This window comes from Pristis pectinata, chromosome 17 (genome assembly GCF_009764475.1).
Source record: "Pristis pectinata isolate sPriPec2 chromosome 17, sPriPec2.1.pri, whole genome shotgun sequence".
NCBI lineage: Eukaryota > Metazoa > Chordata > Chondrichthyes > Rhinopristiformes > Pristidae > Pristis > Pristis pectinata.
In genome coordinates this window covers 23,354,931-23,427,019 of record NC_067421.1, presented here as the reverse complement: position 1 = coordinate 23,427,019, position 72,089 = coordinate 23,354,931, and the positions used below count along the sequence as shown (strand labels likewise).

General features: G+C 38.7%; 2 protein-coding genes across 3 annotated transcripts; one reads left to right on the top strand and one right to left on the bottom strand.

The window, feature by feature from the left end:
* Positions 1-17,488: 17,488 nt before the first annotated feature.
* denr (density-regulated protein) lies at positions 17,489-38,951 on the bottom strand. The gene is made up of 8 exons (XM_052031964.1): positions 38,796-38,951; positions 31,725-31,830; positions 30,737-30,756; positions 28,403-28,487; positions 25,976-26,053; positions 24,041-24,157; positions 23,581-23,720; positions 17,489-17,894 (listed from the first exon to the last, which is right to left on the bottom strand). The coding sequence occupies exons 2-8, from the start codon at positions 31,819-31,821 to the stop codon at positions 17,850-17,852; spliced, it is 582 nt and encodes a 193-aa protein (XP_051887924.1). The 5' UTR covers positions 31,822-31,830; positions 38,796-38,951; the 3' UTR covers positions 17,489-17,849.
* A 204-nt stretch (positions 38,952-39,155) lies between these two features.
* ccdc62 (coiled-coil domain containing 62) lies at positions 39,156-69,111 on the top strand. Of its 2 annotated transcripts, XM_052032021.1 has the most exons (15): positions 39,156-39,247; positions 42,055-42,148; positions 42,272-42,312; positions 43,289-43,447; positions 48,634-48,826; positions 49,759-49,925; positions 50,026-50,127; positions 50,819-50,990; positions 53,613-53,714; positions 55,536-55,624; positions 58,763-58,863; positions 60,513-61,469; positions 62,121-62,304; positions 63,024-63,164; positions 65,992-69,111. In XM_052032021.1, the coding sequence occupies exons 1-15, from the start codon at positions 39,200-39,202 to the stop codon at positions 66,007-66,009; spliced, it is 2,568 nt and encodes an 855-aa protein (XP_051887981.1). In that variant the 5' UTR covers positions 39,156-39,199; the 3' UTR covers positions 66,010-69,111. The 2 variants fall into 2 exon arrangements, with proteins under 2 accessions (XP_051887981.1, XP_051887982.1); XM_052032022.1 differs by lacking the exon at positions 60,513-61,469.
* The last annotated feature ends 2,978 nt before the right edge of the window (positions 69,112-72,089 follow it).

Below are 72,089 nucleotides of genomic sequence, written 5' to 3'. Positions count from 1 at the left end.
CAGTTGGGTACTTCTCTATATTGTTCATTCTTGTCTTCTTTTTCTTCTCCTTAGTCATTCCCTCAGGATTGAGAATAACTTGGTCTCTCTCCAGTTCTGTGCAGTCTAGGAGAGGTATATGTGGAATATTCAGACAATATCACAGGTGAGGGAGGTTTTGCTAGACAGGAGCCGATGGATGGCTGTATGGGCTAGTTGGAAGGTACTGCACTCCTTCTGCAATTTACACTTGGTCTCTGTATACTCCTGTCTTTGAGATCCAAGCTTCTTATTACCATCCAGAGGGTTCAGGTGTTTATTGCATGAATCACAAGAAGCTAGTAGTCAAGACCAACAAGTAGCCAAGAAGAAGGCATTTGGTCTTCATTGCAAAGGGGTTGGAGTTTAATAATAAGGAGATCTTGTTGCAATGTTACTGGGTGTTGGTGAGGCCTCAGCTAGAGTACTCTGTACAGTTTAGGTCTCCTTACCTAAAAAAAGAAATAGTAACATTGGAGGTAGTACAAAGTAGATTTGCAGGGCTAGATGTTGGGCTGAGAGGGTTGTCCTACCAATAGAGACTAAATAGCTTGAACCTGTATTCCCTGAAGTTTAGAAGAATGAGGGGTGACCTTATTCAAATATATAAGATCCTAAGGGGTTTGACATGGTAGATGCTGGGATGTTTCCACCAGTGGAAGAGCCTCAACCAAGGGGACACAACTACAGGAAAGGGGCTGGTCATTTAAAATTGAGGTGTGTAGACATTTCTTCTCGCAGAGGGTGGTAAATCTCTGGAACTCTCAGCCCCAGTAGGTGCTGGAAACTAGAGCTGAGAATTCATTAATTTCATTAGAAGCATTTAAAATGGACGTGGACAACATTTTTATAGATCAGGGAATGGAGAGAAATGGTGGTGAGGCCAGCACCAATCAGCCATAATCATATTAAATGGTGGGGCAGGCTTGCCGGGCCTGATGGCCAACTCCTGCTCCTATTGTATTGTGTTATTGTGTTTCCAGATCTCCTTCTCCTATTGTGTGGCTTGGGCTGGGTATTCCCATGTTTCAGTGGAAGTGCTATATGTTTTCAAGGACAATTTGATAGTGTCCTAGAAACATTTTATCTGTTCTCCTCCATATCACTTGCCATGAATGGAGCTCAAAGTAAACTTGCTTGTTTTAGGAGTCTGATATCGGGCATGTAGGATATGTGATTCATCTTTCAGAGCTGGTTAAAGTGTGATTAGAACCCAGATGGTGCAGACATCAGCCTGCGGAGGATACTGTCCTGTTAATGGATCTGCAGGATTTTTCAGAGGTAGCACTGTTTCTCCTATGCTTTGAGGTGCCTTTTGTCCATTATCCATGTCTACAAAGCACACAAGAGTTTAGGGACCACTGCTACATTGGAAACCATGAGCTTCGTGGTGGGTTGAGGCTGTGCCTTCAAGTAACCTTTTCCTCAATCAAAGGCTGTGCAAACTCACCGGAGATGCAACTGAAGTTCATCACTGATTTCACCATAGCTTTTGACAAATTCTTCTTTATGGATTACACAATGCCTAGCAAAGCAGACAAAAAGAAAATAACATTTCCTCTTTCTATGTAAAGGAAGGTAAACTGAGTAGAACCATGATAAGATATCTTAATTAGTCACATGTACATTGAAACACACAGTGAAATGCATCTTTTGTGTAGAGTGTTCTGGGGGCAGCCTGCAAGTGTCGCCACACTTCTGGCACCAACATAGCATGTCCACAACTTCCTACCCATACATCTTTGGAATGTAGGAGGAAACCGGAGCACCTGGAGGAAACCCACGCAGACACGGGGAGAACGTACAAACTCCTTACAGACAGCGGCCGGAATTGAACCTGGGTCTCTGGCACTGTAATAGCGTTATGCTAACCGCTGCACTACAATTCCAGTCAAACATATTTTCTGAGGTTTTCTGCATCTTTTGAATGATTCGCAAATACAAACTGCAGGTACCCTCTGTGAATTGCTGGAGGTTTTATAGTACAACTTTAACACTGTTTCTTTGATATAGCCTCACTCATAATCTATGTTATAACATGAAAAAATCCATATTAGGCTATGCACCTTTCATTTAATTTTCTCATTCCTTTATCAAAGTGACTGACCTTTCTGCAATTCCTTCCACAATGATCAATGAAACCCAGAAATGTCCTACAGCTGAAGACATTAATTCATCCCACAAAACACCAGTAATTATTTTAACATTTACCTTCTGATTCATTGGAAATGCAATTGCTTTATGGATCTTCTGTTTTCACGTCAAATCCTTCAAACTAAACTTTGGGTATTCACTGAATTCATCTACAACTTTGAGCAGATTTTGATATTAATTGGAGGAACAGGAGTTTCAGTGATGTTGCATGTTGTTTGAAGACAATCCTGATAGTTCTAAACTGGGCAGACAGTGTTGCTTTCATTACAGTTATGGCATTTAATTGTTATTTTAAAGTGATCTACCCCCACCATAAAGTAAACAAGATGTCCACAAAATGTGCAGTGAAGATAGCATTTTTGTAAGTAGCATGCATTCTGTGCCACCTAACACTGGCAAGTTGTTTGCACTTTTTAATGGAACTTTAGTACTTTCATGTATTGCAACCTTATAAACTGTCAGCAATTCTGGAAACTTAAAGCAGATGAAAAAGTTACAATTAAATCTAAGCGAGCAATGAAGCTTGTGATAGCTATGGCAGTGGTTTTGTATTGTGCTTCTTACCCACAAATACTGTTGCATTTGTTTTAATCTCAAATAGTTCAGAAGATTATGGCTCATATCACATTATTGTACAGATATTGTTCTGTGTAGACATTCCCTCAGAGTTGAGGGTAACTTGCTTTCACTCCAGTGTTGTGGGTTTTAAGAGACTAATGAGGCAGGAGGCGCTTGATGGAGTAGGCAGATGAGAGAGTACTTTGTGAAGTGATGCAGTCCTTCACAATTTGAAATGTCCTGCTGAAGAATGGCTTTGAGGTTCTCAATCCCGTCTCAAATGTTCCTTCTCCATCTTGAGTGATCATGGGCTAGAGATTCCCATGAGTTGGAGGGGCTGTTACATTTTTTTTCACAGAGATTATGAGACATTCTTGAATCATTTCTTCTTGTGCACTTTCTAATCTCTTGCCATGATGGAAATAGAAATAGTGTGCTTGCTTCAGGAGTCCAATGTAGGGCATGCAAATGACATGGCCCTTCCTTTTGGAGCAGACTGAATGTGATTAGAGCTTTGATGTTGGAGAGACTGCTGATGGTTGTTCCCTCATACCGTTAGTGGATTTGGAGGATTTTGCAGAGGAAGTGTTGGTGGTACCCGTCCAGTACTTTGAGGTGCCCACTTTGGGTGATCCACATCTCAGAAGCAGGTAGGAAGGCAGCCATCACTGCTGCCAGTATCCCTCAGCACCTAAATCCACCTATCACCTACCAGCTCTTGCTCCACCCCTTCCCTCCACCTTTTTATACTGGCCGTCCCCCCTCTATTTCTCAGTCCAGATGAAAGTTCTTGACCCAAAACATTGACTCTCCATTTCTCTCCATAGATGCTTTCTAACCCACTGAGTTCCTCCAGCATCTTGTGTGTTATCCCTGAGCTTTATCCCTTGCTCAAGGTCTTGATCTTTAAGTACCTTTTTTCTCAGATGGTCAAAAGCAACAGTGAATTTCAGCTTCGATATCTGCCTTCACTGAGCGGCAGCGTTTCTGCCTCTAATAAATTCCACCCACAACAAGCTCCCCCCATAACAAGTTCCAACCACAATCCCAATCCACGATCCCAGTCCACAAAAAAACCCACCCGCAACCTGGTATTTATTGCTGAAATGTGGTATTGGTAATCTTGGATGGGGCAGGTGTCCTGCACTCATCTATCAAATTAGTGCATTTCTGTAATGACATCATAAAATCAGCACAATTTATAATTTCACCGTTAATGTAACAAATACATTACAATGGATGTGTGCGACATGCCTGTTTGTAGATAAGTTATAGGCTTCATCTATGATGTATAGGGACCAGCTCATTAAAAAAGTTGTAATAACCTAATTTTCATGCTGGGGTTTTGGATATTGTAGCAATAGGAGTCAGTCGTTTATCTGATAAAATTGCTGTTTACACTGGGGTTTCCTTCAGATATCGACAAAGGGGTAAAGACAGATAAATAAGTACATCTGAAGATTGATGAGTCACAGATTTCAGTTGGGTACTTCTCTATATTGTTTATTCTTGTCTTCTTTTTCTTCTCCTTAGTCATTCCCTCAGGATTGAGAATAACTTGGTCTCTCTTCAGTTCTGTGCAACCTAGAAGAGGTATATGTGGAATATTCAGACAATATCACAGGTGAGGGAGGTTTTGCTAGACAGGAGCCGATGGATGGCTGTATGGGCTAGTTGGAAGGTACTGCACTCCTTCTGCAATTTACACTTGGTCTCTGTATACTCCTGTCTTTGAGATCCAAGCTTCTTATTACCTTCCAGAGGGTTCAGGTGTTTATTGCATGAATCACAAAAAGCTAGTAGTCAAGACCAACAAGTAGTTAAGAAGAAGGCATTTGGTCTTCATTGCAAAGGGGTTGGAGTTTAATAATAAGGAGATCTTGTTGCAATGTTACTGGGTGTTGGTGAGGCCTCAGCTAGAGTACTCTGTACAGTTTAGGTCTCCTTACCTAAAAAAAGAAATAGTAACATTGAAGGTAGTACGAAGGAGATTTATGAGGCTAGTTCCTGGCCTGAGAGGGTTGTCCTACCAATAGAGACTAAATAGCTTGAACCTGTATTCCCTGAAGTTTAGAAGAATGAGGGGTGACCTTATTCCATAGAACCATAGAACAATATAGCATAATACAGGCACTTTGGCCCACCATGTTGTGCCAACCTTTGAACCATGCCTATTCAAATATATAAGATCCTAAGGAGTTTGACAGGCCAGCATAGATCAGCCATGATCATATTAAGTGGTGCAGCAGTGTCACAGGCATATAGCTTCATGTAAGCAGCATTCACAAGAAAAACATAAATTAAACATGAATTATACACAATTTTTACAAGAAAAAAAACACAATTAGAACAAAGAAGAAACAAAGTCCATTTTGGTGCAAAGTGATCAGAGTGGTCATAGTGTTGCTAAGCTGTAGTGGTGATTATGGTTTTGCCAGTTGGTCTAAGAACCAAATGGTTGAAGGGAAGTAGCTGTTCTTGAACCTGGTGGTGTGGGGCTTCAGGCTTCTGTACCTCCTGCCTGATGGTAGCTGTGAAAAGATGCCGTGGCCCAGATTCTTGATCTAAGTTAGTCCTTTTCACTGATCTAGAAGACCATCTCATAAACATTCCATGAATTCACCCTCCACCTTATTACTGTTAATTTTACTTGTTCAGTCCATAGGTTAAAGTCCCCAATGATTACTGCATTAGCCTGTTACATGCACACCTAATTTCCTGATTTATGCCATGACCAATTTTCCAACTGCTATTTGGTGACCTATAAATAACTCCCATCAATTTGGTCTTCCCTTTTATTGTTTCTTAGGTTTAGGCAAATGGATTCTAATTCTACATCATGATCAGTTGAGCCTAGATCATTTCTCCCCAATGCACTGATCTCATCTCTTATTAATAGTACCATCCTACTTTTTTCATTTTGCCAGTCCTTCCTAAATATGTATTTCTCTTGAAAATTCAGCTACCAGCCCTGGTCATCCTGAAGTCATGTTTCCATAATGGCATTAAGATTGTACTCATTTACTTCTATTTGTGCCCCTTGATCTGCACCTTCTCTCCTTCTATCCCAACATCCCTTCCCAACCAAGTGTATGCCATGCTTTCTCTCAGTCTTCAGAATCAGAATGAGAATCAGGTTTACTATCACTGTCTTATATGATGTGAGATTTGTTGTTTTGTGATGAAACACTGTAAATTACAAAATAAACATATAGTGCAAAAAAAAGGAACAATGAGGTAGTGTTCATTGGTTCATAGACTGTTCAGAAATCTGATGACAGAGGGGAAGAAGCTGCTCCTGAATTGTTGAGTGTGGGTCTTCAGGCTCCTGTACCTCGTCCCTGGTTAGTAAAGAGAAGAAGGCATGTCCTGGATAGTGAGGGTCCTTAATGATGGATGCTGCCTTCTTGAGCATTAGCAAACAATACATGTGATGTCACTGAACAACATTCCCTCAGCAAGGGATGGGTGCTGGGTCATTCCAAGTTGGCAACTTTGGGTTGGTGGGAGGGCACTGAGATGGGCCCTGGAGGCACAGGTGTGGTTGGCAGAATGGGAGAGCAAAGACAAGATATTCTACCATACACTGTGCAAAACTTATTTGAGCAGTATTCTAGATCCAGTTACTTACTACCTCTCATGGTCAACATTTAAGGATCCTGGAATCCCACAAAATGGTGAAATCAGATCCCACTCGATGTTGATTCAAAGAACTTCAACAATTACCAATATAAAAATTATTACAGAAGTAAACAAAAATTTAAAAGACCTTAAATTAGCAGGAATTAGTTAAAATATTCATGAAGTCAAATAAATAAATCTAAACAGATCACTTACCTGCATACCCTGTCACTCACTGTTGGGATGCAATGTTGCAATCTGGGGTAGGAGCAAATGACCTGAACTCATCTACAAATTTGAAACATGCTCTAAAGCCTTTTTGTAATTGTATTGTAACATTAATGCAATTTATAATTTCACCTAGAATGTAACAAGTACAGCATATCTACTCTGAATATGTCCTACAAGTATATTTATGGGGTTAGTTATTTGTTTCATCTATAACATACAAAATAGGGATTGGATAAAAAAGATTACACCAAACAAATTTCATGCTGTCGTTCTGGACAGTGTAGCAGTAGGACCCAAATGTTTTGCTGTTGAAATGGTTCTAGGTTTATATTGTCTTTTTGTGAGCATTCACGAAGCAAGGGCACCTAAAAAGGCACATTTTAATATTAATGTTGCAGGTTTTTGATGGATATTCCTCAACATTGTTAGATCTTGTATTCTTCTTCCACATTCACTTGGAGTTGAGAATGACTTGCTTCTATTCCACATTGATAGAATATCCTCACTAATACTGAAGTAAAGCAATCTTTGACTAACAGTGCAATACCTTCTCCCCCTTTACCTCCCCCTTGTCTTACCTGAAAATTCTCTACCCTGAGATTGAGACAGTCCTGCCCATCCTTCAACCATGTCTCAGTCATGGCAACAATATTGTAGGCCCCTTTCATCATCTTTACTAGTTATACTCCTTGCATTAAAAAGATGCAATTTAACTTCGAATTCCTGTGATGTTCCCCACTTGCTTGTTCTGCCTACAGGACATACTATTTCTCCTCTAGATGATTGTATCTCTCCAATTGGGCAACTACTCTGAGCCCACTTTCTCTGCCAACTCAGTTGAAACCTTCCCCAGTGATGCTCACAAACCTCCCAGCAAGGGTATTGATCCCACTCTGGTTAAGGTGCAACACATCCTGCTTGTACAGGTCCCACCTTCCCCAGAAATGGTCCTAGTTTTCCAGGAAATTAAAGCCCATTCTCCTGCACCATCCCTTCAGCCATGCATTAATCTCACCTTTCCTTCTATTCCTACACTCACTAGCTCGTGGTACCAGAAGTAATCCAGAGATTACAACCTTTGAGGTTCTGCTCTTTAATGGGCTACCTAGCTCCCTAAACTTGTGCTGCAGGACCTCATCCCTTCTCCAACCTACCTCATTGGTACCTACATGTACTATGGCCTCTGGCTGCTCTTCTTCCCCTTTCAGAATGTCCTGCAGCCACTCCAAGACTTCCTTGACCCCAGCACCAGCCTCCCTTATGAAAGATTCCCTACCACTATTACTCTCCCAGGCCTGTTCTCTCCCTTCTGTACAACAACACCTGCTGTGATGCCATGAACTGGGTTTTTGCTGAAGTTCTCCCCTGGGCAGCCATGTCCCCAAACAGTATCCAAGATGGTACATTTGTTAGTGAAGTAATTGACCACAGGGGACTCCTGCACTACCTGTCGGCCCCGACTGTCCTTCCTGGTGGTCACCCATCTCCTCTCTCTTTGTACCTGCAGAGTGACCAACTCAGTAATGTATTGTCCACTAAATTCACTGTATCCCAGATGCTCCACAGTGAGTCCATCCGCTCCTCCGACTGCTGGCTTTGTGGTAGGAGGCAGAGGCTGGTAGTGGAAGGTTGCTTTTCAGATTGGAGACCTGTAACCAGTGATGTTCTGCAGGGATTGGTGTTGGTCCTTTATTGTTTGTCATATATATTAATGATTTGGAAAATAATGTAGGTGACACGGTTAGTAAGTTTGCAGATAAGATCAAAATTGGTGGATTAGTGGACAGTGAAGAAGGTTGTCTATCATCTGAGAAGGTGTGCAAAGGGAACGGCTGATGGAATTTAACTCAAGACGTGTGTGAAGAGATGGATTTTAGTAAATTAATCCAGGCCATGACTTACACAGTAAATGGCAGGGCCCTGAGGAGTGTTATTTAGCTGTGAATTTTTGGGGTACAGGTAAATAGCTCCCTGAAAGTGGTGACACTGAGTGATGAAGAAGGCGTACAGTATGCTTGCCTTCATCGGCTGAACCATTGCGTATAGGAATTGGAACGCCGTGCTACAGTTGTACAAATTGTTGGCCACATTTGAGTACAGTGTGCAGTTCTGGTTGCCACACTATAGGAAGGAAGTGATTAAGCTAGAGACGGTGCAGAAAAGAGTCACTGGAATGTTACCCAGACTGGAGGGCTTGAGTTATAAGGAGAGATTAGATAGGCTGGGGCTGTTTTCCCTGGAACGAAGGAGGCTGAGGAATGACCTTATTGACATTTATAAAATTATGAGGGGCACAAATAGGGTAGACAGTCTCTGTCTATTTCCCAGGGCAGGGGAGTCTAAAACTAGAGGGCATAGGTTTAAGGTGAGAGGGGGAAAATTTAAAGGGATCTGAGGGGCAAGTTTTTCACACAGAGGGTGGTGGGCGTATGGAACGAGCTGCCAGAGGAGGTGGTGGAGGCAGGTAGAGTTACAACGTTTAAAAGAAATTTGGATAGCTACATGGATAGAAAAGGTTTAGACAGATATAGGACAAATATAGGCATGTGGGATTAGCATTGATGGACATTTTGGATGACATGGATGAGTTGGGCTCAAGGACTTGTTTTTGTGTTGTATAACTCTATAAATCTATGAATCCAAGCAGTCTGCCAGAAGCTGTAGCTGGACACATCCTGCAGATGTAGTCATCAGGATATTGGAAATTCCCCCATCTCCCACATCCTGTGGAAGGAGCACACCACTTCTCTAGCCTCCCTGATTGTTATGACTACTCCCTTCGACCAGGACAGTAAGATAGAGAGAGATCCCTGCCTTGTCACTACTCACCTTAGTCACTGAAGCTTGACACTTGCCGAAGCCAGCACTTTGACTTCAACAGCAGTACTTCGACCTCAAGACAGCCCATCTCAGCTGCCCCAAAATGACTGTTCCACCTAGAGGTTGCCTTCCTTGTGCGTGCTGCCAGTAGCTTTGGAAAACCTCACTCTCTTACCTGCACCAGGCCTTTTTAAACAGTTGCTGCAGCTGCTTCTCCCCTTCCTCCTTACTGCCAGTAGTACTTCATTCATTTACCACCTGTGATCCGTACCCGTTGATACTCTTAGATTCAGATAACAAATATCTGTCAGATTCAATTTTGAAAACTTGAATCGATCCAGCAGATATTATTTTTTTAATGGAGAGAACTCCTGATATCTATTCTGCCCAGTGTGCAAAATGCTCCCTGATTTCACTTCAGAAGCATCTGGCTCTACATTTTAATCATCTCTCCTTTCTGAGTTGCAGTGGCCAGAATGTTCCATTGTTCTCCAGAGAGTCACAAGAACACAAGAAAATAGCAGCAGGAGTCAGCCACTTGGGCCATTATGCCTGCTCTCTACCATTCAGTGCCATCATGCTGATTTATTCCAGGCTTCAATTCTACTTCTGTGCCAGTTCTCCAGAGCCCTCAATTTCCCCAATATTTCAAAAGTTTACCTACCTCCTCTTTAAGAAGCTTCAATGATCCAGCCTCCACAACCTTCTGCAGTAGAAAATTCCAGAGATTTACCATACTCTGTGTGAAGAAATTCCAATACACCTCAGTTTTAAATGATTGCCCTCTTATCTTCTATGTTTCTTTGTTTGAGACCCTCTTACTCGTGAAAACATCTCAACATCTCTATATTTCATTAGTACTTTTCTTTGTTTCAGTATATTAACTGGCTGCTGATGCTTCTTTCTACAGGGTCATTGATTCATATGGATGGAAACAGGCCCTTTGGCCCACTGAGTCTGTGCCAACCATTTACATGAATCCCATTTTATTCTCTCCACATTCCCATCGCTCTCACCAGATTCTACCACTCACCTACATATTAGGGGCAACTTCCAGTGGCCAATTAATCTATCAACTGGCATGTTTTTGGATGTGGGAGGAACATGAAAACTCCATACAGGCAGCACCAGAAGTCAGGATTGAACCTGGGTGGTTGGAGCTGCAAAGCAGCAGCTCTACCCGCTGTGCCACCCTTCCCTCTTAAGTCATCAGAATAATCTTGAGCACCTGCTCCAATTTTTGGGAGCCTATTAGGAACAGGTCGTCAATCCTAAAAATTGTTTGTGTATTCCTGCTCTGTCATCCGTGCTAACATACTAGTGTGGATTCCCCCTTCCCCACTGTCATGGAACGTCCTAGAGATTGGTGGGTGAACGTGGAAGGTAGTTCCCTTATGACTATGCTTTGTGCATTGGCAATTGACTTCGGACCCTGCGGTGGATGTCACATGCACGTAGTTCTCTTTGGTCCTCCACACTTCCTAATTTCTTACTATTTAAAAATGTGTCTTTCTTGGAAGATAAATTAGCTCATACTTCCCTATTTGAGCATAACCTGATACAAGTTTTTTTCTATTTATTTTATTTCCTTTTCTAAATTCCTTGTTAGTGTCCTTGTAAACCTGGATATATAATTCTCAACTTTTTCATGTAATTCTTGATAGGTATCAGTTATTTTGGTGTTCAAGTTCTTCCTTTTATATTGAAAGGCTGATTTGATAATAAAAGATTATTATGAATAACCAGTGTTTCTGAAATTGCAAGTACAATTTTAATTCAATAACATTGCATTCATAGTTAGGACAACATCATAAGTAAAATCCTTCCATTTACTGAAAGGAAACTGCTGATGCTCATGTTTTATTGCTAACAAGGATGGATGGTCTAAAATTATCCTGGTGAGACCCTTCACCTGAACTGAAAGATAGAGCAGAGATAGCCAATCTAGAAATGTGGAGGGAAGAGGTGGAGCAAGAGCTGGCAGGTGATGGGTTGTTTATGTCAGGAGGGGTGGATTGGCAGATGGGGGAGGGGAGAGTGGGAATAGTGCCAGAAGCTGAGAAGAGATAGGTGGAGGTGATAAAGGGCTGAAGATGATGGAATGTGATAGGAGATAAAGCTGGGGCATGGAATCGAGGTGTGGAGGCAGGATGGGAGTAGTGGTGGAGGGGAACTAGAAGGAGGAGTGTGTGGGTGATGGGCAGATGGAGAGTGTGGGGGAGGGGAAAGAAATATGGTGATGGGGACTGGATGTAGGATGGGGATGGTGGGCGTAGGAAGAACTAGGTAGATTAGGAGAGAGAAAAGGGGAAGCAGTTTACCAGAAATTGGAGAATTCCATGTTCATCCTGTTGGGTTGTAGACTACCCAGGTGGAATGTGAGGTGCTGTGTCTCCAGGATGGAATGTCGGTCTAATTCCCCACAGCAGAGATGATGACAGCCATGGGGTCTAGAGGTATATGAATTATGATGAGGATTAGAGGGTAGATGTGGAAATATGTTTCTACCCATGGAGCAGTGGCTGGGTGGAATTCACCAGCTGGGGCAGAAGCCCTCAGCACAGTGAAAAGCACCACAATGAGCACTTGAAAACCCGGAACCTACAACTGGGAAGTAGGATTAACCTCAGCAGCCCCAATGTTTCTGGCATGGACATAATGGGTCAAATTGCTGTTGTCAGTCCAAGTAAAGAGGGGGAGGTTTAACTGAGGAGGATGCTGAGCAGGTCTATCATCTTTCCTTGGGAAATGCTGCACAAGCGAACAAACAGCTGTAAGCAGGCAACGCACACCAATAGCTCATTGCTGTTCAGTATTGGATTGCAGAGGATAAAGTGAAAGGAACAATTAAAGTTTGGAAAGTAGTTTTTCGTGAAAGTTTCTTTGAAGCCATGTACTATAAACTTATAATGTACAATGTACTATGACATGTAAAATCATGAGGGCCATTGATAGGGTCAATACGCACAGTCTTGTTCCCAGGGTTGGGGAATCAAGAATGAGGGGGCACAGCTTTAAGGTGAGGGGGAGAGATTTAATAGGAACCTGATGGGCAACTTTTTCACCTAGCGTGTGGTCAGCATATGAAATGGACTGCCAGAGTAATTGGTTTAGGCAGCTATATTAACAATATTTAAAAGGTACTTGGAGAGATGCATGCATAGGAGAGGTTAGGAGTGATATGGGCCAAACACAGTCAAATGGGACTAGCTTAGATGGGAATCTTGGTCAGCATGGACCAGTTGGGCTGAAGGGCCTGTTTCCATGCTGTATGACTCTGTGACTCTGTGACTGAAACTCAGATATTAGTGTGATTCGAGTTCATATGGGTTTTTTTTATCAGGCAACCTATTCAACTTCAAGCCAGCAACACTATGACCACTTTGCACTAAAATGGACTTACTGTTTATTTGATCTAATTGTGTTCTTTCTTGTAAAAATAGTGTATAATTTATGTTTTTCTTGTGAATGCTGCTTATACGATGCTGTGTGCCTGTGATGCTGCTGCAAGTTTTTCATTGCACCTGCGCATACATGTACTTCTGCATATGACAATAAACTTGACTTTGACTTTAGTGTACATTTCCATATGCAGTTATGTATGTTTGAGAAAAGTTGACCTGCAAGCAGGACATAAGTCGAACAGAAAGCCCAATCACTTTTACCTCTGGCTGTCAGTTTGCGTCATGTCCTCCTTGCAGGTCAACTTTTCTCAAACATAAATGCCTGCATATTGAAATGTGAAAGTCAGTGCTGGGCCTGTGATGAGATATGCACCCACTCCACTATTGGATCCACCAATGAGTTCGGCAGCAGCACACTTCATATCTGAGCCCTCAATATGGTGAAATTCTGTGACCCCATTCATCAGAATGAGGTCATTAGTCCTGATTAAATACACTTAAGTGATCAGATTATTTTTCTTTATTTTACTTCATCAATATTTTTAATTAATTTCAATTGCTTCGTATAATTTTGAATTAAATTTAATTCTATATTAATTTTATTATTTTAATAATTGCTATCTCTTTAATTATTTAAGCATTATGAACAGTTTTAAATGTGTCTGATTATCAGAGGCATTTAACAGCAGCATGCTCTGGCAAGGCCATCAGGAAATCCTGAGGAAGGACCTTGGTATCTGCCAACAGATGCCTTGTCACTGCTTGCCAAATGCTTCACCTGATAGCAAGAATCTCAGGATCAGAGGATCAGCTCAGTTGGTCTTCCACATCCTGAATGGATTCGGTGTGGGTTGGCAGCTCCTAATGGGTGTTGAGTTCAGATGGTGGGTCAGATCCTGGATGATCTGGTCCAATGGCCGGTGGCCAGATTATCGAGGCAAATAGAGCCACAGCTGGAAGGAATTGTGAAGATACATCTGGAAGAATTTTTGCATTAATTTGGCCATCCATCGTGAATTTTGATAATTGTTATTTTGTAATTAATTTCTACAATATTTAGAGTTACTAGATCTCCTTAGCAAGATCTCCTTAGCAATCACAATCATTAGAAGGTGTTCATTATCCCCTGTCTGCAGCACAGAACCTTAAATTTGAATAAGTTCTTTCATTTTACTCATTCTCAGGGTGTGAGATACACTGGTAAGCCCGCAAATGCTGCTTGTGCTTATTTGTCCTGATAGGTAGAGGTAAGGTTCTTAGCTTCTGTTTTGCAATTGACATTCCCAGGTCATAAATGTTAACATGTAGAGCCTCTTTTATAGGTGGGGCCAGACTAGTTAGTGCAGCTGAGAGAGGTGGGGAAGAGAGGGAGGCAGGAGAGGGAGCAGTGACTTTTTCACTTATTGATAAGTCTGAAGACTGCTTTAAGAGCATTTTTGTAATGATACCATAAAATCTTGGAAGTTAAAATTTCAATTCATTTGTAACAGGTACAGCATCTCAATATAAAGTGTTTACTTTAATGCGAGAAGTATTGAGAATAAGAGTGATAAACTTGGAGCATGCATCAGTACATGGAATTACGATGTTGTGGCCATTACAGAGACTTGGCTGTCGCAAGGGCAGGATTGGCTACTTGATGTTCCGGGGTTTTGATGTTTTAAAAGGGATAGGGAGGGAAGTAAAAGGTGGGGTGGGGGGGGTGGCAAACTGGCATTGCTAATCAGGGATAGTATCACAGCTGCAGAAAAGGAGGACTTTGTGGAGGGATCATTTTCTGAGTCAGTGTGGGTGGAAGTCAGAAACAGGAAGGGAGCAATCACTCTACTAGGAGTATTCTATAGCACCCCCCCCCCCCCCCCCCCATAGCAACCGGGACACTGAGGAACAGATAAGTCGGCAGATTTTGGAAAGGTGCAAAAATAACAGGGTTGTTGTCATGGCTGACTTCAACATCTCTAATATTGATTGGCACCTCCCTAGTGCAAAAGGTTTAGATGGGGCAGAATTTGTTAGGTGTGTCCAGGAAGGATTTCTGACACAGTATGTGGACAGCCAACTAGAGGAGAGGCCATACTGGATCTAGTACTTGGTAATGAACCTGGTCAGGTGACAGACCTCTCGGTGGGCGAGTGTTTAGGAGATGGTGACTACAACTCCCTGACCTTTCGCATCGCCATGCACAAGGACAGGAGCAGATGATATGGGAAAATATTTAGCTGGGGGAGGGCTAATTATGATGGTATTAGGCAGAATAAGGCTGCTTTATTTTGTTTTTGCTATATTTTTTTTTCCAGATTATTTGTTGACAACACAGGATCACGATGTGGAAGTGTGGCAGGGTGTATGTCTCACATTAAACAGCCTATTGTTTAAAAATAGTCCATTTTATTAGGATAAAATAAATATATAAATGGCATAGGAAACATAAACAACATCAGCTTCTACTAAAACCAGGGTTAATCTCCCCCCCAAAAATAGTGAATGAGGCAGAGTGACATTTAAGTTATTAGTTTAAAATCAATCCAGCAATAGAAGCATAATTGCCAACAAAATTATCCAATCATCCATGCCCTACCAGGTTAGAGCATTGTCACCTAATTTTCACATGCAACCTTATTCTTTTATCTGTAAGATGTGGACTTGGATCATCATGGATCCATTTATTTTGTTTTATATTTACTGCACAGTGCCATATTCTACTGCTAGGAGACATTTACATCTGTAATGTAGATTTAAACCTATTAGGTAGCTTATCTCTATGATTAAAGCAGCTGACAACATATTCATGGCACAGAAGCTACTTTTAGGCAACAATATGCAGAGGTTACTTTGCTGTACATTGTGAGATTAACTGACTTGGATGACATTTCAGGTGATCTGGCACACAGTCAGACCAAGGGAAGGGCAATCAAGCACCATTACTCTTAAAAGGGTGCCAGCTGTCTATGAAGCTGTTTTAATGAAAATTAGAAGAAATAGTTGTAGGCCAATAGTAAAGTGCGGCTAAATCTGTTTCTCTCTCCATGGATACTGTCTGACCTTCTGATAATTTCCAGCATTTTCTGTTTTGCTTTAGATATTTGTTACTTGCATGATTAGCTGTGCCTTAGACATTGGGAAACTTGAGACAAATCTTCTGCTTTACTTGGGAGGTTCTAGCCACACAAGCATTTCATTGCACCTGGAAATCTTTTCCTTGTTAGGAGACCATGGGAACGAACTCCAGTACCACCCCAATATCCTGCCCCTCCCACTCCAGTAAAAACCCCTATTTACAACCAGCACCTGAGGGGGCTGACTGGAAAGCTTACACCACTATCATGAAGTCTTGCTATGTCTTAGGTGCAGGCCTCTGAACCTTTGTGCCACATGGTCTGATTGTATGTCACTGGGAATTAGATTGCCATCATTTTCTCATGTATGATTCCTTAAGCCATTGAGGCATCAGTTGGTCTGGAGGTCATCCACTTTAAGTGGCACTATATTTTACCAAATCCTTGTGGAATACTAGCACAGAAATAGCCATTGGATATCTTCAACTATCTGGCTTAGGTGTTCTGATGTGCTTTTACATAAATGTTTTACTCTTCCACTTTTTAAAAATACTCTGGTATGATTTGGCAGGGCACACATCGAAGAACATTGTTGAACTTTCAATCCTTTCAACCATAATCTTCAGCTCTGACTCACCTAGCATCCTGTTATATTTTGCACATACTGCTGAACCCTCATCGGAAACATGTGGACCCTCCTTAGGTGGGTTTTATATTTTCTTACACTCCAGCCCAGTGAATCAAGTTATGGTTGATGATGGGGGTGATAAATAAATAACACTCTTTAATTTCTTACCATTTCTTCTCGCTGTGGCATTTGTTGGGGGATGAGAGGAAAACCTAGTTTGGTTGTTAAATGTGACTGATTGCCAATAAGTCCCTTGCAATTGGTGCTCATGAGCATATCACAAAAGGGTCCTAACAATTCCTGGAAAGTTCTTTATCCTCAACTGAATTTGCTGGATGCCAGGCTTCCTCTTTCTGTGGGATTAGTTATGTAATATTTATGGTCCTTGACCTGGTACAAGTCCAGCATTGACAGTGGACTGGTGTCTTATTCTGGAAGCTCCACTGACCAGCTTCTGCCAGGAGCTGAGAAGTTAGCATTGAGGAAGCAACTGTCAGAAGGGATGGTTAACCCTATTGTTGCAGTTTCTGTTGGCTACTGATGATAGCTAGCATTTGTGAGAGTAACTACTTAGTGTATTACTTAACAAATGCAGCAGACAAAAATGAAGAAACAGTCATGCTACAAGTGCTGCTCAGGGAAGGTTGGATATGCAGTGAGTTATGGGCAAGGCAATGATTACCACTGTGCTAATCCTCCACAATACATTTATTGTATGCAGCAGAATAGTTTTGTGAGACTGCCTGATATTGATACTCCTTGTGTGGTTCTCGCAACCACTGCATTCTGTTTTCCCAGAACTCCTTCAGGCAGCCATTTACAGAAAGTGACAATCTTTGTCTTTGCTTAATTTCACTCTTCAAAGCTACAATATTTGCTAATGAATTTGATCATCCATGCACAAGTAACTCCAAATCACCAGACCACTCTTTCATGCATAGTTGTCAGTTATAAAGCAATCACCTAGCTCCCATAGTACAAGAATTCTACTGAAAGGGTTAATGTATTCTTATTTATTGCATTTGCATGTATGAACAAAATTCACATCCTTGTGCTGTCTGATATGTGACACAGAACCACAATGTGTTGAATTAACAATGTTGAAAATAAATCCCAAAATATAATGATCCACAAGAGATCAAAACCGATATTTTATTAAACTAAGGATCTTAGTGCACACAATATTTTTTTAAAAACATAATCCAGAATTTTCACAGGAGCTTTGGCAACCAAAGTACAAGAAAATAGCCTCAAATCCATTGAGGACGTTTGACTAGAGAGGATATCTGTAATAAAAAGCCTTTTCACTGTTCGGCCAAAATTTATTCTGCCAGGTGAAATGAACAATAAAAGTGCAGGTCACTTCTTCACTTCTCCAAGATCTTCAATGGAGTCATCATCCACCTGCAAGATGAATCTACATTCAGTAACTGGAAAGTTGAAATGGGTAAAATAGAGGATTGATTGATGTTGAATTATGGAGAAAATACACAAGGAGGAAATATCCTGCCCACTTAAGTCTTACTGGGTAGTCCTTAACCACTATCCACAATCAATTGATAAAGTAGTTAGCAGAAAGGAAAAAAAGGGCCAAGACAGCAGATTATTTCCAGATCTTACACCTGCAGATGCTGTGATGCTTCTGTGCTGGTCTGAGAACACAGTTATAATAAACTTCATGCCTTTATAGTCCAACTTCATTGAATTGAATTTGGAACGATGCTGAGATCCATCACCACACTCATCTTGTTGGAAAGGAGTTTTCCTCTTTTCCCCATCTTCCAAATTCCTGTTCTATCTGGAACTTTCCCTTTGGTCACTTGCCCTTTTGAACATTTCACTGGGAAATGCCTGGTGTGAATTATCTCCATTTTGCATGTCCCTCTACACTCATCTACTTCAGTAAATTTGTAGTATGTGGTCAATCTTGACAGTGTAATATAATGAATGAAAATGCACCTGTTGCTGTTTAAAAAAACAAACCAAAATATTGCGGATAATTCTCTTGACACCTCCTCCTATCTCTCCCTGAACTATGAAACCACCAATAAAGATGAATCATTATTTCAACTAACATTTCTTGAAATCATATATCAGGGCCACCAATGCCAAATCAGTTTCTCTCATCTTCCAACATCTACAAACGTTATTGTAATTGTAGACCTAGCACTTGTATGCATTTTTACTCATTATATTACAGTATCAAGACCTAGCACTTAAGCCTGTTCTTTCCCAAACAACCTTATTTCTTCCTATGTGGGCTTCTCTTATCCAGTCACTTTAGATCTATATTTTAACCTTACAAAGTGTCTAATACACTGTGCAAGTTCATCACCAATTAGAATAGAACAACCACTTCTCAGCAGGACTTTTTTTCTTGAACAACCTACCAGTTTACACCCACAGCTACCTTCCTCTGTCTAAACAAATGTGTTCTTAAATTGAACATGCCTTTCAATTACCTCATTTCTTCCAAATAAAAAGAACAGCACAGTACTATCCATGCCTGCTTGGTCATGGAACCAGCCGAACTTGGTTGTTTCAGCTCTACTATGGTGTCCCTTCCTCACCTTTTTCCACACTACCTGTATTGCCCCAAACTAGAAAATGCAACTAACTTTGCTTGTCTTTTACTGTCACACTGCAGACCTTTGACATTTCTATTCCTCGTCTCCATTTCTGGGGACAAGCAATCAAACATTACGCATTGAAAGCCCACTGATTCCAATGGCTACTTTGAACAAACTTCCTTGCTCCTTGTTTCTTGTAGAAATGTTATTCTATTCTCTTGGTTCTGCGTTTCTGTGACATTTCTTTTTATAATGCCAACTTTGCTTTCCCATACTTTTGATTGGTATAGTTTCAACTGTAGTTTCACTGCTCAGTGTGGTCTGCTCAGCCTTGAGACCAACCACTTGTTGGGTGATTGATTCTCTGGTCAGATCACAAGAATGATCTCGAGCTTTTAATTCTGTTTCACTATCATTTCACATCTGTGGCCTAAGCTTCCTATTCTGAACAGGTAGTTTTAAAAAAAAGTCATTTTTCCATTAGGTATTTTACAACCTTTCAGGCACCAAATTTTACTTCAAGTTTAAATTGTAAACACTTTTCTTCTTTTTCAGTAAAGAAGATGGTAATGATTCTACTGTAGTGAATAATGCAAAATCAAAGGATGCACTATATTTAGACTTGTAGAAAGTACTTGATAGGTACCACATCATACATTATGTGGTAAATGTCATGGTGTAGGACGCAATATATTGGTGAAAATAGAAGATAGGCTAGCTAAGCAGATCCTTTCTAGTTGGCAAATGTGACGAATGCTATGCCGTAGGGATCAGTCAGAGTGTAAAACTGTATAGAAACAGGCCCTTCAGCCCAACTCGTCCATGCTGACCATCTAAGCCAGTCCCATTTGCCAGCATTTGGCCCATATCCCTCTAAACCTTTCCCATTCATGGACCTGTCCAAGTGTTGTTAACGTACCTGCCTCACCCACTTCGTCTGGCAGCTTGTTCCACATACGGACCACCCTCTGGGTGAAAAAGTTGCCCCTCAGGTTCCTATTAAATCTCTCCCTTCTCACCTTAAACCTGTGCCCTCTAGTTCTTGATTCCCCAACCCTGTGGAAAACAGACGGTGCGCATTCACCTTATCGATGCCCCTCATGATTTTATACACCTCTATAAGATCATCTCTCAGTCTTCTACACTCCAAGGAATAAAGTCCCAACCTGGTATTGGTTTATTATTGTCACTTGTACTGAGGTACAGTGAAAAACCCGTCCCGCACACCGACCGCACAGGTCAATTCATTACAGTGCAGTTACATTGGGTTAGTACAGAGTGCACAGCTACAGGGAAAGTGCAGTGCAATGTGTAGAACGATTATAATAAGGGTAATGAGTAGATCTGTAGCTCAATATCTCTCCATAACTCAGTCCCTTGAGTCCCGGCATCATCCTCGTAAATCTCCCTCTGCACACTTTCTAGCTTAAAGGCATCTTTCCTACAGCAGGGTGACCAATACGGAACACAATACTCCAAGTGTGGCCTCACCAACATCTTGTACAACTGCAACATAACCTCCCAACTCCTGTACTCAGTGCCTTGACCAATGACGGCCAGCGTGCTGAATGCCTTCTTCACCGCCGTCTACCTGTGACGCCACTTTCAGGGGACCATGTACCTGTACCCCTGGGTCCCTCTGTTCTACAACACTCTCCGGGGCCAGTCCAGTGGCCTCAACATTTAAAAATTTATACAAATGATTTAAATGAAGGTACTGAATGTACAATTGCTAAATTTGCTGATGACATCAAGATAGATAGGAAAATAAGCTGAGGAGAGGACGCAAGATGGCTACAAAGGGATATAGACAGATTAAATAAGTGGGCAAAGATGGCAAATGGAAATCAATGTGATAAAATGTGAAATTGTCCACTTTGTTAGGAAAAATAAAACAATGATTTTATCTAAATAGTGAAAGATTGCAAAGTTCTGAGATGTCAAAGGATCTGGGTATCATAGTGCATGATTTGCAAAAGGCATTTATGCAGGTACAGCAAGTAAATAGAAAACTAACAAAATGTTTATCAATTTTTTGCTTGGGGAAATAGAATACAAAAGTAGAGTTTGTGCTTCAGTTATATAGAGCATCAATAAGACCACAATACTGTGTGCAGCAGTGCTCTTATTATTTAAAGGAAGGATATTAATGAGCTGGAAGCAGTTCAGAGAAAGTTTACTCTTCCAATAACTAGAATGGGCAGATTCACATGAGGAAAAAGTTGAACAGGCTGGGCTTGGAGTTCAGAACATTGAAACGTGAAATCCTGAGGGATCTTAAAAAAATGGATGTGGGATAATCTAGAACAAGAGTTCACTGTTTTAAAAATAAGGCGTTAAGATGCAGAGGTGATTTTTTATAACCGTCAAATGCTCACAAATCTCTGCAACTCTCTTCCTTAAAGGGTGGTGGTAACGAAGTCTTGGAATATATTTTAAGGCAAAAGTAGATGGATACTTGATAAGCAAGGGTAAGTATTACCACAGATACACTGGAATGCTGAATTGGGGCTATAATCAAATCAGTTATGATTCCATTAAATAGTGGAGCAGATTCAAGGGTCTAGTGGTCTGTTCTTACTCTTAAATTATATATGTGCATCTTCTGTGTCTCTACATGCCAAATCACCATCCTTTTTTGCCTTGCATAATCAAACTTTTTGATACAATTGCTCCTGCCTGCCAACCAAAGACTTCCCATTTTGCTATTTTATTCAATGTCTTAACCCTGCTCATTTTTCCACCCATTTCTATTTAAAAGATTTTTAATCTGTAGTGCTAGCTTTAATTTCCTCTCTCCACTGTTAACGCCTGCTCTACTGAATATTTCTAGCATCTTCTGTTGCTCTCTCAGAATTGTAGTCACTGCAGCATTGTTTATTTGGAGCATGTTACTTCACTGGTAATTGCAAAATCCAAGCTGGCAGCATATACTTAAAAAGAATGAAATGTTGGTGTGAAGGATTAATATCCACACATTAAATAAGGTTTTTTTTGTGCAAGACAGATTACTATGTAGCTATGGTTAAAGATGGCTTTAAAGTCTCAGTCACACCTCCTAGAATAAAAAGGCAAAGTTTATACTATAACTTGTAGCAAGTCAGGTTCATTTTTTACCAGAAGTTCCAGTCAGTTAAATTAATTTCCCTTGATTTTGGTGTGGATGGAGGCCATAATACTGACAGAGACTTTAGGAATTCCCTGCTAAACCACACAAATGCAGAAATCTGAAGTTGTTGTCAATTTAAACGTTCAATAATGGCAAAATCCAGTAGTTTCACTGCCATTACAACAGCAAAATCAAGAGCAATGTTCTATGATGACATTTATGAATGCTTAGATGTCTCTTTAAAGGCAAAAAGTTAAAATTGCCAAACCTTGATGGATAAGTCATTTTTCAGCTAACCTTTAATAAGGTGGAAATTAAACTTTGTGCCAAATCATGCGATTTGACAGGAGTTCAGTTGGGAACTGCCAGCTATCAGCCATTTGCTGCTTAGCTCATTTCGGACATCCATACATGCTCAGCCAAAAGAAGATGTCTGAAATGACCCAGACGTCAGGTGCTGGTGCAGCTGACCTCCTGCTCCACTACTGGACTCACCATCGAGTTCAGCACAGAACAGTTGAGAGAGCAGGAGAGGGGTACTGCAGTCCTTGTTCCAAAAGATAAGTGCAGGAAAGCATTAATTATACTTAGTATTTGTAATTTGACTTTTAAAACTATTCTTATTTTTAAATTATTCAACTCTATTTGAACAATTTTAAAATTTATCTTTAACCACCAGAGACATTTAAAAATGATTCAAAAGCCTTTGACAGCAGCAAGATTCAATGCAACATGCCCGAGGCTTACTCACCACCTACAGCCCACTCCATCTCACAGGATGTCTGTCTGGTGTGGAGGGTCAGGTCATTTGGCTCTCCACATCCAGAAAAGGCAAGTGTGGGAAGAGAAGGTGGTGAGCTCAGGCAGCTGATTAAATTGAGCACACTCCAACTGAGATCTTTTCCAGAGCTACTTACTCTGGTAAAAATAAATTCTCAAAATAACCAAAAAGCATTTTCAAGCTTTGCATTTAAAGAAGTAAACAATTTGTATCAAGAAAAACAAATGTATCTGCAAATAATTAATAGTTCCTCAACATTAACCAAAAGTGGCAAATCACCTATGTTCTTCCACCACCACTGTCAAATCCTGGGCTCCAAGATATGTTTTTACTCTAACATACAATTCTAAATCCAATTAATTAGAATTTTAAATTTTCACATGTTCCAAATACCTGCTTAGAGACATTTGAAAGATAGTTTTCCTAGTTACACACTGAATGATTCATACTGAGAAATTCTTCTGCAATGTACGTGCACAAATTGCAGTCAGTGAACACCCACAAAACCAAACAGCTTCCCAGAAAATTTCTCAACTTCAAACTCTGACATCAAGACAACCACGAGTCCAGACACTGGTGAAGATTTTCAAAGACACAATCTGAAAAACTTCAAGGAACATGAAGTCCTACCTCTGGCCATTTCTCTTGAATAACATCCATAATATCATCCGTAACATCACCCTGAATTGTGATTTCATCTTCTCCTGTAACTGATGCTCCACAAGAGAACTTCTGAGCAAAGAATCGCTGGGCTTCTTTAAGTTCAATCTCTGTTTTATATGCAAGGAACCATAAACAATTATTTCCACTAAGATTTCAGGCTGAATTAACTAGATTTCAAGTTTAGAACAATGTTGCCTGGGATAATAACACAAAAATAAAAGTTAATCCATGAATTCTTCCTCTCTGTGTTAAATTATTACACAATTTTTTTTGTTCTACTGCTATGAATTTTATTTTGAGGAGAGGCAATTTTATTGAAAATAGGCAAGAATGGAATGTACAAAAAAATCCCAATTCGTACTTTTCATGCATTCTGTACACAGGAGAATGTAAAATGACAGTAAAGCAAATAAAATTAAATACTTGCCAAAAGTTGCAAGGCCACAGACTCTTGTTACGTATTTCTTTTTTGCTCTTGGAATTTTTGCTATTGTAACCTTTTGGGGGGCTGTCTTCTTTTTTTGTTTAATTATACCTCTGCCACCTTAAAAATGAATATGAAACATTTATTTAAAACATGAGTTCTATCTGGATTAACACTTCCCATGCGCTAAGTTTGTTTTATATAGCAATAGATCACACCTTGTAAATTATAATTAGAAAATCCAAACTTGTTTAGAGTCGTATCAAAAATAGCTTTATTCAGCATCTTCGTTTGACACTTCGTTACTTACCACTTTAGTATAAATCATACTGCTTGTGTTGAATATTTTAAAGTATGCTTTATATATGGAGGCCAAGAAAATGCCATATCAGCAATGTTCAATAAACTATATTTTAGAAAGAAAATGGATAGAAAAGATGAATATTTTATGTGCAAAGTTTCTTTTGAAGGTGTCAACAGATCAAGAATTTCTGTAATTTTATAGGAAGACTGTGTATTCCTAAAAAAAATCACAAACTGGTTACAAGGGTTTCTAAAGACCTCTCTGGTCTTGCTCGAATATAAAATCATTTCCTCAGGTAGAACATATGATATAGAGATTGCTTGCAAGTTTCTTTATTACAACAAAGAATCTATCCAGTGAATCTTGCAAGACCAAGAAAACTCTTGATAACTTCAGTATCTGCAGTAAGTTTTGCGAATTGCAACTCAGAAAATTAGATGTGCTGATCCAATTCCCCTCTGTGCCTTAAACCTAGAAGAGTAGCGAATGAAATTTATGTAAATACCCAACTTCTGGTTATGATCCAGTGAACCTATGAAACTATTTAAGTGTTGATTATGAGTGAGGAAAGGAACAGGCTGGATCTCAGGACCTTCTCTACATTTGAATTGCCAACATTCACTCTTCGGCTCACATACAATTGTGATTTCGGTCATGCATTGGAGATTGTCTATTCATGGAAATGTATCTCAGTGAATGGTGAACAACTTCACCTTCAGGAGAAAAGCAGTAAGTTGAGATGCAGGAACACAGAATTCAGATTTGGTAACATACTGAAAAAGAGAGCTGCCTTCTGCCAACCAGGATCACTTGTGACCCCATCGGATTATATAATAAGACAAAATTCTATTTGAAAAGCGACAAATGGAAAAATGTATGGAAACCTAAAACATTCCAATCATTATTCTTTTGTGAGTGTTGTTTTACAGAGAAGATGCAGTACTTCAAGGGTTAAGTGATGGTATTAACACAAAACCAAATTACCAGCAGAACAAAAAAAAACTGCGATAGCACATAGCTGCCTTTGGTTTAACACACGTGTGATAAATGTGCAGCTTTGGTGCTAATGCATGGATGTTTAAACCACAGCTATTCATAGTTACACAAGTTGCTCAGTGCTTCCTAGTCCACCAGAACCTCCCCACTTCTGCACCACTGACGTGGAAGAAATTGAGAGAGCCTGGAATGGGTAAATATGGAGGACGAAAGGAGTTTAATTTAAAAGGATAGAATGTATATTGCAGTTAGTCTGCATACAGAGGGGAATTTATTTTAAGTCTAAAATATTTTTGGTTGGACGATTACAATTAAGTACAAAGAACATAAGTTACATTTAGATTCAGCAAAGTTATCTGCTCACCAGGAAGTACAGTACAACTGTGTATCTCATAGTGGCACCAATATGACCTAAAATCTCATTAATTACTTGTAAACTCAACAGATAAGTATCTGGAAGTCCAGAGAATCTTAGAAATATACTTAAAATTCTTAGAAATTTCTTAGGAAAAAAAAAATTGGCTTTGATGGCTAATTTAGTGGTGTATTAATTGCAGCTGATTCCTACAAATCAGGTTATGTTATTTTTAATGTTTTTATATATATATATATATATATAAAAAAATAGGCCCAGTAACCTCGTCTTTGTTTTTTCTTTTCTTCCTCCTCTCCAGATGGTGGCTCTCCTCCTCCTGAATCCTGTTGTGGGGACTGATCTATTTTTAAAAAAATAAAATATCAAAGTTAATTTTCAATGGAAAAAAAGTCACCATCATTTTTTAAAATTAATTTTTGATATAGGTTCTGATTTTCAATTGTATACTTGGTTGACATAGTCCAGTTGACCAAGACCGTTTCTGTAACAGTTTTTAGATAAAACACAAATACACTCTTACAAAATCTGTTTTATTAACAAAGTCATTAGGTTAAGACAGTATGTGCCCGAGAGGTTGGGGAAGATGCAATTATTGGAAACTGTTATAATGCCAGTGAATGAGAGAGCATATGTTATACCCCTCTTGAAGAAAGGTAAAAATGATAGATTAAGAAATTCTGGGCCAATTAGTCTTTTCTATTGGGTATACAGTGGACAATTTGTAAGGTTTCAACTGGTCAAGAACATTCAAAGTGAAGCTGGAAATGTTAGGTAGTGTTTGACTAATACTTGCATTTTCTGAAATAGTCTAGGGATATATAACCAAAGGAATCTGCTGAATAGTTTTTCAAAGGGTGCTTGATAAAGTGTAAATAGTATATTTTGAAATAATAGTAGAAATGACGACATAGAGGGGTTGGTAGAGGATGGAAAACCGAAAGAATCAAATGGATGTTTTTCTGTATGTGGAAATCATGGAAAATTTACAACACAGAGGGATATTCAGCCAATTACATCCATATTGTTTGGAAAACTAATCTGTAGCCCTGCAGCTCATAGCTCTTCCAGTCACATCCAACTACTTTTTATATGTGATGAGGGTTTCTACTTCTATCACCTTTTCAGAAAGCAACTTCCAGATCCCTACCATCTACCCTCTAATCTTTACATCACTTTTAACCTACATTATCTGATTTCAGAATCCTCTGCTAAGGAAACAAAGTGCATCCTATTTATCCTTTCCAGACCCCTTTGTTCCAAAAACAATCCCAATTTATTCAATCCTTCCCAATAGCTACACACCCAGCAACACTCCCATAAACCTCCTCTATATCCACTCCAGTGCAATTACTTCTTTCCTGAAATGTGATGACCAGAACCATATCTAGTATTCAAGCTGTAGTCTAACTAGTGTTGACTAACCCTCTCAGCTCTTATACTCTACACTTCAGCTAACAAAGGAAAGCATTCTACATGTCCTTTTAACCAAATTAACCTTGGAAAGTTGATTAATAGGACCTTTTGTTTCCCCACACTTCAATATCCTCCCATTTATAATACAAGGCAAGCTGTTTTGATTCTCCCCACATGCATTACCTCTCGGGATTAAATTTTATTTGCCATTTCTGCAACCGACTCACTTGGCCATCTGTTCCTCCTATCAATCCCATGGCCAACTTTGCATCACCTGCAAACTTCTTTACCACACCCCCTACATTAGCTGTGGGGCCAGGCACTGAGCCTTGTGCAACCCTACTGGCAACAAAAACCATTATTCTTTGCTTCTTGCCACTGAACCAATTCCAGTTCCAATTGCCATTCTCAGCAATTCTCAGCCATTTGCTCAGCAAACAAACACAGTTACTTTTATCCTATGTTAAAACAGTCTAAAAGTTTTATTTTTATATACAAAATTTTAGTAACACCACTGCTGAAAGTTTGAGCAACACAAAATAGAAAATATATCAATGCAATATGGATTGATGGGGAGAAAATTCTTTGTGTTCCAATTCTGAAATTATCTTCATAGTTGATTTGTGATGAACATCCTGTGTGTTTGTGTCTTTTTGGGTACCAATACTAATCATATTGGAGAAACAGGTTAAAAAAACAGACAATTAAAATATCAATTACTGTAAATGAAGCTGTAATTTTGTAGAAACACACAATGTTACATTTGTCATTCCATTCAATGAAAATCAATGAGATCAAAATTTGAAAGGAAAATTAATGTTTTTAAATTAGTTTGTTTTGCAAGAGGTTCACAGCAGTAAACGTTTTTTCTCACCCCAGTGAATTGGTTTATCATTTTCCTTTTGGTTGTTATCTCTCTTAGCAGATTACATGGTTAATGGTGGGTTGGGAGCATTGGGCATCTGAAGGCAGAGTTCTTTGATACAGTTGAAGCTCAATGGATAAACTAGATTTTCATGACAATCATTTATTTTGTTTTAAGCTGCAGTGATATATTACAGTGACTGGAGATAACAAGGCCAGTTGTCTGCATTTTGGAAAATCACAAAGGCATCAATACCTTCTAAACAGATACTTTACATAGCATATGCACCACACAAATTGCCACAAAACTAGCATTATACTGCAGAAATTAGTTTCCCCAGGTGACATCAATATCCTGAGCACAGATCTATATTTAAAAATACTACACAAGAAATGCTTCTTTCTTTTATACCTATACTGAGTTTTGCAAATTCCTCTGGACAGTTCTTCTCCAGCCATTGTCTGCACTTGGTATACTGGGGCATATATTCACAATACTGTAAAAAAAAACAAAAAGCATGTCTATATAATAATTTGAAAAACATAATTGAGTCAATAAATGTACCCCATCCAGAGAGTCTCTGTTGCAAGTACTAATGGAAGAATCAAGTAGCCAAGCAACCAATGTTGATGGAGTGATAAGAAATTATGGCCTGCTCCCAGTGTGTTACACGTGATAATGAATCATATAAGTTTTGGAAAGAAACCACACATTCTACAATTCATCAAAGTCAGAGTAACAAATTATGTCAAAGCTCAAACAGAGGAACTTTGAGCTACTACTCTGCAACAGCAAAGCTATTGTAGTTCAAAGATGCCTAAAGGGACTCAAAATAAATTCAGCATTTAACAGCCCAAGTACAATAAGGTCTGATGAAAGGTCATTGACCCAAAATGTTGGCTCGGGTTCTCTCTCCACAGATGTTGATGGACCTACTGAGTGTTTTAGTAGTTTCTGTTTTTATTTCAGGTTTTCAGCATCTGTTGTCTTCTGTTTCACAATTTAAATTCAGCAGGTAGAATTTCTTTTATACTTAGTTTTGTTCAGGACTCTTCTGAACATTTGTTATCAGCTTCCAAACAAAGCACAATCCGAAATTAGGAAAAAAAAGAAAAGCAATTTAGCACACAACAATGAAAAGTCATAATTTAACTGAGAATGCCACAAAAGTATTTAATCAACATTTAAGGACATCGAAGCTGAATAATTGCTTTAAATTTTGGAAATCTCTATGGGCTAAACAAATCTGCCACTCTGATCCAGTACAGCAGAGGTATTGACTCTTTATGGTTATCAAGATCCTACAAGATCTTACTACTGAATAGTAAATGATTTAAATGGAACAATACTGACCCCTAATGACAGAAAATTGGCACTATGGCCTGTTTTGAAAGTAATTACAAAGTGTGGCTTTTTGAAAGAAAGTGACCTTAATGGCTTAGATTTTGCAGTGGTAAAGGCTGCTAAACTCCATGTTCACTGTTATGACATTGTGAAACAGTGAGCAACTTCTAGACTGTGAACATGTCATTGAGTGCAGAAGCCCTCTTGCCAGTGATTTCTATTGGTTACACTATTTTGCAAATTTCTTCCATGTAATCGAGAAAAAAAATCTCTTGAATTGACGTGGTTAGAAGTGTCTATAAACTTAGCATCACCGTAAAGTACTCATAAAATGAGTTTTTGTTACATGGTCTGACAATCTTTAAAATTACATACCAGTCAAACTTTGTGCAATCTTGTTTTTGTATACTCAGTTGAATGTTGTGTAGATGATTAAGGACATCCATATCCCATCTCAATATTAGTATTAACATTGCTTCAATAAGACATCACATTTAATTATTGAAGGCTCTTCTCTTTGATAAACTGATCAATAAAAGTGTCAGTGAGTTGTGGATTTCCACAACTTTGAGAGAGGGGCTTCAGTCAGGGAAGTAAACTGGTCAATCATGGGAAGCAGTTTCTTGTGGGATCATGGGCTGACTAACTACCGGAATGATTACGAACATGGCACAGGGTTTAGAACATAGCAAGGTGGGGTGAAGGTTATAGAGGGGATCCTTGTCTCAACTGTTACATTAAAGTTGAGAGATTATAATATTGATAAAGGCTTTTCACTACAGAGCAAGGAATTCGAATTTGTGGTCATTTACCATGGATATCAATGCAGGCAGCAGTAATCACATTACCAAACCACTGTAAGCACAGAGGTCTGGGGAGACTCCAGTGTACAATATATTTTCACTTTTAAGGTAGAATATACAAATATGATACATGTCTTAATTGTGGCATTGACCATGACTTGTGAGAATGAAATCATTAGTAATTTATCAGTTGAGTCTCAGTGACTGGAATATAAAGAGATAGCATTTAGCTATATAACAGAAGTTAATTTGTTAAAAATGAACATTTGTAGAGTCAGAGTTAAATGCAGACACAAGCAGTTTAAAAAAAGTACTTTCTAAAAAAAACTAAGCAAATAAAAATATGGGTGCATTACAGCTTTATAAAATCTCAGTTATCTTCTCCTTCTACTTACCTTTTCTTTCAGGTAGTAAAGCTGTGGAAAACATGAACTGTAAAATGCTATGTTCTTACACCCAAATCAATAGGGGCTCAAATAGGACTCTAAAAAAAATATCATTTTTGAAAGCATAAAAAAAGGTAAACTAAATGGATAAGCAAAAATAGAAGAAAGTAACAGGACAAGTTAGTGCATTTGATGTAATTAATTGCACTTACCTCTGTTGGCAATGAACAGACTAGAAAACAAGGGGAAAAAAATTTTTAAGGTCAAAATTGTAAGCATACTCTAGCTCAAATAATTATGTAATTTTGGAACAAGTGAAATACAGAAGTCCTTGCATACAATTAAATCAATTAACTTAATTCATTAGACAAATAAAACTATACACGTTTTAAAAGTGGCAAATTCAGCAAATGTAATTTAAAGGAAAAACCTCTTGTCCCATTAGAAATCACACACATGGAATAAACAAATAATTAATATTTTTTCTGGATACTTTAAACTTTCATTAAAAGATATGTTCTTAAGTCATTGCAACATAAAGCTACTTCCTAAAAGAGAATACCATTGCTCTGGGCAAGTTTTGTTTTAGTTGTTGAATTTAAGTGAGCAGAAAATTTAATGCATATTGTACTACTAAAAGCTTACTTCAACTACACTGATGCACTTAGATTACATATTCCTGACTTAATGTTGAGCTGCTTGCATTAAGTTTTTGCTAGAGTAGCTACTAACTAAAATTTTAACTTCCTATTTAGAACATCATCACATTGTGTTTGTCTGTTGGAATTTGATGCTATCCACCATTAAACTGTTGTCCACAATTCATTACTTGCGTAAATTTTTTCCAAGTTTTGAACATTGTGGCAGTTATTCCCCCCTCCCCACCTATTTTGCTCTTTCTCCAACTTCCTTCACCTAATAAGGAACAGTACGAGCTCCAAACTTTACCACGAATCTTGGTCTGCATGAACATGGTCTCACTTTCATTTTGTACCTCCTCAAATAGGGCAACACATTTCCATACTATCCAGCAATATGACTAGATCTGACATTGCAGCACAAGAGAAACTATTTAAAGATATCATATCAAACAACCCAGACTATTTTATCATGTTGTATTTCATCACACCAAAATAATGAAGTCCTCCTCATGTTACCACTGCATCATAGTACAAGTTTTTTTTTCTCTGAGAAACTTACTTCCACAGTAGAGTACTTTTAATGGACAGTGCACCTTATTGCTGATTGGTTTTTCTTCCCTTTTGTTTTCTGACTCAGCATTTTCAGTAGTGGCCATCTCATCAATCTGAAGAAGAGGTTCATCCAAAACAAACAAGATAAACAGCATTTCTCAAATCTACTCAAACATAAAGTTAAGGTACAAGAATTATTTATGAAGTGTCCAGAATCTGGGACTATTTAGTTTGAGTCAATTAAATGAATTCCCTCTGCAAAAAGCTCTGGATGTTGAGTCAAATGAAAGGTATAAATGGATAAGGTTCAAAAATGGCTAAAATGAGTTGAGGCACAGATCAGCCACAATCCAATTGAATGGCAGAATACACCTGGAGGAGTAGAAACACAGGAATATGCAACCTCTAATGTCTGTTCTGCTACTGAAAACGTTCAAAGCTAAAGTGGGATGTAATTTCACATCAAGTCTTTCCCCACATCTTTTATGCCTTTACTTACAAAGGTGAACTCAGATTTAAAATTAGCAATTTATGCCAGCTCAATTGTCATCCCTGGAAGAACTATAAGCCATGTGCCAGTCCAAAAACTCAGGAGGTACATATTCCCCTTTATATTAAAAAAGACATCTGCTTAGGTTGCATGCTGCAAGCTACTGGGCTGGGAATCTATAGCACATCCCTACTCTCCGCTAGCACTCCTGCAGTAATGGATCGACTGGTATGGAGAGGCAATTGGTGCTGGGTGGGCTGGGGTGACCAGTGCAGCTGCTCAGTGTTGAGATGTAATGCTCATGGTTCACCCTGTCATCATGATGATTGCAGGTCATTGTTGGGGACTGACAGTAGTTTCTCCCGGTGTTGTCAGATGACAGATTGCCCGGATCTTCTGGTCTCTCGCTCTTTGAGTGTGATGGAAGCTACTGCTTCCCCATCATTTGAATGGCTGCAGAGCTCTGGAGATTTCTCATTGGTTGAAAGGTCAATAGAAACTGCTGGCCCTGTCAATAACATATCTCTACATAGAGTGCTATGATGATGCTTTTAGCACTGATTCTACTAGGGTTTTCAGTTCTGAGAACACATCCTGAGCAGCCTATAAGATACCACTGTATCATTCATTGCATGTAGAAGTTTTTCTAAATTTAATTTCCAAAAAACACAATGATAGTTTTTAGACCAAGCCTCCTGGTCCTAGACTCTCCAATCAGCAGAAAGATTTCTCCTCATCCATCCTATCAATCCCTAATTCTGTAGATAACATCTACAGGAATAAAATCAACTTTCACACACTGTTAATCCCAGTTCTATTTCTTACTTCACTATTGCAACTGCATTGTCAGATTGCCCACATAACATTATGTTTTGTATTAATCAAAATTTCCCTCAACTAAGTGACCGAAAATGTCAATTTAAGTCCAAACGATAAACTCTTATTTCTGCTACTGACTCCACCTCATTCCCTGATCACCTGCGCAGGCTAAAGCAAACTGTGTGAACCTTGTCATGTGATTTGACCAGACCAGGGCTTCAAATCCTCCATCCACCTGCTGTTACCAATTTCTGACATTACTTTACCCCACTACTGGCAGACAAACATATCAATTCTGGGCTCAATTTTTCAAACCGGTTCCTAATTGGCTTTCTATCTTACATAAATTCCAACTTTTCAAAACACTGAGGCCAATTCCTCTATAGGAGTACACCCAACCTGCCTATCACCATGTCTTCATTGACCTGTATTGGTCACATGTCCTCTGGTGTATTGATTTAAAATCCAGGTCTTAGTGGCCCTGCCAGAGACTATTGTAATTTTCTCCAGTCTTGTATTCCCACCTTCACTCCTCTAGCTTTAGATTTCTGAACTAATACACTACATCTCTTTCTTTCCTTCTTCCCCCAGAGTGTTACACCATTGATGATGGGGTCTTCAGAGGCTTTTGTTCTCCTCACAAATTAATTATGTCAATGCATCTCTCCTTCCAAGGCAGTTCTTCAGGATTGAGGATTTATTGCTTCTACTCCATTTTCTGGGTTTTGAGGTAACTGAAGAGGCCAATGTGGCATCCATAGAACCTTCCACTGATGCAGCAGAAGTTACCTGACAGGACAAGCAATTAGGTAAAAACACTATGATGCTGGAGGAACTCAGCAGGCCAGGCAGCATCCGTGGAGAAGAGCAGGCGGTCAGTGTTTTGGGTCAGGTCCTGAAGAATTAATGTTGTTAGCAGTTGTTGCAATACAGAAAGCAAAACAGCCAATTTGCCCACAGCAAACTACCGAAAACAATACATTAACAAATTTTGGTGAATATTGACTAGGGAGAAATATTGGTTAGGAAACATGAGTAGAACATCCTGCTTTTCTTTGAAATAATGCTGCAAGATCTTTTACATCCACTTAAAAAAGCAGATAGGACTTTAATTTGAGGTCAACAGCTTCCGCAGTGTAGAATTCCCTCTGTATTACATTAAGGTGTCAACATATTTTCTGGAGCAGGACTTGAACCCACAACCTTTTGATTCCGAGAATAGAAGGTTACCGATTGAACCAGGGTTGAACGGACTTATGAAGGGTCCAGAATAAAATGGGCACAGAAACAAAATATACTAAAAGGCTAATGGGAAAATTCTGGCCTACCTACTCTGGCCTAAATGAGATAAACTAGAGAAATCAAGTTACAGCTGTGCAGAACCCTGGTTAGATGCCCCCATCTGGACTACTGCAGTCAGTTCTGGACACACCAACTCTGAAGTGATATATTGGCCCTGGAGAAGATGCAGAGCAGATTCACAAGAAGGATGTAAGGGATAAAATGAGGCAACAATGAGGATAGTCATAGATGCGGCTGACATTCCTTTAGATCAATCAGCATAAGCATCTCAAATAGATGACAAATTTAAGGATTTGATGTGATGATTTAATTTTCTCTAATGGGGAGTACAGAATGGAGTCACGACAGCTTTCAACCTCAACACATTATCATTGCAGTGAACATTGCAGTGTAATAGTGAGAGAGCACTGCATTGTCAGATGCTAGATCAAACCATTATAGAAATGAATGCAAAAAAAGATCAAGGTCCTATTTGAAGAGTTGGAAGTTCTGGTCTCCCAATCAAGATTTTGCCTTCCAGAATTTAACAAGACATTTGTACAGTTGTTTCTTTTGGAGCTAGCAATTCCAATAATGTACTAGTCTACAAAATAATAATGAGCAGACAATATAATTAATTGCTTGTAAAGCCCATTGTGACATCCAAAGGAGGTAACAAGGTGTTAGATAGATGAACAATATTTGTTTCTTGTCTGACAAATGGAAAAACATCACGAAAGCCAACGGAAAAAATATTGCTGTTCCACTAAAGCACAGCCTACATGCTAGTTAATACAAAAAATAACATCTTTATATTTGCTCAGTAACTTAGTACATTTGCCACCTGCTGGGAAACATCAAGATTATTGGGTAAACCCATTATATGACTACTCCAGTTACATTCCAAAATAAATTCACATTTTGGTGGGGGCAGAAGGGGTCATTTGAAGGTTGTGGGAAAGGGTTAATTATGATCCCCACCAATAATTGAGGTTACACAATATGGTTTTGGAAGTCTATTCACATTTCACTCTCTGGAACCTCAGCCATATGCCTCAGGTCTCCAGATTTGGCCTGCAAATCTGTGTGGTTCCCTTACTAGCATTCAGCCTAGATTTGTCAGCAATCTAGCTCAGGCCTTTACCTGTCAAATCAGGCAAATCTGAAGTTCAACTCCTCCAGTTTCATCATTGCCACCATTTGTAACTATATTTCAGTGGATCGGGAGTCAAACTTGGAATCTTGTGATCTGTATAAATAGTACCACAACAACTTTGCCAGAAACAATAATTATGATTTTAAACAAACTTGTCAGCAAAGAATGGCACAGGAACAAATGAAAATAGAAGAGTAGGATACCAGACCCCTCAAGTTCATGATTCAGGAACAGCTTCTTTCCTCCGCCATCAGATTTCTGAACGGTCCATGAACACTACCTTGTTATTCCTTTTTTATGCACAATATATTTATTGTAATTTTATGTCTTTGCACTGTGCTACTGCTGCAAAACAACAAATTTCACATCACATGTCAATGATAATAAATCTAATTCTGATATTCTATGATCGTGCCTGATCTATGGTAATCTCAACTCTTCTTCTGTACCAGTTCTTCCTAACCCTCTATTGCTCGATCTTTCAAACAATTATCTATCTCCAACTTAAATATGATCTGGCCTCCACCACCCTCTGGGAAGAGTGTCTAACTATGATCTCCAAACTCTGCTCAGTCTCAATCCTAGCTAGCTTTCTATTATCAATATTTCACAAAAATAATAGTCATAAAAGTAAACTGGCTACAACAGCAACTTCCATTTATTTAGCATCTTTAACATAGCAAAATATCCTAAGGCCATATCCCATAGAAAGCATCCTATCTGGATGTATCACAGCTTGGTATGGCAACTGCTCTGCCCAGGACCGCAAGAAACCGCAGAGAGTTGTGGACACAGCCCAGCGCATCACGGACACCAGCCTCCCCTCCTTGGACTCTGTCTTTACCTCTCGTTGTCTTGGTGAAGCAGCCAGCGTAATCAAAGACCCCACCCACCCGGGACATTCTCTCTTCTCTCCTCTTCCATCGGGTAGAAGATACAGGTGCCTGAGGGCATGTACCACCAGACTTAAGGACAGCTTCTACCCCACTGTGATAAGACTATTGAACGGTTCCTTTATACAATGAGATGGACTCTGACCTCAGCATCTACCTTGTTGTGACCTTGCATCTTATTGCACTGCACTTTCTCTGTAGCTGTGACACTTTGTACTGTACTGTTACTGTTTTTACCTGTACTATATCAATGCACTTTGTACTAACTCAATGTAACTGCACTGTGTAATGGATTGACCAGTACGATCAGCTTGTAAGACAAGCTTTTCACTGTACCTCGGTACAAGTGACAATAATAAACCAATACCAATAAGGCTTCCCCACAGCAGTGTTAGCAAATAGAAATGGAGGCCAGTTTACATTAGGATATATTAGGATCTCAAAGAAAAGGAGAACAGTAAAGTGGCATAGATTTTGAGGAATGAGTTCCAGATTCAAGGACCTTGGCAACTGAAAACAAAGATATTAATGGTGGAGTGATTGAATTCAGGGATTAGCAAGAGGCCAGACTTAGATTTGGAGGGGTGAGACCATGGATGGATCTTTAAAAAAGAACATAAAATCTAAAATTGTAGGTAGGTTGCTTAACTAGGTGGATGACTTAGCAGAAGGCACAAACAGGATGGGTAACTGGCACTTTGGGCAATTTAGGACTTAGACAGTAGAGTTTTGGAAATAACCTTAAGGCTATACAATGTATAAAGAGGGAGGTTGGCCAGGAATGCATTGCAATAAATAAATCTAGGGAGAAAAGATTTGGATAAATGCATCAATAACAGATGTATTGGGGAAGAATGTCAGATGATGATCTAGGATTGGAAGTAGGCAATCTTAATGATGGCACAGATTTATGGTCTAAAATCAACTCCAGGTCACATATGGCAACAAGATCAAGAACAGTTAGGTTCAGTTTTGGATAGGTTCCAGGGAGAATCAAGTCAGAGGCTTGAGAACAGAGTTTGTGACAGGCAATGTGCTTGGTCTTCTCAATAATTAATTGGGATACATTTTTACTCAGCTAGTACTAGCCGTCTGTCAAACAATCTGGTGCTTTATAGAGAGTACAAGGGCCAAGAGTGGCAGTGATGATCCACAACTAGTTGTCATCCCTACATGGATACCATCAACACGTTTGGGATAATGCACATCTTGCATCATAGAGAGATTCAGCCCACTAAGTCCATACTGACCATCAAACATCCATTTACAGTAATCCTACACTATCCCCGCTTTTTTATTTCCCCCACATTCTCATCAACTCCTGCCAGATTCTACCACTCACCTTTACACCAGGTGCAATTTACACTGGTCAATTAACCTACCAACCCACACATCTTTGGGATGTGGGAGGAAACCCACGCAGTCACAGGGAGAACATGCAACTCCACACACAAAGCATCCAAGGTCACGTAGCTGAACCAGGATCTCTAGCACCGTGAGGCAGCAAGTCTATTAGCTGTGCGACCCCATACGCAATGTAGACAAGAAACTGGAAAGGGGCAAAATGGTCTAGTTAAGACACAAACATTATGGTTTTAGAATAAATGCATATTAAGGAAAGATTTAAAATTTGATAGGCATGTTGCAGCAGTTTGTCTTGCATATTTTGAAGACAGCAGGGGAGCTACTTTCAAAATTCCATTCAGGATGACAAAACACAGATCTGTTCATTGTTTGTATTTTTTTTTGTGGAAACAGGTGAGCAAATTGGCTGCACTGCCACCTGCATCACAACATTGACTGTACTTCAAAAAAAAAGCTTCACCGGCAGTTAAGACATTTAGGACATACTGTTGAACCATAGAACAGTACAGCACAATACAGGCCCTTTGGCCCACAATGTTGTGCCGACCTTTAAACCACATCTAAGACTATCTAACCCCTTCCTTCCACATATCCCCCTATTTTAAATTCCTCCATATGCTTATCTAACAATCTCTTGAGCTTGACCAACGTATCTGCCTCCACCACTACCCCAGGCAGCGCATTCCATGCACCAACCACTCTCTGGGTGAAAAACCTCCCTCTGATATCTCCCTTGAACTTCCCACCCATTACTTTAAAGCCATGTTCTCCTGTATTGAGCATTGGGACATACTAAAAGATACACACAGGGAGACGAGTTGACTTGAACCCACATTGGAATCAGTACAAACCCAAATGGGGCAATAATTCCCCCCTCCAAACCCAATGCAGGACATGATGCACAACTGCACGGGAAACATTATTTTTTCAGATGAGAGAGAGAAAAACAAACTAAAATAACCCCAGCACCGCGGTGGCCTGAGCGGCAGCTGGAAACCTCCCCTGGTCCCCATGAGAGCCGGGGTGAACAGGTGGGCAGCCCCTCACCCACAGGGAGCTGCACCGACTCCATACCTTTGCGCCCGTCGCCAGATTCCAGTGTAACCATGAAACGTCGGCAGTTTGTTCCTCATAAAATGAACCAAAACCAACTCAATGAACCATTCGGCCACGGACAGACCTGCGCACGTCTCCAGGGGCCTCTCCTTCAGCTGACGCCGATAGCTCACGAAATGGGCAGCCAAAAGCAGAGCCGGAACTAATTCCTGCAACGTTGAAACGGAATCGATGTTTGTACGTCAGTGCGGGTATAATGTACCGGTGAGGTAAAACAGGCGTTGATGGCGGCGGCCGGGGGGGGGGGGTGGGATTCTTGCTGGAGGTTTTTGCGCAGGCGGAACCGTGCCCGTGGCGGGCCCTTCGGCGCCGGTCGCTCTGACCATGGCGGCGCCGAACGGAGCGGGGCTGCGGTTGCGGGGATGAAGCCCGGACACCGGGGCGGGTCGCCGCCGCCGCCGGGATACAGGGTATGGGTGCCTTCTGGGCTGTCGCCGACGCCTTCACGCCGAACTGATTCAGTGCGGTCAGAGTAACCCCCTCTCTGTGAGCGCTGCTCTGGCTCCATTTCAGGGGAGGGAAGGCGGTGGGGGCATTCACCGCCGTCTGGGTTCACCCAGCGGGGAGCCTCCCCACCACCGCCACACACTCACCAGAGACATGCCAGCTAAAGGACTTCGCCTCCACCCATCTGTCAGTCTCATTCGTTGGTTTCAACCATTATTTCTGCTAAAGTATTTTCCAGAACTATACTTTCCTCCAGATCAATACTTCCCTCATCAATCAACACATGCAATAACACTTTCTCACACACTCACACATATACACACGCTCATCAGATAGCTGTCAGTTGCAAGGATTTCGCCTCCACCCATCTGTCAGTCTCATTCGTTGGTTTGAACCATTATTTCTGCTTCCACTGTTTAAAGTATTTACCAGATCTGTACTTTCCTCCAGATCAGTACTTCCCTCATCAATCAACACACGCAATAACACTTTCTCACACACAGTCTCTTTCTCACATACACACTTTCTCACACTCACACATATACACACACTCACCAGACAGCTGTCAGTTGAAAAGATTTCACCTCCACCCATCTGTCAGTCTCATTCATTGGTTTGAACCTTTATTTCTGCTTCCACTGTTTAAAGTATTTTTCCAGATTAATACTTTCCTCCAGATCAGTACTTCCCATACCAATTTCTATGTCTACTTGACTGATTCCTCTGCCCTGGGATGAAAATTTGATTTTTGAGTCTTGGCATCAGAAATTATTATTAACTTATTAATACTGAAAATGTTAGCTATGATTAAGAATCAATAATAATCATTTTAGGTTCTAACTAATATTTTCTTTTATCAGTTTTCTAAAAAAAATGTTCTTGCTGATTTTTTTTGTTTTTGTTTAAACACTAATTCTGGTTTAACTGAAGGTGTACCTAATACACTGCTTATAATATTTACAATAAAGATTATTCTCTTGGTCCTATGCATTCAGATGAACTGTACCAGTTTAATTCAACTTTGGTAGAAACAGGTTGGACCAAAGCCCCATTTTTAGTAAATTGTTTATGACACTGGTGATGATGTAATTTGGTGTTTATGGGGTCTAGGGTTCAGGTGGGGTGGAAGCTAATTTAAGACTTTGACAATCTGTTAGTTGAAGTAATCCTTTAGTTAAATGTTTCAGTTTGAGAACATGTTTGTACAGCTTACACACAGTCTAGTATTGAGTCAGATTTACCTGAGCATGTTTTATTTATTTTATTGAGCTGGTGGTGTTGATAATTAATTCAAAAAATCTATAGCAAGGTATTGCTAGCCAGAAAGGGGGCTGACCAATGTGAACCTGAACTCAGGATAGCTGTGAGCTGATTGGCTGGCCAGTACTACTGTGGCATCATAACTGAAGTGATAACACATCATGTTATGATTATTTGTAAAATGTCGTTGTATCGTTCAGTCAAATAAACTCGTGTTGCTACAGTACAAACGATTTTGCATGCATACAGGTATACTTATAGGTTAACCTCTACCCATTTTTTTCATCTCTGGGAATTTTAAATTACACAGCCTTCATTTTTGGCTGAATGGTGAGTATGTATAATGTATTACCTTTTCTATTACAATAATAATAAGTCAACATGGCAATGAATGTGTTTGATTATTAGGACCTGCTTGATGTATGATTGCCTTTTAACAGTTTATTAATTTATTTATTTTATTTACAACGTGGTAACAGGCCCTTCCGGCCCAACGAGTCCGAGCCGCCCATTTTAAACCCAAATTAACTTACCCGTATGTCTTTGCAATGTGGGAGGAAATGGGAGCACCCGGAGGAAACCCACGCAGACACGGGAGAACGTACAAACTCCTTACAGACAGCGATGTGAATTGAACCCCAATTGCTGGTGCTGTAATAGCATCGCGCTAACTGCTACAGGGTTAGATGTAACAGGTTATCCTTCTCTATAGGTACATTTTTTTAATGGTTGAAACCGGGTAATCAGAAGGAAAGAAATCAGGCAAGATTAAAATTATACACTATGTGATTGAGTTTTAAATTGATTTTGGACAAACAAATGAAATGTCCTGCATGATTTTATATGTTTAATTTAATGAAAGATAGTTTTTTCCATTCAGGCTACTGTTCTCATGACATTTTAGTATCTTTTTTTTCTATTGTTCCATCTTGCTCCTAGAACTTCCACGAGAGTCCTCTTTATTAATCCTTCCTAGCTCATTGCTAAAATGATCCCACTGTTTTTTTTAACCTTTTTCCAATCTTTGCTCTAGTTGTTAACCTGTTACTCCCCCTTAACATGAAACACTAATGCCTGAGAAATACTTAAGTGAAGTGAAGTGGATTTCAAAAGCAAAGCTCAGTAAGCATATTTTGCTATACCATATTTTTAGTGTTGTTCACACACTTTTAAATGAATAATATTTTATAATTTGCCTGGTTTTCCCCTTCTGGCTTGTTAGTTTTTCCTCTGAATTTGGTAAGGATTATTAAGTTCATTTAAAGAAAAACACACTTTACAGCTATTATGCTGGACAATTGGGCATGGAAAGGATACATAAATACGAATTGAGGTGTAAATGCACTTTAGACGTGCATTTTGAATTACTTCCTTTTAGAAATTAAATTGTATAAGGGGAAAAAATGATGCTTCGCAGTCAGTTATTTTTATAAAACATTCATTTGACTTAAGATGTCTTTTGCCTCATTGAATATTCTGTGGTGTATGATATTGTGATTCTGTATGTTAGGCACCAGGTGTTGAAATGGAAGGGGACCTCCCTTCAGGAGACTCGGCCCTTATTAACCCGAGGAATACAGTAAATACAGCAGGTTCTGCCTCAGGTATAATGCATGATAAATCTTTAATCTGAAATATCTTTAATATTTGTTTCTGCACCATTGAGCGAAATTTTCTAAACAATAATTCATCCAGCTATTAATAGATTGTTTTTGTATCCTTTCTAGAAAGTCACCTTGAACAGTGGCGAAGCACTCCGAAATCTAAAGTAAGAAAGATAACAAGTAAACTTTGAATGTACTATTTGTCTATCACTTATTTATTTCTAACTACAGTGCTAGGCCTTTCATCTTTGTCGACTGATAAGAGCGGAAAGCTAATTCATGTTACCTGAAGTAGTTGATGGCCCAGGGTTACTTTATCTGTACTTTTGATAGCCCTTTGTTTGTCTTCCACTCAATGACCTTGATTTTTTTCTAAACCCTGGCCCTTCTTTCCATCACCCAACAAGAGTGACGCATGGTAAAGATTAGTTTTGAGTTGACCTGTTGTGTCTGGTACCATTTCATCATTGCCAATGTTCAGTTAAGTTGAGGCAGATATAGACCCAGACCTACTACCCATTGTTTTGGCACTGTCTGTACAGTTGTTGTATAACCATATAATTCCCAAACATTGTTCCCCTCTAAATTTCTCCTCTACTTAGTGCTGGGGTTCATTACCAGGAGTGTCCACCTGCATTGTTCTGTAGGCAAATTCTTGCTCCTTTTCACTGGGCATGTGATGCATCAGTCTGGGTTTTGATAAGACTCTGCAAAGCTCTGTGTAAATGTTCACATCTTTCCATGAAAATCTGACAGGCGTCATGTCCCTGGTATCTCTTATTCCATGCCCCACTTTGGAATTTGCAAGCTCAGTGTCCTTTAAAATTAGGATCTGTTTTTCTCGCCCAGCATCATAGCTGAGATTGTGAGTGGTTGCTTTGAGACTTAAGATGCATTATAGGTGGAACCAGAATTTTTCTCTACCTTTTAATGTTTAAAATACATCAAAACTGTAGTCTAGTTAGTGTCCCTTTGTTATAATTAACTAAAAAGAGAACTCTCAGTGCTCATTAAGTCTCTTGGTGAATTCTAACAGGACAATGATGAACAGAAAGTTCTACTGCCTCTTGTATTCTTCAGGCTTTTTATAGAAAACTATAAAAAATAGTTTTCTTCTAATATTTTAAATTTATTTCTTAGGCTTCTTTAGAGAATGTTAGCTGTTCAAAATCTATTGGAGATTCAAAGATGAACTTTGGGAAAATGCAAGACTTTGCTTTAACAAATACAGCAAGATATAAAACTGGCCCTATAAAAGCTACTCATGCAGTTCCAACACTGAATGGCTCTACCAAAAATGTGAGTAATATTATCTTCTTTTGTGCCTGATTACATTTAACCCAACAGAACATGCTTTAGGTTGTCAAATTTGGGCAGCTTGTGACCTCCTTGAACTTCTGCAGTCTTTCTGGTGAAGGTGTTCTTGCAGTGCTGTTGGGCAGGGAGTTCCAGTATTTAGATCCAGTGATTAAATTTCCATGTTAGGTTAGTGCGTGGCTTAGAGGAGATCCTGTAGGTGTTGCTGTTCCCTTGCACCCGCTACACTGGTGCTTTCTGATGTAGAGGTTGCAGGTTTGGGAGGTGCTTTCGGGGTAGTCTGGGTGAGTAAATGTAGTGCATTTTGTAGAAGATACTGCATGAATCTTTTCAGAGGTTTGATGGGTTGGGGGGGGGGGCTGCTTTGTCATGGATAGTATTGAGATTCATCAGGGTTGTTGGGAATGCAGTATTTCATCACAGTCCCGATTTATGCCTTGTAGATAATAGAAAGGCCTTGGGGTGTCAAGAAGGAAGTCATCTTCCACAGGATACCCAACCTCTGACTTACCCTTGTAGCCACAGCTGGTCTAATTGAGTTTATAGTCAGAATACTTATGGTGGGGGACCCAGTGTTGGTAATATTGAATGTCAAAGGTGGCTGGTTAGTTTCTCACTGGTTGGAGATGGTCATTGCTTGGCACCTATGTTGTGTAAATGTTACTTTCCACCTTTCAGCCCTTGCTTGAACACTGTCCAGATTTTGCTGCACATAGGCATGGGCTGCCTCATTTGTCCATTCTAATTCATTGATCTCTGTTTATTTGTCAGCCATTAAGTCCCTTTGTTGAAAGTGTTCCATATTTCTACCCATCAATCTCCAAGATCCCAGATATACTGCACCCCGTAACTTTCCACCCACTAAATAAATACAACTTGGAGCAAGTAGAAAATAACTCAATAAACAAAATTTTAAAATATAGGTTAAATAGTTATGTGAAAACAAAATCAAAATGTGAATTTTGAAGAAAAGAGAAGAAATTGCTGTAAATGTCCAGGCGAGGTGCCTCTGGGTAGAGAGAAGTACAGTTTAATTTTCACTAAGTGTCCTTTTATTAAAGCCGGAAGAATTTAGAGAGAAAACTGTTATTAAGCAGGTACAGTGGCTGAGGAGAGGGCAAGTGAAATGAGAAGGGAAAGAAAGAACAAATTAAAAATTCTGATGTAGAATGAAAGTTTTCCGGAGTAGACGGTGTAGAAGCTGGTGACCCCACAGGATTTAAGAGATTAAAGATAATCTTGTTCACAGGGCAGGAAGCAGCAGGTGAATACAGAAAGTGGATCTTGGGGGATCTTGATTTGTCTATTAGCCATTTATGTATCAGTGATGCAGCTCAACATGATTATACAGGAGGATAACCATAAACAATGATTAGGCAAGGGAGAGAGGGAGAGTGCGATTACCACAGTAGAAACAAAACAGATGTCAAAAACAGGTGAATGGTGATTGTGGGAGATTCTGGAGTCTGGGGGTGATTGGTAATTTACTTCTGTATACTTGATCTGTAGAGCATTTTACTTTCCAGGTGCTAGAGTTTGAGATATGATTGAGAAAATGTAAAAGGATCTGGAATAGGAGGGTGAGTGGCCAGAAACTGGTTTGTGTGGGAATCAATGATATAGTTTGGAAAAGTTACAGATTGTGCAAAGAATTACAAGAAGTTAAGTTCTAAATTAAGTAGAATGCTCAAGTGCTAATTTCTACGTCAGTGCCACATGCTGCTGAAATTAGGTTAGAGACATCTTCATTGGTACTGAATCCTGGAACCCCTGATCCAATAGCATTGTGGAAATATCTTGGCTTGAGAGCTCGTCAGTAGAGTCTCGAGGGAAATGAGGGTTATTTTGTTTATTGACTACAGCTCTGCCTTCAATACAATAATCCCAAGCAAGCTTGTCACCAAACTCCGAGACCTAGGACTCAACACTTCCCTCTGTAACTCGATCCTTGACTTTCTAACCAACAGACCGCAATCAGTGAGGATAGGCAGCAATACCTCTGGCATGATTATTCTCAACACTGGTGCCCCACAAGGCTGTGTCCTCAGCCCTCTACTCTACTCCCTATACACTCATTACTGTGTGGCTGGATTCTGCTCTAACTCCATCTACAAGTTTGCAGATGATACCACCGTTGTAGGCCATATCTCAAACAGCAATGAGGCGGAGTACAGGAAGGAGATAGAGAGCTTAGTGGAATGGTGTCATGACAACAACCTTTCCCTCAATGTCAACAAAAAAGCTGGTCATTGACTTCAGGAAAGGGGGCGGTGTACATGCACCTGTCTACATCAATGGTGCTGAGGTCGAGAGGGTTGAGAGCTTCAAGTTCCTGGGAGTGAACATCACCAACAGCCTGTCCTGGTCAAATCACATAGATGCCACAGCCAAGAAAGCTCACCAGCACCTCTACTTCCTCAGGAGGCTAAGGAAATTTGGTTTGTCCCCCTTTGACTCTCACCAACTTTTACCGATACACCATAGAAAGCATCCTATCTGGATGTATCACGGCTTGGTACGGCAACTGCTCTGCCCAGGACTGCAGGAAACTATAGAGAGTTGTGGACACAGCCTAGCGCATCACGGACACCAGCCTCCCCTCCTTGGACTCTGTCTTTACCTTTCATTGTCTTGGTGAAGCAGCCAGCATAATCAAAGACCCCACTGACCCAGGACATTCTCTCTTCTCTCCTCTTCCATCGGGTAGAAGATACAGGTGCCTGAGGGCACGTACCACCAGACTTAAGGACAGCTTCTACCCCACGGTGATAAGACTGTTGAACGGTTCCTTTATACAATGAGATGGACTATGACCTCATGATCTACCTTGTTGTGACCTTGCACCTTATTACACTGCACTCTGTAGCTGTGACACTTTACTCTGTACTGTTATTGTTTTTACCTGTACTATATCAATGCACTTTGTACTAACTCAATGTAACTGCACAGTGTAATGAATTGACCTGTACGATTGGTAAGACAAGCTTTTCACTGTACCTCGGTACAAGTGACAATAATATACCAATACCAAATGCTGGCCTTGTCAGTGACACCCACATACAGAAAATTGAATAAAGTAAAAAAAATAGGAATTTCAACAAGTTGCTGAGCAGATGGCTTGGAAGGGAGGTTTCCAATCTTAAGGACACTGAAAGCATTTTTGGGGCCAAAGGTGTACATAAGTAGCCCAAATTTAAGTGTTTTAATTACTTCAGAATGCTCCGAAGTCATTGTGGGAATGTTGAATGGGGTAGTGGGGATAGATTAAAGTGAAAGGGAGAATCTATGTTACAACAACTTACAACTTGTAAAATTTTCTAAATTCCTTCATTTATCAAACAAAATTAATCAGTAGCATCATAAGGAGATAGCAGTGCAAATTCAGCTTTAAATGTCATATAGATCACAGAGAATAGATGGGGATCGACAACAAAGGAAAATTATTTTATAATTCTTGACTGTATGGGAGTGAAAATTGGGAGGGCTTTATCATACAAATATTAGGGAAAATCTGGTAAGGATATCAAAGGATGTTGGCTTTTCGTGTAAGGAAGATGGAGTATAAAATTGGGGAAATTTTTGTGCAAGTGTACAGGGCAATGGTGAGATTACACCTTAAGGATTGTGTACAGATTTGTCTAAGAGGGAATCTTAGAGAATGTTTACTTGAATGATTCTGGGGATAAATGGGCTGTCTTATGAGGAAAGATTTAGCAGATTAAGTCTTTATTCATTGGCTCAGAAGATTGAGAGGTGATCATTGTAATGTCTAAGGCTGTTTTCCTGGAGGGGGAATTTGGAAGAAAGAGATGTAGTTTCAGATTAAGAGATTGCCCATTTAAATTGAAGGTGTTGATGAATTTCTTATCTCAGATGATCATGAATCTTTGGACTTTCCTCCCCCAAGGAGCTGTGGAGGACAAATCATTGAATATATTCAAGTCTTGGACGGATTATTAGACTACAGTAAAATTCTGATAATCTGGCACATTCAGGATTTAGGTGGTGCTGGACAGGCAGATTTTCTGGACTTTTACTCCGATACTTTTACTTTAAATTCCTTCTTTTTAGACGTTGCATAATATTGTAATTTTCCAGTGAACCCAGTAAATTTGAAGGGAGTATGGGAATGGGAGCCCCGGTGCGTTTCAGGGCAATGTGGGAACTGGGAACCCCAGTGAGGTTCAGGGGAGCATGGGAATGGGAACCCTTTTGATTTTTAGGGAAGTTGTGGGAACCAGGAGCTCTGGTGAGTTTCAGGGGAACGTGGAAAACATCATCTGTGAACCAGGTGTTGAACCATCTGGATTTCTGAATAGTCATATAGCAGATTATTAGAGTTTTATTGCATAGGGAAGTTGCAAGGTATGGGAAATGGTGTGGAAAGTGGAGATGAAGCCAAGATTGAATGGTGGAGCAGGCTCAGTGGGCTCTATGCAATAATTCCATTCCTATTCTTATGCAGGGAAATGAAAATGAAGTACATAGCAGCCAAAATGTAAATGAATAGTAGAATAGCGTCAATAGGCTGAACAGCTGGGTCTATAACAGAAATGAAGTTGGGAGGATTAAATGTAGATGCACATTTGGGGAACAGTTTACTGTGATTCAGTTAGGGTGAAAACCTGAATGGTCAGCTTGCTTGTTGAAATAATATGAAAACTGTATCCTGTGACTTCTGAATTATTTTTCTTTCTTGTCTCTTCTGCCCAATTCACTAAAGTGTTAATCCAGAATAAAAACTAAACAGTAAATTTAGATGCAAATTAAATCTCTTTCTGAAAGTCACACGAAGCTGCCTAAAATCTACATGGATGATTGTGATAAATGATTTTGCAAATTAAGTTGTTGGTTTAGGATTAGAACCACATACAATATTTTATATTCACCAGACTAATCAAAAACTTTATGGGAACTTTGATTTACAGAATGTACAGGTAAAGTAAATGATTCTCATTTTGTGATGTATATACTTTGGAGAATAATGAATAGAATTGCCCTGATTTCCAGTAGGATTATGGATTAATGTATTGTTGCCATTAATAACTCGACTAGGATTGTAATCAGTGACATTCCGCTTTCTCTAAAGAAAGTCTAACAATGCTTTTTCAAATACTCGAAAATATACTATAACAATCTTTCTTATGACATTACCTTTATATTCCCAGAATACAAATGTGGATCTGGAGAATACTACCATTCAGAAACAACGCAATGAATTACAGCTGCTTGTAGCAGAACTAAAAGATCGGGATAAAGAGTTAAATGAAATGGTGGCTGCACATCAGAAGCAGCTCCTGGCATGGGAGGAGGATCGCCTGCGCATACTCAGCCTAGAAGAGAGATGTGCCAAAGTGGAGCGTTAGTACTGTTTTTAAAAGTTTAGACTGTATCTCAGTGTCTTATCCGCAAAAGTTAATTATCTCAGTTCTGAGATACGCTATTGCCTTGAAACACCCAATAATACTTTGCTGTAGAGGATTTATGAGATAATTTATGTTGGGAAAAGAACAACTGGATTTTTAACATGATAAAACTATGCTGTTCATGAATCACGAAGCTAACATACAGATAGAGCAAACAGGAAGACACATGGACTAATGCTTCCACAATTTCCATAGCCACCTCTTTCAAAACCTCGTTGCCTTTTAGTCAGTTAATTTTGCCAATACTAGTTTCTTATCTTTATTAATGCTTATTTCTTTGCTCTCATTCACACTGAACTTGTAGTTTTCCTCTATTTCTGGGAGATTTTCTGTGTCCTTTGTAACTTTAGCAAATCTTTTCCTTTTGACATATCTGTAGAAGTATCAACTTCACTTGATAGGCATGGCTAGCCATTTATCCTGTTGGATTTGTTTTGCCTTAAAATGTACTTGGAAACTGTGTACTACCTCTTTAAATGTTAGCCATTGGTTGTTTACTGTCATACATTTTAGTGGACTTTCTACCATAACCAACTCAGGCCTTGTACCTTTGTAGTTTGCTTTATTTAACTTTAATAAAACTTTATTATACTCTGTTCATTACTCCCAAAGCCCCCTTAATTATCAATTAATCCTGTTCCGCTGAGCTTGAGAGTCTAGAACCATGGGACATGGTCTCAGCACCAGGAGTTGATCCATGGGGTACTGAGTATAACTTATTCTTCGTAAAATACTCCCCAGAAAAAAACATGCTTATAGACTTAGAAGAAAAGCACTCTTCACAGATCAGTAATGTGCAAAGGGAAAATGCATTAGTGTTTTTTTATAAATTAGTATACAAACAGTTAATAATATTGTGTTTAATAGATGAACTGCGAAACAGGAACGAGATCATCAGAACTTTAAGTACACAACAAAAGATTTTGGAATCCCAACAAGCTGATTGTCTAAAAACACTCAACTGCACCCAGCAAAGGCTGAAGGAAATGTCTGAAAAAGCAGCAGAGTCTGCTAGCAACTGTGAAGAGCTAGAGGTAAGACTGCCAGCAGGACAAAAAAACATAAATCATTGACATTTTTGTCCCATAAATGTATATTTAAAATCAATTGATGGATTCTGCTTGCCTCAACCAGGACAGGAACAAAAGTCTGAATTCCTCTGTGATGGAGCTGTCTGCCCAGGTGGGACAGTTACAGGCACGTGAACAGGAGCTCGCTACAATGCTAGAATTAAAGGTACTATAAGTGATCAGTGGGATGTATAATAAACCTCCTATGTTCTCCACTATAAGAAAATCTAGAAGTTTCCATTTCTAGAAGCTAGGAAATGTTTCCATAAAATATCAGGAGTCAATGGAATGAATGATGTGTTATTTTTAGGCCAAATATTGATTTATATGCTTTTGAAAAGAAGTTATTAAAATTTTGTGCTCTGTTTCTGTAATGTCCTCTTGCTCTCTGTCTCCATCCCTCCCTTGTTTTCTTTGTCTCCCATTTCTGACAAAGGACCTTTAGCCAGAAGCATTAACTTCCTTTCCCCACAGATGCTGCCTGACCTTCTGAGTGTTTCTGGCACTTTTTGGTTTTATCTCATGAAGTTTTAAAATTTCCTTTGTTTGACATCGAGATCTGCATTTGGGAGCAGTTACAATGACAACATTATTTGCCATAATTACAATCTGAAAGTGACATTGCCTTCAGGATTTTCACAATGTACAGTTGAACATAAAAATCCTGAAATTGCTGTCAGGGAGTCAGCCCTCTTCCACAGGCTGCATTCCTTGTCTTCTCTGAGGCAATCAATACAAATCACTTGAATAAATGCAAATATAAGGTATTTAAAAGAACTATAAACTATCTTGAAGTTATTCCATATGTTTTCTTGCATAATGCTGCAATAACCATGGTGCTGCTGCATTTTGTCTAGGACAAAGATATGGTTGAAGCTACCAATCACATCATGGACCTTACAGCTAGGTTTAAAACCTTGGAGGGTGCACTACGAGAAGCCAGGCTAAATGAGACAAATTCAAGAAAAGAGGTTCATGATTGCAAACAGCATTCAAAGAAACTACGACATGAAATCTGCAAGCTTAAGGGTAGGTTGTAAATTACTATTGTTTAGGAATTGATATTAATAGATGTGTTATGGAGAATAACAATGCAAAATCTAAGCATTTATAAGACAACCAATTCACACTGCAGTAACAAGTGATTATTTATTAACTGGTGTGTTTTTATTGTTATGTTACAGAGATATGTGCTGAACTTATTAGATTTTATTTTGTTTTCTCTTCCTTTCTCCCCTCTGGTTCTGATTCTAAATCTAGAAAGTGAATTTGAGAGTATATAGCAAAATAAATATACCTGGGTAGAATTACTGTTATTGACCTGGTTATCTGTGGGGGAAGAATAGTGTTAAGGATCAGACAAGATTAGCATCTCCCAATATTCTCACAGTATTTGGTCAAATAGAGCAAAACTGCTCAGGACTTTGATGGTGACACAACTTCCCTTGAAAACCTACTCAAAATTGGTAGAGGATCATGAGAAAGAAAGAGAAGACCTATTGGGGAAAAGGGGGAAGAATGGCTTTGTTGAATGGGAGGCATAAAATGGAAAGGAGAGATGCATATAGACTGAGAAAATCTATTTTGGGAAAGGACATGGAGAGGAGAATGTAAAGATTAAACTGTCTCCTGCTGGAATAGTTAGAAATGAAGAATTTAGATTTATAGTGTCTTTCATGACCTCAGGATATTCCAAAGCACTTTATAGCAAACAAAGCGCTTTCTGAGGTGTCACCACTTTTCTGATGTAGAAGATAGCTCACAAGGAAATGTTTTGTTTTAAGTTAATGATATTGGTTTAGGGATAAATATTGCCTAAGTGTGGCATTTTGCACTTGATTTTTTTTCATGGAAACTTTTACATCAAAGTAAGAGAGCAGATGAGGTGTTATGTTTACCTCTACACTATATTTTCAGCCTAGATTTTTTGGATCAGATATTTGGGGAGAGACTGAAACCCATCACCTTTTGACTTAGATGTAAAAGAGCCATGGTTGAAATTATTGATTTGTTTTTGTTTGGGTTTATATTTCTGGAAAGGCTTAATCTCTGGGTTTAATGGAATATAGAGGATATCCATTAAGATTGTGTTGGCAAATCAGTACTTAGCAAAATTAAAGTGATAAATTAAAAGCATTTTGGTAAAATGTTAAAATGAAACAGTTTTTATTTATATATGGTAATCAGTGGTTGATATAGCTACACGGATTCCTAATGACTATAAAAAGCACTGCATTCTAAAAGGAGCATTTGATATTATAAAGTACACAGGCAAAGCTGCTGTTATCAAACTAGATTCTGTTTGATTTAAATTACATTTTGTTTTTGTTATTCTCACTTATAAATACCATTCATTCTCTTTCTGTCAACCGTTTAATTGGGTGTAGTTTATGGAAGCATTTCTGTTTTATATTTAGTGGTACATACAAAAATAAATAAATACATAGATATGTAATGTTGCTATGTATTGCACTCTTTAAACTTCAGAATGCATGTCAAAGTGGCTTGTTTGTGAATTTGAGAGTATACATCAAAATAAATATATCTGGGTAGAATTACTGTTATTGACCTGGTTATCTGTGGGGGAAGAATACTGTTAAGGATCAGACAAGATTAGCATCTCCCAATATTCTCACAGTATTTGGTCAAATAGAGTAAAACTGCTCGAGACTTTGGTGTCGGACTACCAGATATTTCAGACTGTTGGATGTTATTTCTGTTAATACCTCAAATAACTTGTCATACGTGGTATTATAATAAATTTTTCAGTGAACCAGTTAAAGTTTAAGTAGAGCATGGGAATGAGGGCCACGGTGAGTTTAAATCAAGTACAGGAATATACTGGGGTGAGTGGAAATGGAATGTAGCAACTGGGGCCCTGGTGAATTGAAAGGGAACGCAGGAACAAGTGCTGCAGTGAGTGGGAAGGGAGCATGGGAATCTGGCTCCAGGTGAATGGAAATGGAACACAGGAACCAGGGCCCCGCGATTTGAATGGGAGCATGGGAAGCAGGGGAGTGGCGAGTTGAACAGGAGTGTGGGAACCTGGACCCTGGCAAATTGAAAGGGCAGGGGAGCAGGGGGCCCGGTGAATGGAAAGGGAGCATGGCAAACATCACTTGGTGAGCCAGTGCCGAACCACTGGCATTTCTGAATCATTTGATAGCGGATTATTGGAGTTTTACTAAATACAAATGCCATGTATGTTACTTGATTTCAGCTTATCTATGAGGTCCAATAGCATAATTTGCATTTGTCATTCTCCACATTCACACAAAGGAGATTACTGTCAGGATAGCTTCTGGACTCATGGGATTACAGTATCAAGATGCATTAATATCAGGAAAGATGGAACTAACTGAGAGGCATTGGTGGTAGTGGAAAATAAATTTAAGACAAGGATACGAATTGTAAAGCAAATAAATTCCAGAATTTGACCCTAACTACTAATCTCTCTCAAAAGCAAATTGAAACTGTAAGTATGTTTATGTCAAGTACTTGCCTGGGATTGAGAAAGCTAATTTTAAAGATAGAGCCTCTTTATAAACATCAAACTGTACAACTCCTCACCACTTTGACCATAACATTTTCTGTCCTATTTGCAGTATCTTCACCACTCCACTCACACTTTTTTATCCTTTTTTTATTTAGATGAGTTGGATGAAAAAACAGTAGAAAATAATGAGCAAAGGGAAGAAATAATTCGGCTTAAACAAGAAAGACAATATCTGGGAAGTGAGCTTACATTAGCTGGTAAGTAAATAATCTTAAAGAAATAATAAGGGTGCTTCCATCTGTCGTAGTTGCTACAGGGTATTTTGTGACCCATCATGGATTCCATGTTGGTCATTTGTCTGTATTGTTGCTGATTCTACCAACGATAGCAGCAAATCAGTCCAAATAGCCCTGTCTTCTAGGATTTGGGGAGAGAACAATGCAATGCTCCTGCACCTAATTTCTTATTCAGTGACCAAAAGGCCGAGGTGTGACACTCCTCTTTCCTATCTATAATTCCTTGATAGAAGTTTATAAAATTATGAGAGACAAAGACAGGGGTAGACAGTCAGTGCCTTTTTCCCAGAGTGGAGAGCTGCAGGGCAATTTTTTTTACACAGAGTGTTTGGTGCTGGAACGAGCTGCCAGGGGTAGTGGTGGAAGGGGATACAATGGTGGCTTTTAAGAGGCTGTTAGACACGTGAGTATGCAGGGAATGGAGGGATATGGATCATGTACAGGCCGAAGAGATTTAGTTTAATTCAGCATCATGTTCAGCGCTTACATCATGGGACGAAGAGCCTGTTTCTGTGTTGTATTGTTCTGTGTTAATGTTCACATTAGCACAAATGAAGGACAAGTTTAATCAAAGGGCACACTGTGCTCCACTGTGTGCCTTTGGTTTCAGGGTCAAAGGTTAAGGTGGAACCAAAACTCTCCAGAATTCTTGAGCAATTATTTTGAATCTGACTGCTTGAAAAATAAATTGAGTTGTTTTGCTAAATCAGCTTAAAGCCAGAAAGATTGGTGGGAAGGTAAGTTGTGAAGAGGACATAAGGCCAAGGAAATATATAGATGAGTTAAGTCAGTGGGTGAAGATCAGGCAAATGGAGAATTCAAATGTTGGAAAATGTGAGATTGTTCATTTTGACAGGAAAAATGAAACAGGAGCATTTAATTCAAATAGTGAGAGACTGCAGAGCTCTGAGATATTGAAGGATCTGGGTGTCCTAGAGCATGAATTGCAAAAGGCGAGTGTACAGTAATGGAAGGTAATTAGGAAAGCTAATGGAATGTTACTGTTTGTTGCTAGGGGAACTAAATACAAAAGTTGGGAGGTTATTCTTCAGTTATGTAGGTGATTGGTGAGACTGCATCTGGACTACTGTGTACAGTACTGGTCTTATTTTAAGAAATATTGTTAATGCATTGGAAGCAGTTCAGAGAAAGTTTACTAGACTAATACCTTGAATGGGTAGATTTTCTTATGAGGAAAGGTTAGACAGATTAGGCTTTTATTTGCTGGAGTTTAGAAGAAGGGACTTGAGGGTGAATATGGAGAGCTTACTCTTAAGGCTGGAGCTAGAACTAAGGGATTTCTGTTTAAAAATAAGGGTTTGTCCATTTAAAACAGAAATGAGGTGAAATATTTTCTGTGGGGGTTGTGAGTCTTTGGAACTTCCTCAAAGGTTGGTGGAAGCAGCGTCTTTGAATATTTCTGAGGTAAAAGATTCTTGATAAGTAAGGAGGTGTAAAGTTACTGCAGACGGATCAGCCACAATCTTAATAAATGCAGAGCTCTTCAGAGAAAGTTCAGAGAGGGGCCTAGTGGATTACTCCTGCTCCTAATTCCTATATTCACATATGTGTTATATGCAAATTTTTTACTTGATTTTCATCTGCCCAGATACAAAATAACAATTTTAATCTGAAATTACTGAAATAGTTTATCTGTGCAGAATACAAAAATAATGGTTGGCTATATTTACATTTCATTTTCCAATATTTTTAGTGATATTTGCATGCCAAATTCATATTAAAGAAAAAAAAATAGTACCTGGTTTTGCAATTCTATTTTAGTTGAGCGGGAGAAGAGAAAAGATCAGATTCTGGAACTGGCAAGATCTAAACAGGAGCGAGCTGACACGGAACTGCATGGTCTTCGGCAGGTAAGGTCATCTGAAATCTGTTAATTACATCAGTAATTCAGTTTTGTATAACAAATTTACTATGAAGTAGTCAGGTGAACACAAAAAGAAGGCTGTACTCAACCATTGTGTGTATAAGCGTAATTGATTTCCAAGTTCACTGGAATATTCAGTAATTTGATTGATCATGTAAAACAAACAGATAGATAATGAATCCTCAACAAGATCAGTCACCAAGCCTGGGTGTCATTGATATGTGAAAACTTAGGGTTATTTAGGTTCTTGAGCCATTCCAACTTAAATCCATTGACCCACTTTAAATCCATATTTCTTGATGGACCTAACAATAATTTTCTGGATTTCCATTAGTGTAGAAGAAGTTTCTCTTGATTTCTTAAATAGCCTAGTTCTGTCAAATCTCTTGGTTATTTTAAATTGACCATTCTGTTACCCTTTTAAATTCTAGAAAAACACAGTGCAACCTGACATAATTTAAATTGCTAATCCCTGGCATCATTCTGACTGATCCATAGGTTCCTGATTTCCTTTTTTTATTTCTGATAAGTGGAGTACCTTTGTAGTTGAAACATCTTAGTTGATCCCAAACATTATAGTTTTGACTTTCTAGCTGAGCACAATAATATTTGTCATGCTTCTGTGTCACAGACTTTGCTATAGACTAAGTCTTATCCCCTGGAATTGTTGCACAACAAGTTCCTGATCATAATTATGTCATTAGCTAGGTAGTGGAGAGACCCAAATTAAAAGGAGAAAATCACTCTTTCAGGCCAGATCTTTTGTGCCATTTATTCCAGCCAATTTAAGAGCAATTTGAACAGAGGACTTGAAGCACAGTATATAGAGTACTATAATAGTAAAACATATAATTTTAGAGCTAGAAATTGAACTGGGGAAAATTGCATGTCCTCCTCTCAAGAAGCTTGGATGATTTGCACCACTGTGTTTTTGCCCTTGCCAAAGCCAATGAGGTTCTCTAAAGCTTATCATCACCAGACAACATTATTACAAACTATTTTCCATCATGGCTGTTGGGGAAAATAATTAACATGAACGAAGTCTCCATGAATTGCAACATGCAGGTCATCAGTTGGTACTCACCACTGGAGGACCATAATAGACATTGGAGGCTATAGAGTCTCACTCTTAAGAGCTAGAGAAATGTACCTAAATGGGTTGTGTTTTATTTAATTTTTACACTTGTCCTTGTGTCAGTCTTGTCACCTACATTGCTGTTAATGTGAGAAGGTAATAAGTTACAGGTTGTAAAGCAATGTTTTTAATGACATATAGTAAGGTTAGCCCACCTACTAAGTGGTGAACATTGTAAAAGGTGACTGATTCTTTCAAACAGTCTCCCATCAGTGTTATCGTGTTATATTTGAGTCTGCTGTAGATTAATTGATAGAAATCGATTAGTTATCAGATGAATACTTAATTGGTAGAAATTGGACTGGATGTTCAGTTGCTGTTTAACCCACTGAGCTCCTCCAGCAGACTGTTTGTTGCTTCAGATTCCAGCATCTGCAGTCTCTTGTGTCTGGATGGACTTTTGACTTGTTTCTTGCAATTGCTATGAAACTAATTTTTCTTCTGACCATTTACGGGAAGCAGATTTTATTGACAAACCTCGCTTTTATTGCCCGTGCCTATTGCCTGCAGGAAGGTAGTGGTGAGCAGGCTTCTTTGAATACTAGCCAAGTTTGTGCAGTGTGCCATAATTTAACCCCTTAATCCCTGGTATAATTCTGACTTGCTAAACTGACAGTTTTCTAGTTTCCCGATAACTCCTTCAATCTTAAATTCTGCATCATTTTGTATTGTGGATGGTGGAAAGGATTTGCATGGGGTGCATTGGCATTTTCACTGGATACTCCACTGTTTCTGATCACGATGGGGCTACTGGTTCTACAGATCAGAAATGTTTATGCATTTCACGCATCTACCTATCAAAATAACTTCTCAAGGGTGAATAATGGCTTGGTTACAACTACCTTTCCTCTTGCTCATTCTTATTAATGTTCTTTTCAATTCTGTCATTTTTTTGTTGATGCACTTTCTTACTGTCTTGACTCTTATTCTTTGGTCTTTATGCTTTATTTCCTAAATGTTTCATTTTCTTTCTTTCTTCTTTCATTGCTTTAGGGAAGTAAGTCATTGGCTGTAGGTTGATGTTTTATCAATTTATGGTACGAATATAACATAAAAACCCAATTATAGCATAAAAGCCCAATTAATATTTAAACCAAACATTCCAACGTAGCAATTCTGGAAAGAACAATGTTAAATTATTATGCGCTTTGCTTTGAACAATGAGATTGTGTTTTGGTTAGTAAGCACAAAACTTATAGTGGATTAAGCTTGTGGCCCATGAGATGTGTCCAAATACACGATGGAAGGGGTTCCTTAAGCTCATCAATGATGCCTGCTGCTGTGCTGTCCAGTTACAGTCCTTGAACTGAAACTGAATTCTTAGAAGGGGAAGCCAATACATGGGGTGGATTTGTGTTATCCAGCACCGACCTTGGATCATTGTCTCAGTCTTTCTATAATACTGAAAGATTTATTTATTTTCAGTAAGGGTACTAAGACTTGTTATGATAACATCAAATTGTTACTCAAATCAGAGGCTCCTTTGGTGCCAGGTGGATGGTGATATTTAAATTGCATGCTTTATGGTTTTATTCTGAGAAGTTGATATCCCTCGAATCTTTATTGTGCAGTTTCAGCAATTTAATGTCTTGCTACATCTGGGCTTTTCCTACCTTTAGCTAACATTCCCTTTGCACTACAGGTATCTTTTGAGCATTCGGAATATCCACTCTGTGTTGAGTACATAAGATCCAGTAGTTAATAATTTCTTAGTTACTTAACTGAACTGTTAAAATAAAATATTACAATTGATCTTGGTTACAATGCATTGAAGCGTACATGTATCGTTGACAGTGCACAGAAACTGATTCTGTATTCATGAACCAAAATTATGATGAAATTAATAAAGGCTGTTTTCTTAGTTCATTCTAGCATACAAACATATGTTCCCTTACCTTTCCCTTACCAGAGGTTTGTATAAAAAGTTATGTACTTGTATCTAATCTTAACTATGAATTGATATGTAGCAATTCTGTATTTTATGATCAGGTAAACGAAAAGCAACAACATGACTTGCAGCTTCTTCATTTGAATCTTGAAAGTTCTCAGGAATTGATCAAAAAGCAGGAAGAGAAAATTCTTGAAATTAGGTAGGCAGAAAAATTTGATTTTGTCATTTTAAATATCACTTTCAGTACCAGCGCCATCCCATACTGTCCTCATCAGCTCAATATCTTTTTGCTTAATGCATTGAAAGGACTCATCGTAACAGTGTCTTGGTTGAAACTAGCACAAGCTACTGTATATACAGCTGTGTGCCTCATATAAATATAATTTTATGAAGTGTAAGTGGATGTGTTTACAATGGCCTTATTTATTAGAAGATAATTAAATAATGGCTCTCATTATGATTCGCATCTTAGATGAAGAAAGTTTCAGGAAGTGTGGTATTAAGTTTCTGAAATTGTTCTGTGGTAACCTGCTTAGAGATTTGTACGACAGATCTAACGTGACTAATATTTCCTTTGTTTTTTGGGGCGAGCATGTAGCTTCCAGTCTTTTCAAGGTGAAAACTCATAATACTGAATCTTTGATAATATCTCGTGCAGTATTCTTCATCTACCTCATTGGTGTTCTCATGTGGTTGGCTTTAGTTAGATACTTAGTAACTCAACCGAGAAGTGGCATTGCTATTTCCATTCTTGTGAACAATTTTTCATGTCATGATGATGAATGGTTTCTCAAGCCACATTAGAATAGAAGTAACTATTTCATTCATTTCACAGCAGTGGGGGAGTGTTTGATTTTGACCATGTTCATATGTTAAGAGGGCAAAAAAATGTAAAGTATTTCTTTGAAGTAGTCTTTACATCTGAGCTTAGTCAATGGTTGACCTGCTGGATTACATGACCAGCAGTGGACTGGGCACTAAGGAAAGTTAGGTGGTTTCTTATGTGCCTTTCTGAAATCTTCCATCTTTACATAGTTTGTGATCCAACCAAGTTGTTTAAGAAGATACAGGCTGGGGAATTACAGACAGGCTGTTTCATGTAATGTGAAATTTAGAATAGGGGGATGTAATCTTAAAGAAAGCTAGCTCAATTAGGAGTAAATGAGGATGCAATTTTCACATAAGGACAGTGAAAATCAGGAAGACTCCTCTCAAGGCTGTAGATGATACTGAGTGAATTGAAATTTCCAAGACTCCGATCACCAAAGGTACAAAAAGACTGGAGAAAAGGTGAGTGAATGGAGTTGAGCTATAGAAGCCCAATTGAAATTATGATGTTAATAAAACAATGGAACAGAATTTTGATAGAGTACAATGCACAGCTGCAACAAAATGCATATTTACTGCTGGTGACCAATGAATAGGACGTCTGTGAATACTTTTTTAATGTATATTTTATGTCAATGAATACTTCTTTAATGTGTATTTTATGTTTGGAGTGACATTTTCTAAAAATGGAGAGTTTGTTTAAAGTTAATACATAGTGGATACTGAATACTGAAAACATAACATTAAGAATTTCTACTCTGACAATATTTGGATTTGTATATTCCATTTTTCCTGTAGATTACATTTTAAGCATATAAAGATGGAAACTTCCATTGAATTGATAGTATTGCAATATGGATTTTCTAATTTGAAGTGACATTTTCATGTGTACCATATAGTTCCTTCAGCATAACTTGTTTTATTTTAAGATTTCAGTAGTATCAACATCTGAAAAAAAAAATGAAGGGACTACCAGAAGTTAACCTTACCATTGTTCCTGTTGTACTTTTTTCCTTTTAGTTCTGGTAGACTTTTCTCAGATTCCAAATATATTGCACAGAACAACAATGGACAGAATAAGGTAGAGGGGCAAGAACGTAAAAATGACATCGTCTTAAAAAAATGGAAAAAGGAGCCAACGAAAGATCATAAAAAAGAATCCATGACCAATAGACATATAGAAGAAGCAGCCAAGTCAACCCAGAATCTTGATGCTGAATTAATTCCAATTAGTACCAAAGAACAGGGCCACTTATTAGTCACAGAAGGACGCAATACTGTCAATTGTAGAAATTATAGCTCGTCAGATTGTGCAAATGCTCAAGTTGTCTTTCCTCTTGAACTTGATCAGTGTACTAATGGAAATCTGACATTCAAGACCCACAATCTTCATTGTAACGCTAATGATTCTAATAAGAAGCCTACAAAATATGTTGTGCCAAAGCAAAACTGCAGGTATTCAAGTGCAAATGATAGTGGCTCACCTCAGGGAAGAGAAAACAATGCGCAGCAAGTGTCAAGGAATCAAAAATGGAGATTTGAAGGATCTGCTGATGCTGGCATCATGGAACATGAGAATGTAGCATATATAAATACTGATCACCATAGTCCCAGCTGCAACACTTCTTCCCATTGCAAAGGTAGCATAGTCAGCACATCAACAGACAACCATCACTCTCTTTGTTCAAAGCCAAGTACAACCTCTATTATTTCAACAAAAGAAGCAGCAAAGACTGTTGAGGATCATAACCTGGAAGACAAATACAATAATGAACTGAGTGAATGTGGAATGAGTGAAGAAATGTCTCAGATGCCTGCAAGAAATGAAACTGACCAGGAGGCTTCAATGTCGGAACAAGATTGGATGAAGCTTTATCAGCCAGCTGTTGATGTAAAAGATTTGTGGTGGCTGTACCTAAACGATGGTTCAGCATCCTCGCATGGGTTAGGTAGTCCTACTGCTGTGGAAAAAAAGAGGTGCGATACTCTGTTTAATTCTCTCAACATTAATTAGGAAAAGAATTATTGAATTGTTTTGACTAACCGCTATCTTGGGTCCCTGATTTGGCTGGCTAGTTATACTCTAGAGGCTTTTGCTACCTCTGTATTTGGGAAGTTTTGGGTGAGTAGAATTATATTCGCAAGTAATTTACTATACTCTGAATATCCTGTTGACTTGCATGTTCAGAGAGAAAACTTGGGTATTTCTATACTGCCTGGAATCTGAAATTCTATTCTATGATTTGTCACCATTAACAATCAACAAGAGGACATTGGAGAGAAAAGAAAGCTTAAAAAATATAAATATATGGGGAGACCTGACTTAAAAAAAACCCTGCAAATATTGGAAATCTAAAATTAAAACAGAAAAAGTTGGAAATACAAAGCCAGTCAGGCAGCAGCTGTGGAGAGAATCAATGACAAGTCATCAATATGAAATGGTGACTCTTTTTCTCTCCCCATGAATGTTGCAAGACCTGTTGAATATTTCCAGCACTTTCTGTTTTTGTTCTGGCTGTTAATGGGCTTGACTTCACTCTGCAAAAGATAGAACTTAGTTAAATCCATGTTTCAAAATTACTATAGTCTTTCTCTTTTCATTTTTTATTCTTCCTATATCAATAACAGTGATGAACGGCTGGAACTGAATGCATATGGTTTGGAGTCACCAGTACGTTCTGTGAATTCCTCACCAGTGAGAGAAAGGCCCAGGGGAAAGAGCAACCTCCATGGTGAGCTTTGTGGGAATGACTCTGTTTCACCAGCAAGACTGAGCTCCACTGAGGACAATGCAATGGCATCTTCTAATAATGTAAGTTGTTAAAGTCTATTGAAGATTTATAACTAGAGAAGGAAACCATTATGGTCAATAGGAACTTTCGCTGACTCTGATATCCACATTTAAAAAGATCAACCAAGAGGGAATTTTCAAGTACAGTGCACAATGGCAGTCTTAAAAGACAGTGTGGAGAATGTTTGAACAGCAGTATATTTTGAAATAAAACAAAGATAAATTAATAAAAATAAAAATTCATTTGTTACAAATCTGAAATGTTTGGCAAATCAGGTCTGACTTCATTTTGTAGTAAACAAGTGAGGTAACGCATTATGTGTAAACTAACTGAATATATAAGTAATTAATTTTTAGTTTATGGCAATATGTTTGAAAAGACTGTGCCATATGGAGATCTAACCTGCATAAACACCATCTTCATGTTAACCCAGTGACCAATGAAAGATTGCTATTGGATATCAAAACTTTCACTGCATGTAAAATGGGAAGGGAGGGGCAAAGGTTCAGCATTTTTGTTTACACAGTACTTCTGTTCATCATCTCAAAAATCACTTATTGTTTTGATGTCCTTGAATTTCAGAAACTTGCAAAGGTAGTAAGATTCTTGCATATTTTTGCACTGATTTTTATAAGAATGTATAGCACGGTTTACTACAAATTGACTTGTATTCATTACGTAAGATGTCTATTATCAACAAAAGCTACTAATTTTTGTTCTGTTAATCATTATTAACAAGGCTTACCGGGATGACTGTTCACCAACTACTAAACTGCAACGCCTGCTCGCTGAATCTCGACAGATGGTTGCTAGTCTGGAGCGCAGCACTCAGCTTCCTCTTGGGTTGGCATCCTGTGCCAACAGCAACAGCAATGCAAGGGTGAGTGAAGTTTCACAAAATTATTTCTGTTTTTAGAAGATAAAGGATGAAGTGAAGATAGAGAGGACTCGCTTGTAGAATCTGCACTACACCGCGGGGAGGAAAAATCCATCAAGTACTTAGCTAATCAGTTCGAGAATAACTAATGCAATTTCCACTATTTAATTTCTTCTGTCTTTCTGAAGCATAGAAGTTAATGTATGCTGAAAAATTCATTGTGTTGTGTCTATTTGTAATTAAAGTGTTGTGTTCATTTCCTTGGATTTGGGAACACATGTCGGTGAGGCCATTATTGCTGCTGTTTAATTGTGAGATCATATGTCACCACTTGCATGCTTGGCAATGAAGTGCATTACATCTGGTTGTGGAGTTCTCATTGCCATTTTTAATTTCCCTGGTAGCTTGTTCCAGGAAAAAATTGCAGTTTTCCAAGTAATTTCTTCCCATCCCAAGTCAAACCAGGAAAGCTGCTTGCTGGTGAACGTTTGAATTTACTGCCATGATTTCAGGGCAACTATTTAATCCTCAGTCCCTTTACTTGGAAAGGTTGTTATCCCATCATCTAGTATGCTAACATATGTTGATCCCAAATTTGTTGACCAAACATATGTGGTCTGCAATATGGAAATAACTCTTTATGAAACCAGGTCCTGAACTGAAAGAGGATGTAAATTACTTGCACATGGGATTACTTAGGAGGAAATAAATGTTAAAAATTAGATCATTTTCTTGGTTTACTGAAAAATAATGAAAATTGGAGTTCAAGATAACCTTGTCCAAATGATTTGGCCTTAAGAATGTCACTGCCTTATCAGTTCTTATTTAAAGTCCATCTCTGCTGTCATCTAAGACTTGCTCTTACTCTTTAGAGGCCATTAGTGAATCTAGCAATTTTTTGTTCCTGAAAATTGCACAGTGCGATCCATTCACCATCCAAACAAACCTCTGCTCTGGGGATGGAAACCTAAAGCAATTCAATATTGAAATTATTTACTGTATAAATTGAGGCTGATCGATAATCCAGAAATGTGTGAAATAATGCATGATATATGGTAGAATACTAACTAGTATGGAGGAATAGAAAGATATTGAAGTGTGTGTTCATTTAGTCACTGAAGGTATTGGGATGGATGGAAGACATCAGAATAGTTATCTTTATTAGAAAAGGCAGAGTAGGGAGGTGATGTTAGGAATGTATAAAACGTTTGAGTCTTCCATACATTTTTGATCATCACATTGCAGGAAAGATGTGGTAGAAAGGGCATGGAGGAAATTTACAAGGGATGTATCCAGGACTAGAGAATTATCATCATGTGGGAAGACTGACCAGGTTAGGGTTGTTTTATTTTGGAACAAAGGAAACCAGAAGGGAGAACATTTGACAAGTACAGAATTATGAGAAGCTTAGACAGGGTGAACAGGACTTTTTTTTCTTTGACAGAGAGGTAAGCTAAGTATTTGATGGGGGGAATTGAGGAAAAAAATCTGCATCCTAATAGAGTGGCTCTGGAAATAACTGCAAAAAATAAAACACAAAAATATTCTTTCTCTAAATAAATCTGTTTTTTCACATTGTATTCTCTTTGTTGTAAACAAAATTTGTTGTGCAAATCTTTGTAAGCTGCTTTTACTGTGACTTCTTTGAAATCATTTATCAAATATAAATCCTTCTGATTTTTCTTTTGAAATTCTTTTTCTCAGTGTCTAAAACTAGTGGCTTCTTTTGGTTTCTGTGGTTTGCAAAATCATGATTCTAAAGTTTTAGCCATATCGTGATGTGTAGGAGTGATAAAACTGCGTTGTAAAGCATGATCTATAATCTAGCTAAAGCAGAGTTGTGCAGATAATTGTATCTGAAATCAGTAATTTTACTTTTGTATGTGGTTTATACTTGCATTAATCTTATTTTAAAGGCACCTTTCTATTCCTTTTCCTTTCCTTCCTTCTGTGTCAGGTTTCCCAGAATGGAAAGCAAAGAAATCCACAGTAAGACTGACTTGTTTGCTGCAGATCCTTCTTTTGTAAGATGAATTGTTCAAAGACTATGAACATTTTATTTGCAGCTTCTTTTTTCTTGAGAGAAAACATCGCCACCCCAGCATGATCAGCAGCTGTTGTTAACTTGTGATTGCGACAGGACTTACACATTCTTCAACTGATCCTTTTTCATCTTGTATTCAGCCATCTTTCCCCAGCTGAGATCTTGGGGTGAAATTAAGCCTTCACCCCTCACTTGCAGCCTAATACGAACCTGCCTAGTTGAGGAATCTGTCTTTTCTCACCTACCATTTGTGATGCATATTCTGCTTTTAGTGGGCTGAGTTGAACTGGCAGAGACTGGGGGCTGTGAAGGGAATTGTTGGCTTTCACCCTCCCCTAGGTTAATAACTCCCAGACATGCGTGGACCTACCGTAAGTCTGGGATGGAGTGATCCATATTCTGATTCATTATGCAGTCCAGCAGCAGAGCCCAGTCATGCTGGAACACAGCTTGAGTTTGGGAGATAGCTCACTCTACCCTCTCCATCTGGCCCATGTAAGTGCTGGCACGTGAAGGCTGTGAATGGAGAGTCCAGCCAGTGAGCCAGACCCAGAACAAGCAAGCCCGATATTATTCTCTCACATTTAATGACACAAAAACACAGGTCAAATGTCAGAATCATCACATTTGAATCATCTAATGGAAAAAACGGCAATGTTCAGTTAAAATTTGGTTATAATTTAGGTCCGGTTGCATCATTCAACATGTTGTAAATTTCAGCTTTGTAAAATCTATATTTAAATCTTTTCTGATTAAATTCTTATTATGCAGTTTTATTTTTTGCAGGATGGTGGTTCACTCTAATGTAAGAAGATTTCATTCAGTGAATGTTACTCCTGCTTGATGAGGTAAAATGACTGGAAATTCCAAAGCGGAGTAAATGCTAAAACAAGGTTCTTGGCTGCAAAGGAAAGAATATTGAACTTTCAAGCTGAATCACAGTTACACAATGTTTACCAATGGACCAGATACTGATTTGTTTTAGGATGCAGATATGAAAATTGCAAATAAATAAATGGAAGCAATTGTTGTTCATGCACAGCAATAACTGAGATAGTATTTCAAGTTAGACACTTCATTTTCATGTGTACATCACATTTTCATGTTTATATCTGGTCAGGTTAACCATAGCATTTCTACGGAAAGTAGATGTGAAAATGTGTTCAGCTCAGTGCTCTGAGTAAAATCTCAATTTCTACAAATTGTGAGGTTATTGTATATAAGTTAGGAAGAATCATTGTTATTGTTTATATAATCTGTTTGAACAAATATTGGGTAATAAGATTTGGGTTTCTGAAAAGACATTCAAAATGAAGAGATGGCTGTGCTAAAGTATGAAATTTATTACTGTTGAAGAAGCTTTTCTTAGATGGATGGACAGTATTTTTTCACAAACTGAGAAAAAATGTAAGATTAGTAATTATTTCTACAGTTTATGGCTTGATACTAAGACTGATAACTAAATCCTTAAAGCCAACTGTGGCAAATGTCCCCAGACCAGAACAAAACAGACCAGATTCCAAATATTTAGATTTAAAACCTCCCAGTTCCTGCAATTTTTTTAAATGACCTAAGTATAAAGAGCAAGGTACATCAGTTTGATTAAATCATGATGCTCAGGGACTCTGGTATAACAGCTCCAGCAGACCACACTGTTTAGAGTCTTAAAGAGGAGAGGAAATGCATTGGAGAGTTTTCCTTCGCCACAGCATAAATAAACCAGCTAGTTATGTAGGCATTCCCTTTCAAGATATTCAGTTTCAGTCATAGATATGAAATGCATGTGATAGTAACAGGTGAAAATTAAAATTCCAGTGAGCCATCAGCACGTAGAGGACTTGTCCAATTCTTTTACATTTGCTGTGAATTTCCCTGCAGGTGAGTATTCCTGCAGTGGATGATCCATGTGAAAGAAGCCAATTGTTCCTGATCTACTAGGTCTCCTTTCACTTGAATGCTATAGTTCCGCTTGGGTAGAATAAGAAATTTCTAGAATTTTACTTCTAGAAGGAAACAAACCTTGTTCCTTGAGCATGACTTTTTGGTAGCCTTTTGTTTAGAAAAATCTTGTTCTAATTCCCCAATTTTCATTGTAGTAATATAAACCTAGCAAATTTCTGTTTCTGAATCTATTTCTGATACATAGTGAAAGAACTGCAAGCAAGGAATCTAATTCAGGAAGGCAGCAAATTTATGTATCAATTCATTATGCAGAATACCTTAAATACAATTGATCTGTCAAGTGTTTATTTGAAAGTTTATCATTAGGCCCACAAGTAACATTTACACTCTAGAATTGTTACATTTCTGTCCATGTTTTATACTTAAGAAAATTGTCATTTGTATTGAAGTATGTTTGCTTTTATACAAGATATCAGAGCTCAAGCAGACCATTTGACCCTCGAGGTTGTTCTGAAATTCAACTAGAACTTGGGCAACCTTTCATCTAAACTCCACTCCTGCATATTCCTTGCTTCCTTTACATTCCAAAAGTTTATCGATCATGGTCTTGAATATACTCAACTATTAAGAACCATGATTATCTGGTGGTGAATTCAGAATCCTTTGTAAAGAGATTTGTCAGATTTAAACAGGCAGCCCTTGTCTGGAGATGGTGACTTCTAGTTGTAGTCTTTCCAGCCAAGGGAAACGGACGCAGTAAGTCCTCTGATGCCCTGTCCAAGTAGCCAACCACCCATGAGAAGTTGACTAAGCTATTAGGCAAGTGGAGGGAAAGGCAGCACTCAAAGACAATCTAGATTCTCTGATCACTTTCAATTTGCATTTTATTATGAGTACTAAGTAGTGATCAGGAGTGATGCTATTTTAGCATTGAAGGCAATTATTGGTCTGGCAGAGATCAGCACATGCAGGGATTGAAAGGATTCTTTCATCATCCAGGTAGATTGGTACCACATTGAATTACATACTGTATTAAGATGCCCTTTCTGCATTAATTTTTTCATTGAGATTCATTTTGTCTTCAAAAATGAGCAGTAAATATTGACTTGTAAATATTGAACTATTTTAATCTTTTTAAAGTTCGTTGTATAAAATTGTAAATATTTTTTATTTGGTGGTCCCCTTATTGCATAACTAATATACTCACTCATTGTGTCTATGCATATATCTATTTAATGTTATTAATGATTAATATAAATCTATCTTTTTCAACTTTTTCAAATTTGAGGTTTCTTGTATTAGACAGTGCGATGGATCATTTAATTTAAATATCCAGTCAGTCATGTTGATAGCAAATGTAGTAAGTTTACATTTTTAAACAAACCGGTGTTTTTGGTAATGGAGTATTCAAGTTGAGTTTACAGCCTCAACTAGGATAAGGACACTGCCTCCACTGTATAGATGAGTGCCACTGATTCTCTGGTCAAACGTGTGAGAGATGGTGGAGTAATCACTATGTGAGAGTGAATTAAACTGCAAGGACATTTGCCACACAACCCCATACAAGCAATTATTCCTCTTCTTAGGTTAACATTTCCAACACTGGTTAAAGTTAACTCTCACCAGCCTTTCCTTCCCAATTGAAGGATGTTGTTGGAAAAGAGATTTTAGCACATTTGTTATGAAGGTATGTTATTGCATGGGACAACAAAGTAATATTTATAGTTCTGTATTTAACTAATTTCTACATGTGTGTCATTTTTGTATTTTTTTTCACTTAAGTCAAACTGTACAATACATTTATAGTTTTATTAAGGAGATCAAAGTACTTATTTTCACGGTTATACGCAGCATTAATTCTACCAGTAGATTTAACATTTTTTAACTTAAGAGTTTCTGAGAACGCTGCAAAATAACTGACTTATTTTTAAGCAATGTAATTGCAAGTTTTGTACTTTTTTAACATAAAAGTTTATTTAAATATGAAAAAAGTGTATATTTGGTTATTTTGTTGCTTATGGCAGCTGATTATATCCTCTAACTCCAGAGCCAGATAAAGATTGTGTTGCAAATAAAAGTCTCTCAACTTTGACGGTATGGATGGGGATTGAATAAAAAAATACTGTAACAAAATTCCCAGTCCTAATACTAGATTTTCTTTGAATGGTCTAGTTACTATAAAGCTTGATTTTAGCATAATGATAAACCAACAAATCTGTATGCATATGGATACATTCCATTTTTATTTCTCATTGTTTTCAATTGCATTTGTAGAACTACCACTGATGCTTTCCTTTCGCTTTTCCCAGCAGTCTCAAATGTTATGGGGTGAATTGTACGTGGCACCAAGTCCACCATCCATATGATTTGAATAAATGTAAAGGAATTCCAAAGTAATTAGATGAAAAATATGCAATTTTTTAGACACAAGAAAGACTGCAGACGCTGGAAATCTGAAGCGACACACAAAGTGCTGGAGGAATTCAACAGGTCAGGCAGCATTTATGGAGGAAATAGAGACTGTTCATTTCCCTCTGTAGATGCTGCCTGACCCGCTGAGTTCTTACAGCGTTTTATGTGTGTGCATTTTATTATTTGTGTTATCCTTATTGCCAAGTCTGGTATTTAATTTGAGGGGATATAGCCAAGATGGTGTTGGTTATTTGGAAGAAATCTCAGCAACATATTTAGTCACAATACTACAACCTGTTTTTTGCTTGTGCTGAATAAGTGATCAGGTCGGTCTGTTTATCTCCTGCCCTTGTGGGTTGGAGTGTATCCTTTATTCTCCCAGGAGGAAATATTTAAGCTGTTTTTTTGGTTTCTGTTTCAATTACGCATCCTTCTATTCGGTGCAGTCTTTAATTCTTTTAAGAAAGACTAATATTAATTATTTTACCGGCCTTGGGTATTGATGTCAAGAATTTATTTTCCATTGCTAATTGCTCTTGAGAGGGCATTGGTGGTGAGCTGGTGCCTTGAACTGCTGCAGTTTTAGTAAAGGGACTCCTGCAGGGTGGGTAGTGAGTTCCAAGATTCAGTTCCATTGGCGATGTATAAACAACAATATATTTCCAAATAAGGATGGTGTGGGCTTGGAGGGAAACTTGTGGTGGTACTGTTCCTGTGTGCCTGCTGCCCTTAGAGATGGGTTTGGGAAGCCTTGGTGATTGCAGTTTGTACATTGTACACACTGTGTGCTGAAGAAGGAACAAAGGGATTGTGAATGGGGTGCTGGTTAACCATCTGTCTTGTCCGGAATTTTTTTTTTGACTCGTTGGAATGTTGTCAGAACTACACTCATTCAAACAAATGATGAGTAGTCCATCGCACTCCAGACTTGTACTTTTTAGATGGTGGAAAGGCTTTGGGAGTCAGGAGATGACATTGACTTAACTAGCAGGTTGTCTCGTCATGGGTTTAGATAATTCATTTTACCTGAACTACAAGTTAATGTGGTAGGTGTTTAAGGACCAGCATCCTTTTAAGGTGTTCCTTAAATCTGCTACATTGGCCAAGCTGCCCAGAGCTCCAAGGACTGAGTTTCAGTCCTGACAGTGAATGGAGTTCGTACGTTCCACTTGTGACTCTGTGGGTTTCTGCCAGATACTATGGTTTCTTCCCATTCACCGAAGATGGGCTGGTAAATGAATTAGCCACTGTTAATTATTCCTTAACAAGGGTAAATGACAGAAGAATTAAAGGGGAATTGGTGGGAATATGAGAGAGAATAAATTGCAGGATTATAGGGAAATGAGAAGGGAAATAGGGCTGATGGGATTGTTCCCTTGGGATCTGGCACAGACCAGATGGGCTGAGTTGTTATGATAAATAGGCATGCGATGTTTGCCCATCTTATGTGACTCATTGCTAAAATATTTCCTGGTAACATTTCTGTGAACTGGTTTGAAAAGTATTTTTGAAATTAAAGCCATGGTTTAAATGCAAATTGTTGTTGATATTACTTTGTTTGAGATACAAGTACTGGAGCTGTTGGAGTTTTTACAAAAAAAGACTGTGAAAATGGAGGTGGAATACACAATCTCAGGACATTACAAAGTGCTTTACAGTCAGTGAAGTAGTTTGGGTATGTCGTCACTTGTTGAGGCGTCACGTGTACAGTGAGCTACCACAGTCAGCAACATGGTAATGGCCAAGTAGTTTCTATTTACAGTATGTGTTGGCTGAAGAACATTAACTGCTCTGTTTTCTTCCAAAATAGTGCCAATTCAAAGGTCAGATGAGGCCATGCCTTAATGTCATGTCTGACAGAAGACATCTGTATTGCAATGCACTGCAACCTCATTTTTCTGCTCAAGTCATTGGATTGAGTTTTGAACTCCCAATTTTCAGATTTGGTGCTGATCTATATGACTAAAATATCAGATTACCTGCAATTTTGGAAGCATTATATAGTGTAGGTCTTCCTTTTTGTTTTACCCCAAAAGGAATGTTTCATCGTTACAATGTGATATCCAGCTCTGTCTTCAAATTATAATTGTGACCTTTGAGCTAGAAGTGGAACCTCAGGTTTCTTACTCCCAGGACTGACAGACTCTTCTGGATTTGATGCAAACTCTGGGGAAGTGGGAAGGATGAGGAAAGGTTATGCCTACAGTGTCCACAAGGTGGAGCAAGCTCATACACTTGAGTTCCTCTGCCCTGGTAATTTAATTGATTGGAGAAGGCAAAAAGAAACAAAAATGTAGGAAATCTGGAAAATTCTCTCCTGAGCACCGAATTTAATGTAGTAGGTCCCAGGAATTTGTTTCTCATTATTACACCAGCCATCTGTGTGGTATGAGTGCACAGGTGTATGGTTCAGGTACTTGTCACTCTGCAGCAGCCAATTTAGATAGCTAACAACAATGTGGTGATTACCAAATGATTTGTATTTAGATGTTGGTTGAAGGTTAAATATTGGTCAGGAGTACCAGGGATAATTCCACTGTTTCACATTTGTACTCGTGTCACTTGAGAGG

Bases quoted from the DNA above. Each gene is read 5' to 3' on its own strand.
- denr (XM_052031964.1), bottom strand. From the start codon at position 31,821: ATGGCCACTACTGAAAATGCTGAGTCAGAAAACAAAAGGGAAGAAAAA. The intron at 28,488-30,736 runs GTAAGTGCAATT...TTTTTTTTACAG, and splicing joins TCTGTTCATTGCCAACAGAG to TATTGTGAATATATGCCCCA. The intron at 24,158-25,975 runs GTTACTGGGCCT...TTCATTTTTAAG, and splicing joins AAAGAAAAAACAAAGACGAG to GTGGCAGAGGTATAATTAAA.
- ccdc62 (XM_052032021.1), top strand. From the start codon at position 39,200: ATGAAGCCCGGACACCGGGGCGGGTCGCCGCCGCCGCCGGGATACAGG. The intron at 39,248-42,054 runs GTATGGGTGCCT...TCTGTATGTTAG, and splicing joins CGCCGCCGCCGGGATACAGG to GCACCAGGTGTTGAAATGGA. The intron at 55,625-58,762 runs GTAAGGTCATCT...TTTTATGATCAG, and splicing joins AACTGCATGGTCTTCGGCAG to GTAAACGAAAAGCAACAACA.